At 34.4% G+C, this 72,089-nt stretch overlaps 2 long non-coding RNA genes and 2 other non-coding genes across 4 annotated transcripts; 1 reads left to right on the top strand and 3 right to left on the bottom strand.

Annotated features, from left to right (window-relative positions):
* Positions 1 to 5,961: 5,961 nt before the first annotated feature.
* On the bottom strand, positions 5,962 to 7,343 carry LOC120082714. Its single transcript, XR_005483248.1, has 3 exons — positions 7,215 to 7,343; positions 6,421 to 6,453; positions 5,962 to 6,303 (listed from the first exon to the last, which is right to left on the bottom strand). It is a non-coding gene; the product is annotated as an uncharacterized LOC120082714 (long non-coding RNA).
* Positions 7,344 to 17,670: 10,327 nt separating this feature from the next.
* Positions 17,671 to 17,777, top strand: LOC120084347. The gene has a single exon (XR_005483706.1). It is a non-coding gene; the product is annotated as a small nucleolar RNA R71 (small nucleolar RNA).
* A 1,391-nt stretch (positions 17,778 to 19,168) lies between these two features.
* On the bottom strand, positions 19,169 to 20,471 carry LOC120083510. The gene is made up of 3 exons (XR_005483441.1): positions 20,341 to 20,471; positions 20,187 to 20,216; positions 19,169 to 19,538 (listed from the first exon to the last, which is right to left on the bottom strand). It is a non-coding gene; the product is annotated as an uncharacterized LOC120083510 (long non-coding RNA).
* Positions 20,472 to 30,347: 9,876 nt separating this feature from the next.
* Positions 30,348 to 30,451, bottom strand: LOC120084263. Its single transcript, XR_005483628.1, has one exon. It is a non-coding gene; the product is annotated as a small nucleolar RNA R71 (small nucleolar RNA).
* Between the last annotated feature and the right edge of the window lie 41,638 nt (positions 30,452 to 72,089).

The raw sequence follows: 72,089 nt of genomic DNA on the forward strand, positions 1-72,089 counted from the left end.
AAATTGTTGTTGTCTTAGTATACGTGTTAAAGTACTGAGGTTGTTTTTATTATGTGATAACCAGCGGTCAAGCTAGGGATTGTCCAGCAGTTTGGCTAGAAAATAATATTGAACTTGTGGTAATGTTCTTGTTGACTATGCATTGCTTTCCAAAAGTATATTTCTGTTACCAAAGTTATTTGTTTATCTAAAGGCACCACTCATTGGGCTTTATAGCTCATGTTTTTCCATGTTTTATGTTTTACCCCCCCAGGTAGCGAAAGGTGAGGAGTTCCAGGGTGCTGCTATAGTCAAGGTCTGCCACAAACCACAGTTACACTTTCGGAGGGTTTTACAGTTATTGTTGTATACTTTGTAATTAAGTCTTGGAGTTGTATGAACATCACATTGTTGTAATAAAATGGGTCTACTAATCAGTTGTTGAATTTGTTCATTGGTATCAGAGTTATTTCTGCAAGAGTTATTAGACAGTAAGTGTCAACTAAAGGGTTGATAAATGTTGCAGTCATGCCCTTTCTCAGGCTCAGAGGGTAGTATGGGACGGGGTGTGACAGGTCGGGTGTGGGTATTTGTTGGTGTTTGAGACTGTCTTGAGATAGTTGGGTGAAGGGAAACTCATCCTCATTAAAGGAGACATGCCGAGAGATGATAACCCAACCAGCTTTAGTCCGAAATTTGAATTCTTTATGTAACGGACTAGGACCCAGATATACACATTTTTCTGAGTGGAAGTTGAATTTGTTGGGCTAGAAGGGGCGTAGATATGGAAAACATGTGCAACCGAAACTTTTAGCTTTGAAAAATTCAGTTTCTTGTTGAAAAGAAGAGAGACAGGGGATTTACCTTTTAGTACTGTCGTGGGCAATCCATTTATGAGCATCGTGGCTGTGAGGAAGGCATCCCCATAAGCTCAATGAAAATCTGGCTTGGGCTAATAATGTAAGGTCGGTTTCTACTACATGTCGGTGTTTCCGTTCAGCTCGGCCATTTTAAGCAGAGGTGTAGGGGCACGATAATCTGGTCATAATACCCTTTGAACTGCAAAGATGATGGATCTTAACATATTCACCTCTGTTATCAGTTTGAAGCATTTTTATCGTTTTGTTAAACTGATTCTGAACATAGACAAGGAAATGCTGAAAGGCTTCAATGACACCACTCTTTTGTTTTAATGGATAGATCCAAGTATATCTGCTAAAATCATCAATGAATAGAATGTAATATCGGTGACCTTCAGAGGATACAACCGGGGCTGGTCCCCATAAATAAGAGTGGATCAAATTAAAGGGCTCTGTTGCATGGCTTTCAAACATAAGAAAAGGTAAATTATGAGCTTTGCCCATTGGACAGGAGTCACAAAACAGAAATTCTTCATTACTTTTGATAGGCAGATTACATTCTCTAATAACAGAGTTCAAAATTTTGAGTGAGGGATGTCCTAAACGTCTATGCCAGAGAGCTTTAGATACTGCTACATTGACACTTGCTGTTTTTCCAGACAATATCAATACAGAGGTGTTGTTATTTATGTCCACAAGCTGTCGGTGTTCAGGGAAATTGTACTTCAACTTCAATCGTCTTTACAGCTACTCAATTGAGGTGATATAGCCCATCCTTAAGATTTCCTTTCAAAAGAGTTCGACCCGTACCCTTGTCCTTAACAAAGCAATGAGCATCATGAAACTCAAAGTAGATGTTGTTATCTTGAGCTAATTTTGACACACTTACTAAATTTTTGTAATGTCAGGTACACACAATACATTTTCAAGCAGTATGGTGTTGTTTTCGTTAGATAGAAAGGTGTTATCAATGTATGTGATTTGTAATTTGTTGCCATTTCCAACAATAACATTTTCATTTCTTGATTATTCACCTGGATTAGTTAGATTGGCATAATTGGCAGTGACGTGATTTGTGGCTCCACTATCCATGTACCAATTTGGATCCACAACAGTTTCAGGTCTAGTAAAAGGGTTCGAGTTCTGAGTTGCTAAAAAGGTAGTGGGATTAGATCTAGTAATACCTCAATTGTTTAGGATTTGTCCTCTTTTGTTTTGCTCGAAATTCCCAACAAATTCTTTGTTGAATCGACTGTAGCAGACGAGTGTTGAGTGTCCATATTTACCACAGACTTGACATGTAGGTTTGTTTCCACATCCACGGCTTCATCCTCGATCGGAGTTGACATTGCCATTTCCTCCTCCTCGCTACTGATTAAGTTGAGGTCGAAAGTTTTGCTGGTAATGGTTGTTCATTTGTCTAGTATCGTTGGGACTGTGACTCTGAGCCACGTTCACAGTAGGTACAATATTTCCTAAGTTTCTTTGTGAGTTTTGATGTTCTAGGTATTTCTCAAAGATGAGAAGCTCAAATTGCATATCAAACCATGAAATTCCTGGTTTACCCTGTATGGCCGCAATCACTGGGTTGTAGACTTCTTACAAGCTGAAAAGGATCTGAGAAATTAGTGAACATCTATGTACAAATCTACCGACCTATTCTAAGTTATTTGCGTTAGTTTTCATAATACGCAAGTAATCCTCCATTTTTGAGTTACCTTTCTTCGTTGTCTGAAAAAATGTGACGAAGGAAATCTTCCTTTGCTCTTGACTGGACATCAAAGAGATCTTGAATGGCTTCCCATAAATCTTTTTCATTGTTAAAACCCATCAGCTACAGGGCTACTTCAGGGGTCATCGAATTGTACAACCATCTGAGGAGCAGAAGATCTGTCGTGATTCTTCAACTGTTGTGGTGACGAACTTTGAGGGACAAAGTTTTTCACTTGTGAGATGGCCTTCCAACTTGTAGCTTTTTAGGATTGGTAGAGCTAAGGTTTTCCATAGTAGGTAGTTGCTCTGGTCAAGTTTGATTGCTATGATTTAATTTAGTAGCTGGTTCAACGGCGGATGGTGGTGGATGAGGAAGGAGAAGGCGTTGGCCATTTGTGGCTCTAATACCAAGAAAGACAACAGAAAAGAGAGAGAAGACCGTTGGAATATTTTCTTTTGTATTTCAGTGTATTAAGAATGATGATATATTGTTTATATAGTCGTTGGCTATGTATTTTGGAGAAAGAAAATGGAAAAAAATATAATAATTATAATACAGGTGTAAACATATCATTGGTTAACAAGAATATTCCTTCTAACCAATTAGGCTTCTTAAAGAGGAGTGATTTGGTAATGGTGTTGCTGTAGGTCTTCTTTGTATATATGGATTGCTTATTGGGCTGCTAACTTGGTTTTCTCTATCAAGACTTTGATCCTATTCTTAACATAAATACTCATAAAACTATAAAAATATGTCATTGATTAGTTACTAATATAAACAATAATATTAATAATAAAATCCTTATTGAGAATGTGAAAATAACTTAATTGTTTTTTGTTCAAATGATTTTTACAGATTATTTGATTTATAAAAATATTTTGGTGTATCCATTTAATATATCCATAGAATTGGAACCTCGATATTAACATTAAGTTTTATACAAAAAAAAATTTTGATCGATGTACACATTAACCATTGAATAATTTTATCAAAACTCACAAATTTTAACAAAAAAAAAAAAAAAATGAGCTACAATGTCTATTTTTCTAAAATCCTATCAATTTTGTACCATACATATAATTTATAATATATTAAATGCATATGAGAATTATTTTTTAATGATCTTTCAAACAAAACTCATGAGAAGCTCAAAATTATTAACAGTTCCACAAGTTTAAAATCAAGATCTTTATGGAGAGGCCTTGCCAAAACATGCAACTAAGTTTGAATTTTTAAGGCTAACTTAGACTTAATAGGTTAAGTAAATATAGACTTGATTTGGAAAGATTTCTATATGCCTTAATAAGTTATGCTAACTTAGACTTGAGTTTTAGTATGAACTTGGAAAGCATAGATTTCTACAACCTAATATTGAGTTGCATACATAACTTTGTGGCAAGAATCTAAGTTTATAGCATGTGCTTGATTTGTAAAAATATAGTTGTGTATATCTTGAGATAGATTTCAAAATTTTGAAAAAAAAAGTAATATTTAAACTAAAAGGTAAGTCAGATGAAATAGCAAAACTTATAAATTAAAATAACAAAAAAGGAAAAAAAGAAAAAGACTAAGATGTTGTGGAAAGGTCAATAGAAAATCAAGGCGAGCTTCTATCGTTATAACAGTTATTTGCTTAACAAGACTTGCAAACACACTACAGTGATCATCTCAACAAGATACAATGATTAATTTCTAAAAACAACATATCTCTAATGTAACTATTTAAATCTGTCAAAACTTCTGAATACTTGCCCTCAATCAACTAAAGATCAAAAAGAAAAAAAGAAGAGAGAGAAAACTCTTCAAATTGGAATGGAATACTCCAAATGAAGGAAAAAGTTGTTATTCATAGGCTAGCAACTTAGGACCCATTTGATAACGTTCACGTTACTTGTTTCCTGTTTCCCGTTCCCTGTTTTTTGGTTTTTGTTTCCTCTTTTTTGAGAATAAGAAACATGAATATGTTTGATAACTATTCATTTTTCTCGTTTCTTGCATTTTTTCTTTACATTTTTTTTCCATATTTTATAGTTTAAATATAATCTAATTATATAAAATAAAAAATACATAGCCATTAAAATATAAAAAATAGTTATCAAATATTTAAATTATTAAATACACATAAGTCCCGATGTAAAATTAATAACAATAATAAATTTTTTTCTATCATTCATATGTTGCTAAAATTTGATTTACAATATTATTACTCACTCAAGTCATTTCTTTTAAATTTTAAATATAAACTCAAATCTAACTCAATTACATTATTATGAAAATATAGTGGTTGTAAAAATATTAAAATAAACCTAAAAGAATATCTTAATAAACAAAATTTAGATATTGTAAAATTATAACTGGTTTCATATGTAATAAAAATTAAAAAAAATTAAAAATATATAAAAATTCATATTGCAAACAAAAAATATTTATATATACGCGTTGAAAAAAGAAATTATTTTAAACAACAAAACTGCTGAAAATATTTACAAATAATAGCAAAATATCACAGTTATTTGTAAATATTTTCGTTCATTTTCTAGTCTATCGCGGTCTATCGCAGATAGATAGTGAAATTTTGCTATATTTGTAAATATTTTGGTTCATTTTCTTATATATGAAACCAACCCTATTGAAAATTTGAAATTTGAAAATAAAAATAATATATAAATCTAAACAATTGAAATTCAAAATTGAATTTGCTATATTTGTAAATATTTTGGTTCAATTTCATATATTTGAAAAAAGCTCTATTGAAAATTTGAAATTTGAAAATCAAAATAATATATAAATCAAAATATTTAAAAATTCAAAATTCAAAATTCAAAATTAAATTAACATATAGATATAAAAAAATAATAAAGAAAAATCAATACAAAAGAAAGAAATAATTATAAAAGAAATACAAAAAAATATATAGAGAAAAATGAAATAAAAAAGAAAGAAAGAACAATAAAATAAAAAAGCCTCACATAAGATTTGATCCAAAACCATGAAGTTAACCAAATCTACATTTTAATAAAATTAAGGAACAACTTTAAATAAAATAAAAATGAAATAGGAGAAACTATTTCTCAATTTTGATCCTATTTTTAGGAATGTTTCTCAAATTTTAAAAACAAGAAACATGAATGGTTATCAAACAACTTAGTTTCTCAAAGAATGAGAAACAGAAATAGGAAACAAGAAACATTAATGTTATCAAACAGACCCTTAAAAATTCTATAAAAAAATCAAATAAAAACAATGAAAATATTTGTCAAACATAACTTAAATGAGTTGCTATTGAACCAAAATCAGACATAACTCATCAAAGAGAAGAAACTAAAAATCTAACATACGCATTTAACATATTGAAATTAAATTTGTAAAATAAACATCATCCATTTTGATGTTACAGACAACAATCTATGAATGTATTGCAATCTTTCACAATATTATAAAATATCCAAACAAATTTTCATTACATACAATACTCCAAACAAACACACTTGTAGCAACTTTGATTATATAAACAACCCACCCATAGCCCACAACAAAGCAATTACATAGTTCTTCACACGCTAAATTCAAACAAAGTGCAACAAATAAGAAGCCAAAAACACAATATTTTTGCAGATTGTTACATAATTTTATTCCATTTCACAAAAGCTTTGTTGTTTACAGGTTTCATCCATCTTTCGAATGGTTAATCAGCAGCAGTCGCATGCATCGCACGAGCAACTACTGTCGCAGCAGCTGCAGCCATTGTTCCTATTTATGAATTCAAACAAAAAAGAATTTCTAATACTACCGCCGAACTAATAGTAAAATTTTCTTTAAACAGAAATAAATTAGAAGTAACTCATTAAAATTATTTAATTTACTTACATGTTGACTAGGGAGGTGGCCTCTTTAATGGTCCTACAAATATTACAAAAACAATTAATATTCACCTGCTAGTTGTGGGAGTGAAGAATAAAGAACAATCAGATTCACCCTCTCAATTTATTCAAGATATTTCATGATTTCTCATTAGTTTACTCCTTAAATTTGTATGATAAAAGATTGTGCATTAAAAAACTAAAAATTAATGGATTGTTTATTTTTGAAAATTTTAATTGTTTTCTTATTCCTTCTACAAAATATTATTCAGATTCAATTATCAAATTCCAAAAATTTAAGGCTTTATTTCATAACCATGTATTATATTTTTTGCTTTGTAAAATTGTACTTCTTTCATACAATTTCTTTTTACATCATCTTCAACTTTCTTAAAGCTAAATTCCAAACACAAACATAGGTTTTTAAAAATATTTTTTTTAAAAAAATGGAATGGTTACCAAATGAGGCCTTAATTTTTTAAAATTATGATTTTACAAACGCTACTTTCACCTTTAAATTTTTATTTTTGTTATCTACATCTTTCTGTACTAATATTTCCAATATTAATTTTAGTTATAACTATTAAAAAATAGTCTTTTTTTTAAAACTTATTTCTATTTCCAGAATTTGACTAAACATTCCGGTGTTTATTTAAGAAAATTGAAAAGATACATATAAAAATTTCAAAAACAGAAAATTAAAAACGAAATTATTATCATACAAAACAATAAATTCCAAAACTTGATATGAATTATTTTGAAAGTGCTTAGAAAGTAGATAACAAAATAAAAAAAATTTACCAACAATTGCAGCTATCTCCACATGAGCAATTGTCACCACACTTGCAACCTCCAGAAGCCATCGTTTTTTGTTTCAGAGTTTCTGAATAAAAAATTTCCAAAGGCTGTTTGTGAAATTTTCTGCTTTGAGGGTCTCTCTACATATAGTCCTATCGAGGACCAAATTGGTGAATCTCCACCATACACGTGGGCGGTTCCTACCTACTCTTCGTTATCTCTTATGAAACTCCTTGTTTAATTAAACAATCAGATAATAATTCCCTACCTCTCAAAAGTCATAGGCATGGCATCTTCTCAATTATTTAATTGTGATGATTTCATTAACTTGACAAAATATTAAAAAAATAGTTGTTCGTGATTAATGTTAATCTCATCATTAAAGAAAATCTATGATTTTAGTTTTAAATTATCTACGTAATAAATATTTTAAATTTTAATGTATGATATACTAATCTAGTTAAATTTTCATTTACGAGAAATTTATGTGATTGTAATAACTTTTACCTAATTTGTTTCTAATAGGTCATGATTTTGTAAAGTTTTTCATGTTTTTACTTATTCATGCCATAGTAGTTGAGGGTTTTTTTCTAATGACAATTATGATTCCCTTTTTAAATCTAATTTATCTATTATAGATTTAGAAATGAATCCATGCCTCCCTCATTTGTCATATGTTAAAAAGAAAAAAATTAAGACTCTACTTAGTAAATATTTGGTTTCTAACTTTTAGTTTCTGAAAATTTTCTCGTAATTTCTTTCCATAGTCTTCATATTTCCTAGATAAATATCAAAGTTGTTAGCCAATTTTTCAAAATTAAAAACAAAGGTTGGAAACTATTTTTTTAATTTGATTTTTATTTTGAAAATACTTTTCAAATATAGACAACGAATATAGAAATCAATAGATTTATAAGCTAAATTTTCAACCAACAAATAAAAAACCAAATAATTTTCAAGTGGAATATAAATTTTTATAAAATCTGTATGTATAAATTGGAGTAGTGTGCAACCTTCAAGTTTGTTTTTTTTTTTTTTTTTTTAAATTTTTTTTTCCTACGTTGAATGGAGTTAAATTATACTATTTGTCTCGATATGACTTGGTTTTTGTAATTTTTTTTTTTTTTTAAGTTTTAGTTTTGTCGCCCATTTTATTTTATTTTATTTTTCACAATGCCTATTTTAGTTTATTTAATCGCAATTTTCCCCACTACTAATTATTAAATATATTGGATTTATATGATAATCTTTAAGACGGTGAACATATAGTTTAATTTCATTTATGAAATCTTTTATGTGGCCCACACCAGTTACTATGTAGACTTTTTGTGAAACAATAAATTATCAAGAATACAATCTTTCAAAATCGTTAATATTTGTAATAGATAGTAGAATAAGAGAAAAAATCTAAAAATATACAACATCTTTAAAATATTTGTAAATATGGATGAATTGACTAGTTAATCTTTGATTTTTTCTTTTTTAATTTTTAATTTCGCCCTCCCTCGTCTTATCTTATTGCACACCTTTTTACTCAATTCATAAGTGACTTAACACCAACAAGCTAATTATTAAGTTTGATTATTATAACAAATAATAAATATAAATAACAAATGAAAGTCTATCAGTGATAATCACTAATATTTTCTATCATTGATAGCTTAATCTTTGATTATGTTTTCATAGTTAATAGTCACTTATAGAAATCTATCATTGATAGCCAACTTAGTGAATTTAATTAATAAAGTTGAATCTCGAACTAAAATGTAAGTGGAATGCCTAGAAGTTATCACCGAGAGCATGTTTATTAGTGATAGAAGCTATCATCGAAAAGAAAAGAGACTTATAAATGTTTGAGAAGGATAAGAAAGGGGCAAAAAAGTGTTCAATGGCTATGATTGATAGAAGCTACTACGGATAGCATGTTACTAGTGATAGAAGCTAATACTAATAGCATGTTATCAATGATAGAAGCTACCCGATAGTACGTTATCGGTGATAGAAGATACTTGATAGCACGTTATCAGTGATAGAAGCTACCACTGATAACACATTATCGGTGATAGAGAGCTATCATTGATAACATGATATTAGTGAGATCATTGATAGTATCTTATTAATGATGTTATCGGTGATAACTTATCAGTGAAAGAAGTTATCACCGATAACCACAATATGAGTGATGTTAGTGATATTGGTGATAGAATTTAGGTGATATCTATATATCGAGTTTCTTTCAAAGATGATAACCAATTATAGAAGTCTATCATCGATAGTCTTAAGTGTTAATATTTCAAGGTTGATTCTAATTGATGAAAGTCTATCAGTGATAGCGACCGATAGCTGCTATCAGAGATAGCCATGATAAAAAATTATTAGTGATAGCTACTGTGGTAATTAAAGTTGTTGGTCTTCTTTCAAAGTTGATCACTATTTATAAATCTATCATTGATAACCACTGATAGCCTTAAGTATTGATCTTTTAAGGTTGATTCAATTGATGAAAGTGAATCAATGATAGCTACTAATAATTGATAACAAATTAAAAGCTAATATTTCAAGATCGTATTAATTTTTCTCAAATTGAAAGCTATCTCTAATAGTAACTATCATTGATATTGATAGAAGCTATCAGCGATAGCAGCTGATAGCATCTATCAGTATCTATCACTGATAGGTGCTATCAGTGATAACTTTTAATTTGAGGAAATTGGGAAGAAGCGAGCAAACTGTTGGCTAGGCATGAGTTTGTTTAGTCTTTTACCATTTTTTGATCTATATATGCAATTATTTTATCCTTGTACTACATATTGAATATTCTATTATTTTGGGCTTGAATTCTATTTATGCAACTTGCCCTTTTAAAAATGACTAATTATAAATTTTATATTTTATCAACTCTTTATGCAGTGGGTATTAAACTATCTTAAAATATCCCTTCATGAGCATATAAACTTTCTTTATTAATTTTTTTTTAAATAAAAATATAGGAAAATTTATCTTTTTAGTCCACAAGTTTTTAATAATATATGCATTTGATCCTTAAGGTTTCAATTTGGCCATTTTAGTCTCTCACTTTTGAAAAATAGATTTAAATGATCTTCTCTCCTATATTTTACTCTAATTAAGTATTTTTAATTATTTTGAAAAAATATATTTTTAATTATTTTAAAAATACATATTTAAGGGAAATTTTAATCGATATAAAAAAGTCAAACTATTTATAGAGATAGCAAAAAAAAAAAAAAAAAAAAAACTGATAAACACTAATTGAGCATTTGAGGTAAGGAGTTGGTTATTATAGTCCTAGGTTATTAGAGTTGAGTTATAATAGTTTGTGTTTTGAGCGTAGATTATTTTAGTTTGGATTATAATAATATGTGTTTGAGATATAAACTATTTTAGTTTGAGAAAGGGAATAATAAATACTGTAACAAATAATAAAAAAAATGATATGAATGTAAAATACTAAAAAGTGTAGCCAAAAGTAAATGTCAGTATAGGGGGGTTTTGAAATAGTATTAATTGTAGCTAATTGGAGAATACAAAATAATACTGTAGCAAGATGGTATTATTATAGTCTTATGATAATCCTTGTACCAAATATACCTTAATAGACTTCTATCAGCGTCTATGAGTGATAGACTTCTATCAGTTTTGATCATTAATAAATACTGATAGACTTCTATCAGTATCTATTAGCTTTCATCAAAGAAGATTAAAATTTGGCTATTATGTATAAATAGTTTATCTTATTTTTCTACTTTTGAAAATTCTTCTTAAAAATAAATTTGTACTCTCTCACTACAAATCCTCTCTTCTCTCTCTCCTCCCTCCACGGTTTTTTCCATCCTCATCTTCACCCTTTCTCAAAATCCTCATTTATCTCCATTCTCTCTCAAAATACAAACTTTTTGGCATAATCCTGCTAAATTTCACACCCAAATTTATGTCCAACGCCACAATTGATCTCACCTTCAATAGCCTCACTTAAGTCCTTCTTCCCGACTTGTTCATGTGTAAGTTTTAACTTTGTGATTATACAATAAAACTTTAATATTGTATAAAACAAAAAATGTCAAGATCTTTAAACTTCACGATATCAATAATAACATGAGTTAAAACAACATACACATCCATGATATTGATCAAGTAAGAGATGCGTTTCTCACTCTTGACTTTCCTTTAAAACTTGATTCAAGATCTTTTATTAGGAAATTATCTTTTACTTAATTTGCCTAATAAAACAATAAACATAAAGATAAAATATCAAATAATTAACCTGTGTACATTACTAATAATATACTAATAACTAAAATTTCATAAAATTCAAATATTAAATAACTAATAACTAAGTCATGCAAAGTATTTCAATGGATTACTATGTCAATGATATGTTTAAGTCTAGAAACTATTATCCGGATTATTATTCTTCAATAACAATCTTTTCTCATGCAAACATAATTTATTACTAATTTCTTGAAACCAAGTAAAGAAGCATCTGACATGAAGAATAGTCATGATCAACTTTCATAATAACCTAACTATTCACATGATAGATTAACTAATGATCCAATATTGTAGGTCCGATTGAACATGCAATCTTCAAATTGAATATCTAATCTAACATACATGTATGATCAATCAATGTGTAAAGCCCAATAATATTGAAAAATAGTAAAAACCACAACATCCATAGAAAATATTTATTGATTTAAATTTAAATCCATAAAGATGTTAATCAACAACCTAGAATTAGAATGCAACCACTCATCAATACTACAAATAAATATATATTTTCATACATTGCAACAATCATAAATGGTAAAGAGAAGTAAAGGGAGAAAAACTGCTCTCGAAGCAATCTTCATTGTTGCTTTGATTCACACCCAAGTATCTCAAGCTGCCACCAAACAAACTGGCTAAAACACTCTCTAAAGCTTTGGAATTTTCGTGGTCTCATGTTGTTGGCGCCATGGAGCTCCACAGTGCTGCCTTGTTCTAGGCCACCTTGGTCTTTTTCTCCTCATTTCTTTTCTCCTTTCGAACCTACGTACGCTTTTGACCTCATTGGGCATATTTAGGTCTTTTTTCTTTATGCTCATTTTAACATTGAATCACAAGCTCAAACATAACCCTAGAAATCACTACAAACAACATCAAATCTAACAAAATCATATGAAAACTATCCTAAATCAAGGGCAAATAATGCATTAGGTGGGTTTTATCACCCTAAGCTTAAAATTTTGCTAGTTGAACAAAAAGAGAATAAGACGATAGGAAAGATTCTAAATATATATGCAATTGATTCATGTCTCAATAGTAAGAATAACATGCAGAAAAATTCAAGCACATCTTTTATTATGAAATTTTAAGGCCAAACCCATTCATCCTCTAGGTTTGTGTGCACAAATCACATTCAACTCAAAACTCAAGAATTAACTTTAGAGTTAACAGAATTTCATCAGTTTTCCCTCTACTCTAGCTCATGTATTGATCATCTAGCATCCAAAAAACTCAAGAAGGTAATATATGAATTAAGGTACCTGAAATACACACTCAAGGATGTCCTAAACTTGTATTCTTTTTGAAGGAACTCGTTTAATAGAGAACCTATGAGCGGAAGTAGATCGTCCAAATCCCATTTCGATTGAAACAAACATTTACAGTTAACAGAGCAGATTATGCATCAAAAGATAAATTACAACATGCTTTTGAAATTAAAAACAAGGGTTTAGAGATTATACCTTCGAAGAACTCTTCTTCAAGTAAATCCATCGTACGTTCACGAACGCGTCGAACAAGCGTGAACTCTCCTCGAACAAACAACAACTAGAACGCGAACCAAAAGGAAGGACACTACCAATTAGTTACCTTGGTATTCTCGGTGTGAGAACCCAGAAGTGGTGGACTCTGACTATTTTGGTTAGAGGGTATTTTGGAGTTGGAGGAGGAAGGCAATCGAGGAAGACAACAGTCTATCACATAGAAAGATCCTCTAAATCGTTTAGGCGATGAGGCTATCATATAGTCTCTCAAGCAAATCATGTAGATTACTTAATTATGTGCCTTCCATATTGAATAATAAAAATTATATTTTTATTTATCCCATTTTGCCATAAAACTAAATAACTTCCCACTAAGGTGGTTAGAGAGAAAAAGAGGATAATTATCAAATAATTAATAATTATAAATAAATATGATAACCAACTTATCATATTATATTTATAACCTATAGTTTTAATATTGCATCATATACAATATATAAACCATAGTTCTTTTTCTCTATTTTATGGCTTTTAATATAAATCATATTTATATAAATTTAACATCTATGAATCTTATTCATAGAAAATATATTTGAATCATATTCAAACATTTGTTCCTCCAATTAAACTATAATGTATCATGTACATTATGTCAATTATATCATATATAATTAAATTCCCTCTTATTAATTTGAACATTTCAAATTAACCCAAAAACTGATTCTCAACTAAATCCTTTAAGCTACCAAGGGTATCTTATGGACCTGTAGCTTGAAGCTCCAACGGTACGTGAATAACTGATTAAACTCTTTAATCACATTATCCATCATCCGTTAACTGTCGAGCACTCCACTAAAGACCGATAGTTGCACTCTTCGTACTATAGATATATTTCTGTGTCCATTGGATATAATCAATCAACAGTACGATGACCAGACAAATTGCTCTAAGTACAACTGGTCTAATTTACCGTTTTGCCCCTATAGTTACATCTAACTCCTTAAGTACCACTGATCCCTTTAATGAACAATAGATCATAGTCCCACTATGACTAAATCCCTCTCGGGTCAAGAGAGAGTGTGTCACCACATTGTTCAAGACCTGGAATCAGCCCTTAAGGTAGAAATTTATCTACTTACCTCTGCTTCGAGGAAGGAGTGAATTCCATCTAGTGTAGCTGAGTTCCCAGCTCCCCAATCAGATGAATCCCCAAAATGATAGGCTTGTTGAGTCGGCGATCTGGATACACTCACCCATACAAATCAAAGGACCGCCCACATAGGCAGGAGTTCATAACTCACTTAGGATTAAGGTCATGTTACCTATGGTCATCCTAGTGAAATGAAAGTCTCTATTATGAACGGTGTTATATAATGAGACTAAACATTTCGTGGTCCGATCTTATACAAACTCCTTTGTATAGATTATCCCTGCTCACATGTCTAATACATGAATGATCAGGATCAGATTATTTGTAGCACTTTACAACATTTGTAACACCTAAAAAGCGGGCCATACTAGTAGTGGCACAAGGATAAGGTACCTAACCTTATCCATATACTACAGACCATTTAGGTTATCACTTAAACACGATCCACCTGTATATCTTCACATACATGTTTAAGCTACAACGATAACCATGGATGTTAGTTTATTGGTTTGTGGTTAGTGCAACTAAAATATCATATATTTCATAGACAAAGTGAATAAAATATCAAATATTATTAATCATAAAAATGTTTGTTCATACAAGGTTTACAAACTATAGAACTCTACAAGATTTAGGGCATCAACCCCAACAATCTCCCACTTATCCTAAAGTTAGTGGGATGTACAAGATAATCAAATTACAAGTACACAAAACAATAAAATGGGGCATAACACGCCCAATACAAGACTTTTTTTCTAGGAATACTAGCTTTCACGCGTTCACTGTAGGGACTCGTACTCAGACTTTTTCTGGGCGTCCTGACTTATCATGGAAAAGATGACTCTTTTCAAATCACAGTCTTTTTTTTAAAAATTTTTTTTATACGTTCATTCTTTCGTATACACTCATCATTTTTTTAGCAGTCAAATAAAACTCTTTTTCTTCTCACTTAGTACAACATTACCAACCATCATGAAAGACACTCTCTAATCGATGGGACCTTTCGAGGTGAGAACCAAATTGACTCAAATTAACTCATCATTCAGTTAAAGGTTCTAAATTAAAGTGACTACGTGCTAAAAAATATGGTAAACTTCAAGAGGGTGACTTTAAATAGATCATAACTCAAGAGTATGTTATTCGATTTTTACAGCAGATCATCTAACATGCATATTCAAAATATATCATATACACTCATCATCAAGAGCATACATAAATATTTTCTCATCACCTTTTCTACTAAAATTTTTTAAAAGTTACTCCAAATTTCAATTGATATGCATATATCCATAGTTTTTCATTAACATGAATAGTAGGAAAATAAAAACAATTTTAAAATTTACTCCAAATTTCAATTAACATGCATATATCCATAATTTCACATTAACATGCATAACAGGTTAAGAAAAAAAAATAAATTTACTCCAAATTTCAATTAACATGTATATATTCACAATTTTTTATTAACATAAAAATACATTGTACGCCTTCTACTCCAAACTTAAAATGATGCATTGTTCCCAATATATCATAAGAATAAAATGGTCACTCAAAGCAAGCTATCAATCCTATGACACATACATAGGTATGACACATATAGGTAGATTGCCTACAAATAGTCTCATCAATACTATCAATCCTATGACACACATCCTCATTTGGACTCTTTAGAGATTGATATGTACCTTAAGATATTTTGTCCTCATTGACTCTGAAAGGTTATTCTCTAATAGTATTCTAAGGAGTCTTCTCTACCAACTCTTCAATTTTGTCTTTACTTTCCTTAAGATTTTTCCTAGAAGTTCTTTCTATTTCTCGATCAAAAGCAGAAGATTAAACTCCATGGTATGTGGCATATGCCATAGCACCTTCACAAAAGAAAAAGAAAATAAACACCACCTTTGACTAAGATCTATAATTCTTTGAATATTAAGCAAATTCGTTACTATGGTTCCTAGAAACAACGTCAAAAACTTGATACGAGTGCAAGTGTACGTGTCAAGTAATAGTATATTAAAACGGTCTAAAGACTGAGTATCGTCTTCTAAAGATCAAATGGCTAAATTATGCTTAGCTACTCTAGTATTGTGTTGATTTTATCTAAGAATCAGTCTTGTAATGATGATTTTTAATTTTTGAAGGCAAATAAAACAAGAGTAAAGACAATGATTGAAATTCAAGAGACAAAGATGTTCAAGGGTGTTGATTTCTTTAATTACTTGATTAAGTCATGCAAAGTATTTCTATGGATTATTATGCGAAAGACGTGTTTAAGTCTAGAAACTAATGTCTGGATTATTATCTTCTAATAACAATATTTTCTCATGCAAACTTAATTGATTACTAATTTCTTGAAACTGAATTAAGAAACATGAGATTAATAATAGTCATGATCAAATTTCATTAACAACTTAATTATTTGTATGATATATTAGCTAATAATCCAGTATACAGGTCGTCCGATTAAATATGCAATCTTTCTAATTGCATATCTAACCGAACATACATATATGATCAATTGATGTGTAAAGCACAATAATACTGAAAAACGATAAAGAACATAACATCCATTGAAAATACTTATGCAATTAAATTAAATCTATAAATAATTTATCGACACCCAAAAAACTAGAACTTTTAGCCACTCATCTATGCTACAAATATATTTTCATACATTGCAACAACCATAAATAGTAAAGAGAAGTAATGGGAACGAAGAAAAACTACTCTCAAAGCAATCTCCATTGTTGAAGATCGTTAATCTCGCTTTGATTCACACATCGTAATCTCAAACTGCCTCTAAATGAACCTTAAGTGTCTCCCTCTAAATCCTGGCTAAAACACTCTCTAAAGCTCTGAAATTTCATGGTCTCATGTCCTCGACAATGCCTTGTTTTGGGTCGCCCTGCTCTTTTTCTCCTCTTTTCTTCCTTCTTTTTGATGTATGTCTCCATTTTGATCTTCTTGTATATGTTTAGGTCTTTTTTAGCTTATTTTGACATTGAATCACAATCTCAAACATAATCCTGTAAATCACTAGCAAATAACATCAAATCTAATAAAATCATATAAAAACTATCGTAAATCAAGGGCAAATATGTTAGGTGAGTTTCACTTACAAATCTACAAATCTGCGGTGTACATAAAAAAATCAACTTAATCCATTTCTAATTTTTCAAATATTTATAGAAATACCGAAATTAAAATGATGCATTAAATGAAATTGCTGCTCAAGAGAGGTAATTACACAAATTAGAACACTTAAACTCCATACCTTTAGAATTGTTATGTGTAGATTTTTATGGGGGGGTATAATCGACTTTGCACAAGTCCACAAACAATCAGATCAAAGAAAAGACAAAACTCAAGACAAAAATTGCACCTCATGACTCAAATTGAGCCTGGAGAAGAAGAGAAAAGGATGTTCTTAGCCTCTTCATATGTTTTGTCTAGCAGATCACCAGCGACTGCTGCATTGGCAGCGGTCTGCAAAGAGGGATTCATTCCTTGGTAAAAAATCTCTATCTGCAGGCAGTCTGGTAAGCCATTATGGGGACAGTCTCTTACCATCCGCTTAAACCTTGCCCAAGCATCATTGATCGATTCATCATCTTCTTGTTCAAAATTTGTTATTAATTTCCTTCTCTTGGCATTCTCGGTTAGTGGGAGATACTTCTTAATAAATATTTCGACAACTTGTTCCCACGAGGTTATCTCCCCCGGTTCGAGAGAATATGCCCAATTTCTTGCTTGATCGCATGAGGAAAATGGGAACAGAGTGAGTCGAACTTCCTCAGTGGAGATATTCGAGAACACAAAAGTGTTGCAGATTTCTATGAAGCTCCGAAGGTGGGCGTGCGGGTGTTCGCCACGCCTCTCTCCAAACTGCCCAGCTTTCTCAGTAGAATCCAAGTATAAACCCCACTGAGTTTTCTGATAAGTCCAGGGTAGAACTCAGGGACTTAGCAAAATGGTATGCGGTGATAATTTTTCAAAAGACTTTGTGGTAACCGGTAACTCAAATAATTGTTTGGTTGTTGTTTGTGGTAATAAAAATAAACAAATGCGGTGGAGTTTCGAAAAGAGTTGATAATACAAAAAATGCGATGAGCATGTGGTGAACGGGTTGAGAAGGGATTCAGCTAACACTTCCTAGGGTGCGTTCATGCAACACACATACAATAGTAAACCATCTCTTGATTCGAATTCTACGGCTTCTAATGCTAGAACCTTGGCTAAGGCCTTTGCTAATCCTCCTCATTCACTGAATGAGGCATGCCTAACCAATTGGACTTCAAAATAGCATAATCTGACTCTACATCTTGATGGATGCCCTAGATTAGGTTTTTTCTATATATATAAATCATTATGACTTCAGTAAAAGTAAGTTTATTCTCATTCCTAAAATTCTTACTACAATCAAAAGTATCATATCGATGACTAGATTTTCTTTGTTTTGTAGGTCCTGTCTTTCCTAAATTATAATTTCGTTGTTGTTGATATCACATAAAGGTCATATGCATTTTCCTTTGTTCGAATTTTAACATGGACAAACAATTACAAATTAATTGATTAGATTGTTTTGTTGAAATAAATTAGTTTAAGTAGGATCTTTACAAGTTTTTTCCAATCGTATTTTGCAACTTTTACCTTAAAAGGTAATCAAACCATACTTAACAAACTTGATACTATTCCCTTATAATTAGCATTTAAACAAACCATTAAAGTTTGGAGTCAGGAGGTTCAAATTTGCTTGGTAGAGATGAATGAGTATCAAGAATTTAAAATTTAACTTTTAATCTAATAAATTTGAGGGCATGAGAGTTGTAAAAGTAATTGTGTAGCCCTAGAATTTGGATTTTAAGAATTTGAGATTATATTATCTATTTAACTTGTAATGAAGATTAGTAAATCAAGTAGACTATTATAAACACATCTCTCTATAGATAAAAAGATAACTTCAATCTCGTGACTTCAAGCTATAGAAACTCAATTCATAGATAAATTATAGGACGATCGAGGGGAGAGAAGAGTAAGAATATTAAAAGTACACCCAAAGCAAATATTCATATTAAACACAAATTCAAACACAAACTTTAAAATTTGATGAATGTTATCAACCTTGATCCCCAAACACAACAAAGCAATAATACATATAGTTCACACTAGATTTGAAGAAGCCATAGAAAGCCCAAATCCATATGGACTTAGAGTTTCAAGGCTAATTACAATATTCCATTTTCATTAAACAAAAAAGAAAAAAAGAAAGAACAAAGTTTGTAGGTTGATCATTCATCAACTTATTCTATGAAGAGGCTTTGTTGTTTGGGGCTTTTAACCATATTTTCCATGGCTCACTTGCAGCTGCATGGGTCACATGAGCAGCTACTCCCACAGCTGCATCCACTTCTGCATAGTGAAACATAATTTTTAAAGAATAAATTTTATACCCCTAAAATTTGGAGTTTTATTAATTTAAAACTCCAAACATATTTGTTAGATTAAATAATCCTAAAACTTTCAAATCGATACAATTTCAAACTTTTATTATGTCTCTGTTAGAATATTACTTTGGAAAAAAACGTATTTCTCCAAGATATGAAAACACAGTCTTAGAAATGTTTTCTTTTGCATTTTTAAGCCACACCTGATGTAGGTTATTTGCAAGCTTCCGACCAAAAGGCCTCATAACTCAGCTCACAATTGGTGAGACAATCTTCCTAACTACTCAAGATTATCAGTTAATTCCAACTTGATTATGAGACTGAAAATCGAGGGATAAGAAATCCCCAATCCTTCAAAGTTAACTTTTTTTCAATTTTTTTTTAGAATGACATAGAAATTCAAGTGTTATAAAAAGTGTTGTTAGTGATATATTTATTTCTATTTTCACTTTAATTTCATTTAAAAGAATACAAAATCACATAAATAAAAAAATGCATATATTTCTCTAAAATTCAATTAAGGAGTGAGGAAAATTTTATAGAAAAATAATTACAACCTACATCAATTAAAATCGTTACTATTCATTTCAGAACACTCAAAATCATTACTTACTTCTTAAGGATGATGGCCTCTGAAATGGTCCTGCATAGATTAAAAAATATTTTAATGAAAAATAATTGTGTATGGATAATTAATTATCATTATAAAATGAAAAATGGAAGTAAATATAATTTGTAGAAGAGAGAAAAAGAGAGAGAGATGAGACCCAGATTGACAGTTGCAGCTGTCTCCACATGAGCAGTTGTCACCACATTTGCAGCCACCAGCCATTTCTCTCTTTCAAACTTCAAATCTTTTTAATTCTCAAAACTGCTTGAATTTTTTGTGTTTTAATTTGGAGTTTAATTCTCCTTCGCTATTTATAGAGGTCTTGAGGCTCAAAATTAATCAATCTCCACCGTACACGTGGACGGTTCTTAAGCTACCTTGATTTTATCATCTACCTCTTTGTTTTTAGTCAAATAATCAAATTACAATCCACCCCAATACTCAAATTCATTAGAATAGAGGTTGTATTATTATTATTGTTATTCATGGTTTGAATTGGTCCATTTCAAGAATCAACCACACAAATTCAACTTGGCGATGATGTTTTTGGGAACTAATTAAAGAGCGATGAAAATGAGAAAAATGTTTGTAAACATTACATCATAATAATAGAAATAATAATAATAATAATAATAGTGATTTTATGCGATTCAATAAAACATACATAATATGATACCTCTATTCATATGTTTCTACGTGAACGATTTCTATAGAATCTTTCGTAAACATTTATACACCTATTTCAACCATTCGTGAATATAAAACTATTTTAGATATGTGAGCTATATCAATAATTAGATAGGACTATTTTAAATTTTTTGATATTTGAATTAATCTTTTTTTTTTTTTGCTTATTCTTGCTATTAAGGTTTAGAATATCGATATCGATGGAAATATCAATTACTTTTACTGAAATTTCGATAAAAATATCGATAAAATATTGATTTTGATGGATATTTATGTCAAATTTATGAAAATAAATATTCAAAATAATAATTTTAAATTAACAAATAAATATGGTGTGATTTTTAAATAAGTTAACATGTCTATTATTTATATTATATTTACATTCGCGATATTGTTTATCTTTTATGTTTTGTAGATTTTTCTATGATATAATGAAAATGTCAATTTATTCATCATGTTGATGCCAACTTATAGAAATATGGAGATATTGATGGAAAATATGGTGTAAAAAATATGGTGTAAAACATATAATTATTTCAATTAAAATTTTAAATTGTTATAAATGAATTAATTTAGACATTTTATTAAGATTACATTTGAAATTCGTCCATAAATTCAATTATTACCAACAAACTTCTTTAAATATCATATTAATGAAATGAATGATTAGAATTGACGCATAGAAAATTTTCAAAGGAAGTATAATTTGAGGGTTTAAATTGATTGGCTTATAAAAATTTAGGGGTTTAATGGATAAAATTATAAGTCACACATGACTGTTATTCAAACAAGACATAATGAAGGGTATAAATTGATACGCTTATGAAACTTTAAGGTTTAAATTGATATAACCTCTAAAATTTAGAGATGTAGATTGATTTTTTTTTTTTTTTCATTTTTTATATTTATACGCTTTATGTTATCCTAAAATGAAATTTGGCACATTGACAAAAATGAAGCTAAATGAAGAATGATATATCCTAGGCGATGGCATGAAATATCGCTCTCCACACACACACACACATATATATATATATATATTCTAATGTATGGTCACACATCCAATTAATGTTTCATTTGTTTCTTTTTCTCTAAACAAAATTTATTAATTAAATAATTCTGTGAATTTTTTGTTGCTTTGGCAACCAAATAAATTAAAGCATCCATTAAAAAAAATGTCTTCGCATTCTATTTTATTCACAAATTGTCCAAATACAAAATAAGGATAAAATAGAAGAAATTTTAGATTTGGAGAAGACCGTCGATGGACAAATCTGTCTAATGCAAGTGGATATTTTTTAGGGAGCATTTGCTGCATAGAGTTGAATTAATAATTATTATTTGGATAATTAGATTATCTATAGAGTTAAATTATCTTATTTAAAATGTAAAATTGAATTGACTTGAATTGGAATGTCTATATTAGAGTGTTGAGTTGTGTTAAATCAAAAAGCTTGTGTTTAGGGTGTAGAGCTGAGTTGAATCGAGTTCGAGTTGGAATGTCTGTGTTAAGGGTATTAAGTTGAGTTGAGTTAAATCAGAAAGTCTGTGTTTGGTATCAAAGTTGAGTTCAGTTGAGTTGGAATAATGGATACAACATTTGATTTTCAAAATTGAGATTTTATTTTTGAATAATTTTTTATACCATTTTTCTTTTTCTTTTTTTTTTTATATATATTTTTAGGAGTATAATAAAAAACCAAAAAAACCAAAAAAACCAAAAAGTATCAGTTCGGGTCAATTTTTTATTTGAAAAAGCAATCAAAACCAAACCAAACTGAGGGTATATATGTACCCTTAAAAATAAACTCTAACATTTGGTATCTTTTAATATTTCAATTATTATGGTGCACATTTTTGTTGTTTAGAAAAAAAGACCAATTATTATGAAGCTTATATATTTTTTATTTAAATAAGTGCCAAGAAAGAAACAAAATATTAAATTTCAATTTATAAAAAAAAGTAAAGAAATAGAACCAGTTTTAATTTAAAATTAGCTACAAGAACTAAATCAAAACACAAGTGGAAATAAAACAAAAATTTAGAAAAAAAAAATACCAAATACCAAATACCAAAGAACCAAACTGATAATAACCCGAATCAAATAGAAAACAATCCATTAGTTTTGTTTTTTATTGGACATTGATTTTGATCCCTTCTTTGTAAAACCATTGGTTTGGGTTGGTTCTTGGTTGACCCCAAAATCGATAAAACTAAACCGACAATCACTTTTAATATTTTTAATCAATTATATACATATATATTAGTCCTAACATATATACTAGATTTACATATTGTTACTGAAGTATGTTTGATTGATTTCATTATAGACAAAATTTGAGCAACCTATTCTATAATATGTCGTATATTATGTCAAGCAATATATTTCATGTCGTGCCGAATCTGCATGCACATATTTTCTTTATTTGTTAAAATGTTGATGCGTAGATTCGTAGGATTTGCTTTTGTTTCTTTCCTTCTTTAAATTTCTTCTAAGGTTGTGCATTATATATTGTAGCTTTGTTCTTGTTTAAGGGAAGCCTCTTTGAATGAGAAAAGAGACGTGTTAAGAATTTAGTTTCTAATGCAATTGCATTACCAATCAACTAGACAAATCTTAAAAAAAAAAAAAAAAAGTTTTGGAAAAAATTTCCATCAAGTTATGGCTCAACTTTTTGAAATTTTGTTAGGTTAAAATTTACTTTTTAAAAAATAAGAGGGAACCAATCTTTGGTTGGAGAATCCCACAATGGAAATTTTTAATTTGGAAGCCTTCCTTTTGTACTCCAACCTTGGGCTTTAGGTTTGGGCTCGAAGAGGTACCAATGTTTTGGAGGGAGTGAGGAGATAGACCAATATGGGTTCGATGGATGTCCCGTGCCGCCGTCTGTCCGGTCAGGTAAGGCATGTGTGCGATTATTATTATTATTATTTTATTATTTAAAACAAGAAAAAAACTTGGTCCTTCGTGCGCGTCTTTTGGCCCGTCCTCATACATCCTGAAGTTGTTTGTCTCTTTCTCACGCGATAGTTCCACGTTGAAGGCCTATAAAAGATGTCCATAAAAGACGTGGCCTTCAGCATTTCAAAGTACAGTTCACTTCCTTTCAAAAGCTCTCCTCTCTTACTCTTCCACTTTCCATTTTCTGAGCAGTGAGTCAGAAAGGGTGTGTGTTCCGGTCGGTAACGATAAATTTCCAATCGGATTTTCTTTTTGGGCTGTTTTATCTTGGTGATGACATGACAGTTTTTTTGACCTGCTTGCCTATTTGGGTAGAGTTGCGAAATGTCTTAAAGAGAGCAAGCTCTACGACTCAACCTATAACGAGCTTCTGTTTTGCAGGTTTTATTCTTTGTTCGACCGTCGTGTCTTGACCGTTTACTGTTGTCCTATTCGTTGTCTGAGAGTCTTGCCTCTTGCCGTTTACAACAAATTTTATCTTCCAAAAAAGACCTTGAAGAAACCTTGCATGAAGGTTATAAATAGGGCATAAAATCATGGACTCAAGGCACATCATTCTCGAAGAAGAATACCTCAATTCCGTTTAAAATTTGGTTTCTATTTATAACATTTCTTTATTCGTGTAATTTTCTTGAGTTCTTGTTGGACTTTAGTCAGCCCACCTTATCAAAAGATTTAGGGTGTTAAGACCCAACTATCATTTAAAAAAGAAATTAGATTGATTAAAGGAAGTGGTAGTAACCTCCCTAGTTGAGTTCATTGTGTGTTCTTGTATTTCCCCTGTTTTTTGCAAATTAAATTCCAACATTGTTTGATTAATTTATTTTGTATTCTTTTTCATATTTCTTTACAATGTCAAGTTTTGTTTACATTCAAATTTTGTACTTCATTTTTATCATTTAATAGTTCAAGATTGAAAATTTTCACTTTTAGTTGTCTTACTTTTAATATGTTCTATCAGGTCCTCTCTCAAGTTTACCTTTTGAACCTAAGAGGAGGTGTGAAGACACCAAATACCACTCTTTTATGATACTTACTGTTGCCTTGACCTATTTTGTCCATAACTCATAAACTATGTAACAACTGAATTCAAATCAAGATTATTTTATTAATAACAACTCAAAATTTATACAACTTATTTTAACAAACTCCAACCAAGTACAACAACTAACCTTTCTTAGAACCCAATTCAAACAATCCTGTAGTGTGGCAGACCTTAATCTTGCGTGGCACCCAGAACTCTATTCTTTTGCTACCTGGAGGGGAGAGATAGAGAACAAAACATTTAAAAAACATGAGCTAGGAAGCCCAATGAGTGATGGTTTTAATATAAACATAGGTTTTTCTTTTGAAAATCTTTTATATAACTATTTTCAATGTAAATCAATAGAAGAATACTAAAATATCCAAATAGGTTCCAAAACACGAGCATCATCTGATAAAACATAATCACTTAGTAAAATTGCATGATAATAACTTTCCTCAAACACAACAAATGATAAAATCCATACAACCACAACCAAGTTTCGAAAACCAATCCCTGTATCCAATATATCTTGACTATGTGCACATGTCGACATAGAATCTTGTCATAGACTTAAAAACTGGGTCTGCAGTGCCTCTAACAATCCTATACGAGATTTCCTCTACCAGCTCAGAGACTAGATTCAAAGATCTTTTGATTATCCAGCAGAAGATAGGCTTAGAACCTAGATTCACAAATCTTGTGACCATCTTGTGCGGTCCATCAGGATATGCAATTTAAAAACTATATTATCATCTCAATGGTTTGGAATCCATTTCCATCAAAACCACTGCAAACATGAGTTTCCAACGAAATCTCGAGATTTCAACTCAAATCGTTATTTCCAAAGAAACCATGTTAAGGAAATTTGATGAAAAACCTTTTTCTGTTAAAACCATATAATATAATATAATATATATATATCTAAATCCAAGATTTCCAACAAAGAAATCATACACACACACACAACCTTACCAACTCCAACAGACGCACACACACAGAATACATTACTGGCCTTAAATTTACCTTACCAACTCCAACAGACTTAAAACTAGGCTTTCGGTAACCAAAAGCAATAGTGGGCATAAAGATAGACTTCTGTAGACCAGTTGGACACATAGTCAACCTTCCCCCAGCTAGGTTGGATGCATCCTCCTCCAATTGGACACACAGTTGATCCTCTCGGCTCATACAATTTAGAAACTGTATTTGCACCTCAATGGATTGGAATCCATTTAAAAACTATATTTGCATCTCAATTGTTTGGAACTCATTTCCATCAAAATCACTGCAAATATGAGTTTCCAACCAAATCTCGAGATTTCAATTCAAATCGTTATTTCCAAAGAAACCATGTTAAGGAAATCTAATGTAAAGCCTTTTTCTGTTAAAACCATATAATATAATATAATATATATATATAAATCCAAGGTTTCCAACAAGGAAATCACACACACACTTCAACTCATCCTGGATTTATCCAATTTTAGCTTAGAATCCAAAATTAAGACTAAAAATAACCACATAATACATTCTTGGTCCTAAATTTACCTTACCAACTCCAACAGACGTGAAACTAGGCTTTTGGTAACCAAAAGCAATAGTGGGCACAAAGACAGACTCCTGTAGACCAGTTGGATGCATAATCAACCTTCCCCTAGCTAGGTTGGATGCATCCTCCTCTAGTTGGATGCACAGTTGATCCTCTCAGCTCATACTTACCTTGTTGGACGCATCCCAGACACCAATTGGGCATATAGCTTGTCGATGATGGTCGACCTTCTATTTCTCACCTCAACAACCAATGTTTTTTCTCTCACACCTCTCTCTCTAATTTTCTTGGAGAGATTCACGAATAGATGAGTAAAATGAACCATTTTTCTTGGTATTTATTGGCTTTTCCAAACCATCCATGTCATCCTTACCTCATCTCTTTGTTTGACACATCCTACTAAAATTTTGTCTAAGTGTCAACTTATAAATCATTCTCACCTCAGAGTTAGCCATTTTAATTGCTTGCACCAACCTTCCCTCTTTCCTCATTTCTTAGTTTTTGTCTCCTTCTTAACGCATGGTTTCTCTTTTTATTTTTATTTTTCTAAGTGTCCAAGCACACTAACCCTCCTTATTACTCAAGTATTCGTCCAAGCATATTCCTTCATATTGGGATGAATGCCCTAAAGCCTCATAGATATATGTTATTTGAATCAATGGTTGATTAAATCTATATGCAAATTTTCATTAACCTAAGATCCAAGGTTATCTAATATAACTTAAACATACATATGGAGATATACAGGTAGATAATGTTTTAGTGATAGCTTAAATGGTCTGTAGTATATGGATAAGGTTGGGTGTCTTATCTTAGTCACACTACTGATACGACCCGCTTTGTAAATGTTATAATTATTGTAAAGTGTTACAAATGATCTAATTCTGATAATTCAAGTGGAGACATGTGAGCAGAGTATCCTATACAAAGAGTTTGTATAAGACCGGACGACGAAATGTTGAGTCTCTCTTTATAATGTCATTGTTAGAAGAGACTTACATTTTACCAGAATGACCATAGGTGACTTGACCTTAATCCTGAATGAGTTTTGAACTCATGCCTATGAGGGCAGTTATTTGATCTGCATGAGTGAGAGTGGCTAGATTCGCTGACTCAATATATTTACCATTTTGGGGATTCATCTGATCGAGGAGCTGGGAACACAACTATACAAGAAAAAATTCACTCATTCCCTATTGTTAGGGTAAGTGGATAAATTCTCTTTTAAAGTCTGATTCTGGGGCTTCAATAATGAGGCGTCTCACCCTCTCTTGGCCAGAGAGGGGTTCTGTCGTAGTTGGGCTATGACTAATGATTCATTAGAGGGATTAGTGGTATTTAAGAAGTTAGATGTAACTACAGAGATAAAACAGTAATTTGACCCCATTGTACTTATGAGTAATTTGTGAAGTGTCAACACACTGTCGATTAGTTATATTCAATGGACATAGAAATATATCTATAGTATAAAGAGTGCAGTTGTTGGTCTTTAATGGAGTGAGCGACAGTTAATGAAGGTTGGTTACGTTAATTAAAGAGTTTAATTAATTAATCAAGTATCATTGAAGCTTCAATCTATAGGTCCATAAGGTCCCCTCGTTAGCTCAATAAAGACTAATGAGAATCAAATTAATTTCGATTTAATTTGAATTGTTTAAATTGATTAAAGGGAATTTATTGTCTAAGATACAATTAAATAATGTATTGATAACTTGTAGAAATACAAGTTATTTTTGCTTTTAAGTTGGAACAACTAAGGTTTCTAATGATAAATTCTACTCATTTTTAGTAGAAACACATGGAATTATTCAAACATTAGAAAACTCATGCAAAAGAAGTTTTATTACTAAATATCGCGGCGCTAATGCATTGTATTGCAGGATTTCAACACGAGGATTAACGCTAAGGCATTAGAGAAGTGCCGCAGGGAAAGCTCTAACGCATGAGCCATGCGTCGGAGGGAGTTCAACGCAGAGAAGATTCATTGATCTAGGTTGACTGTGTCACGTCACCACTTGCAAGTATGGGCACCTGCAGCAGACGACGTTTGAAAAGCTTCCAAGCAGCAGGCGGCGTTTGACTAGGATATGGACTTTAATGCTGCCCATTCACCAAGTGGACATGACCAACGCCTATAAATAGATGAAGTCCCTCCAGAATTCGCAGTCAGAAAATTATTCAGTTAAGAAATTATTAAGATCATCACTCTCTGTAATTAGTGTAGTCGTAGTTTAAGCTGTGCTATGGTGCCAAGACGATCAGAAGGGTTGAACCACCATCGCCGCCGATTAAGGAGTGGAGGAAGCCAAGCTTGAGAAAGACACTTCGTCCTCTTCCTATACAAGTGATTGTACACAATAGAATTAAGCCAAAGAGATATAAGAAATTGTACTCTGCAGCTTGACTCAGTTTCCTTCATCTCATTTATCGCTTTCATTTCACTTGATTGAATATTGCTTTTGTAAAGACAATTTGCTTCTTTATAAAATTCATATATTTGATCCATCACATTTTTGCCATTGTTTATTTCTTGTTCATGCTGAATGCATTTATACTTTATGTAAAATTTCATTTTAACGCTTAAGCCAACTTGATCAATTGGTAAAAGCATCTTTAACTTAGATTGTTCGAGAGAATAACTAAGCCGTATCAAGTAGGACGCCTAGTATAGCTAGAGATAGACTTACTGGTGTTTATTGCATTCTGTGTTAGACGCGTGCAACCTAGAGATAAGTTTTGTAAGGTCTAACAAATGAACAAAAGATAAGCAAATCATCCCATCTTATCCACATCACATTCTGGTTTGTGTACACTCATCTTAGACCGACGCATCCACTTACAGTAAACTCCACTTTTGCATGATCCATCACTGACCACTCAACTATTTTGTATCTTCTTGCACAGGCATAACACTTTAGTGTAAATAACACATCTCTCATTCATTTAGGAAAACCCTTATAATAGATACAATGCAAGGTCCACGTTTTTTTAACTGAATCCCTGAGTACGACCCTAGACTTGCCAGGAACCTAAATTAGATTTATACTTGGGTCTGGTTTAGGAAAACTTGAACGTCATTAATAGGAGTGTCGTGCGTTCTGATTGCATATCTCTAATGCATCAACACATTTCAACTACTTAAATGCATCACAACATCAACACACAATTTATACTTAGCACTTATTTTTCCAACTTATTTTATACAATACACTCCCTACTCAAATCACGATAGCAACGAACAAGTTTTTGGCGCCGTTGCCGGGGATTCAGAAACAAGACTAACCAGAAATTTCGTTTGTATCTTTTGTAGGAACACTTTAGTCGAGGGAGTATTGCAAACTAAGCCTAAGCTTGTGAACGTTTATGAGCAGGGAGAGCACTTCTGAACTCAGATACGACCCCGAGATTGAAAGGATCTTCCGACGTAGGAACCGATCTAATCGTTGTCGAAGGTTGAGGCAGCAATTTCTCAGACAACAGAACAGGCAACGAGCAATGGCAGAAGAACAAGCAAATCAGCAACTAGCTCATACTGCACAGAATCCAATCCTAATGGCGAACAGCAGCATGCGTCCTATGAGAGAGTACACATCCCCTATACTGTATGATTTCTCTCCAGGAATCATCTAACCAACGTCAGATGGGACCAGGTTCGAGATGAAATCTGTAATGCTTCAAATGCTTCAGACTGCTGGACAATTTGGGGGTGGTTGTGGTGAAGATTCTCATGCCCACATGAAGTGTTTCCTGGAAATGTGTAATTCATTTGTGATTCTTGGAATCACCCTAGAGGCGATCAGGCTGTCTTTGTTCCTCTATTCTTTGTGTGATGACACAAAACAATGGGTGAGCTCACTAGAGCCTGGTGAAATCACCACCTGGGCGAAGTTGGTGGAAAAATTTATGCAAAAGTACTTCCCACCTACCACGAACGCGAGGAGGCGTCGAGAGATTATGAACTTTGAACAAGAAGAAGTTGAAACCTTAAGCGCCACATGGGAGCATTTTAAGGGATTAGTCAAGAATTGCCCAAACCATGGACTAACTTTAACTATCCAAATGGAGACGTTTTATGGAGGATTGAATAGAGCATCGCAGATGGCAGTAGTCGCTGCAGCGACTGGTGGACTTATGGACAAATCATACACTGAGCCTAAAGAAATATTATACCGCATTGCTAAACACAACATGGAATGGGTGGACGATACGTATGATGGAAGAACTGACAGAAAGAAGAGATCTTAGAATGTTAATTCTATCGATGCCAACACAATAGCCATACTTTCTGCTCAAGTGGCTACAATGACCAGCCTTTTGTAGAACATAACGCTAGGAAATGCATCAAATCAACAGAAGGTGAATCAAGTAGAAGTGTTCGGGCAGCCCATGGTTAGCTGTGTGGGCTGTGGAGATCCTCACTCCTATGCTGAATGTCCACAAAACCCGCAGTCAGTATGCTTCATAAAAAACAACCCATTTTCCAATACATATAATCCTGGATGGAGAAACCATCCAAATTTTTCTTGGACAGGAGGAAATCATCAGGAGCACCACCTAGGGGCAAACCAACAACAAAGGAATGGACCACCGCCTACATTTCAACAAATGCATCAGCCATATCAACAACCCTTTAATAGAGGAGGACAGGCGTCGAGCTCAAGATCTCCGCTCGAGAACCTATTAAAGGAATACATAGCCCAGAATGACGCACTGCTAAAAAGCCAGGCGTCATCTATCAAAAACTTGGAAATCTAGGTAGGGCAGATAGCGAGCGAGTTGAAAAGCAGGCAGCTTGGAGTAATGTCACGCGGTACTGAAACACCTGAGAACAACAATAGAAAGGAGCAATGTCACGCGGTGACGTTGCGAAGTGGAAAAGCTCTTGAAGAAAGAAGAATGAATCCAAGAAACAACAGTCCTTCGAAAAAATGCATCACACGTTCAATGGATCAAGAAGAAAGAACGCCTGAGACTACAAGCCATTCAGAACCCAGTACGTCTAATGCGAAAAAGCCTGAGGTGCCACTGAATGCACCATTCCCTAGGCGTCTAATGAAGAAGAATGATGAACAATAATTCAAGCGCTTTCTTGAGCTCCTAAGGCAGTTGCATATCAACATTCCGCTTATAGAGGCCTTGGAGCAAATGCCAACATATGTCAAATTTTTGAAGGACATTTTGACGAAGAAAAGAAGAGTCAGCGAGAAGGAAGTAATCGCGCTAACGCATTAGTAAGCAACAGTCTACGAAAGAAGCAGAAGGACCCTGGGAGATTCACAGTTCCTTACTCGATAGGAGGATTGGATGTGGGTCGTGCGTTGTGCGATTTGGGAGCTAGCATTAATCTCATGCCACTTTCAATTTTTAAGAAATTGGGAATTGGTGAAGCACAACCCACTTTTGTTACTCTTCAGCTTGCTGACAGAACAATTAAGTACCCAGAAGGAAAGATTGAAGACGTTTTGGTAAAGGTTGACAACTTCATATTCCCAGCAGACTTTATTATCTTGGACTATGAAGCAGATAGGGAGGTACCAATTATCCTTGGATGCCCCTTCCTAGCTACTGGGAAAGTTTTAATTAACGTGCATAAAGGCGAATTGACTATGCGTGTAGATAATAAAGAGGTGAAGTTTAATGTGCTCAACGCATTGAAGTTCCCAGATAGTGAAGATTGTCAATTAAACAGTATTGAGTTGCCTGAAGAAGAGACCCATGTATATGATGTCCTTACGTTGGAGAATCTGAAAGAATTAGAGCTGTCAAGTCTGAGTGAGCGGCAGACAAGGCCAACGCGTCCATCACTGGAGGAACCACCAGAACTCGAGTTGAAACAGTTACCTGGACATCTGAAATACGCCTTCCTTGGAACCAATAACACTTTATCTGTGATCATTTCCGTAAATCTTACAGAGCCTAATGAACAATCTCTCTTGCAGATGCTAAAAAAGCACAAGCGTGCAATAGGCTGGACGCTTGCAGATATCCGTGGCATTAGTTCATCTTATTGCATGCATAAGATTAGGCTGGAAGAAGGGAAGTCAGGGTCAATCGAGCCTCAAAGAAGGCTGAACCCCATAATAAAAGAAGTGGTCAAGAAAGAAATTTTAAAATGGTTGGACACGGGAGTCATCTATCCTTTATCCGATAGTAGTTGGGTAAGTCCAGTCCAATGCGTTCCCAAGAAAGGGGGAAGGACTGTGATAGTCAACAGCAATAATGAACTTATACCCTCGAGGATTGTCACGGGCTAGGACATCTGTATGGATTATAGGAAGCTCGACGCGACAACTAAAAAAGACCACTTCTCCCTTCCTTTCATCGATCAAATGTTTGACAGACTTGTGGGCAAATAATTTTATTACTTTCTTGATGGATACTCTGGTTATAACCAGATTTTGATAGATCCGGAAGATCAGGAGAATACAACATTTACCTGTCCCTTTGGAACATTTGCATTCAGATGCATGCCCTTTGGGCTATGTAACACACCTGGGACATTTCAAAGATGTATGATGGCTATCTTCTCTGACTTCCTAGAAAAGACCGTTGAAGTCTTCATGGACGATTTTTCAGTCTTTGGAGACTTATTCCAGTCATGCCTAGATAATTTGGAGGTCGTCCTGGCTCGATGCGAGGAAACAAACTTGGTGCTGAATTGGGAGAAATGTCACTTCATGGTGACTGAAGGAATTGTCTTAGAGCACAAAGTATCTAAGGCTGGCCTGGAAGTAGATGAAGCCAAAATAGATGTCATAGCAAAACTTCCACCACCATCAAATGTTAAAACTTTACAAAGTTTTCTAGGGCATGCTAGCTTCTATAGACAATTCGTTAGAGGATTCTTTCAGATTGCGCGACCTTTGAACACATTACTAGAGGCGAACCAACCATATGATTTTAATGAAGACTGCACTGACGCGTTTGAACCTTGAAGTATGCGTTGACGACAGCTCCAGTACTAATAGCACCAGACTGGACGCAACGCTTTATTCTCATGTGCGACACGAGTGAGTGACAGTAGGAACAATGTTAGGGCAAAAGAAGGGAAATTTGATACATCCTATCTTTTACACATCCAAAACACTAAATGACTCTCAGGAATACTACACCACCACTAAAAAAGAAATGTTGGTTGTAGTATTTGGTATTGAAAAGTTTAGATCACACCTAGTTGGTGCGTCAGCCACCATATATACCGATCACTCAGCCATAAAATTTCTGATGAGTAAAAAGGACGCAAAGCCAAGATTGATAAGATGGGCGCTACTGCTACAGGAGTTTGATATAAATATTCAGGATAGAAAGGGAATCGAGAACCAAGTGGCTAATCACCTGTCTAGGCTAGAACATCAAGAAATGCAAGATCAAGAAAGTGAAATTAAGGACGCACTCCCTGATGAAAGCCTGTTCAGAGTTGAAGGCAGGGAACCTTGGTACGCAGACATCGTCAATTACTTAACTACCAAGAAATTCCCTGGGAACTTCAACTCTCAGCAAAAGAAACGGTTAATACATGATAACAAGTTTTATTTTTGGGATGAACCGTTTCTATATAAGCAAGGCCCTGACTCCATAATGCGTCGATGCATTCCGGAGGAGGAGACACGACATATCTTAGCTGAGTGTCATGACTCTTCTTACGGAGGGAATTTCGGTGGGCAGAGAACCGCTGCAAAGATCCTTCAGAGCGGATACTTTTGGCCCACCCTCTTCAAATATACGAGGGAGTTTGTTCGTAATTGTGACCCCTGCCAACGCACCGAGAATATTTCTTGAAGGAACGCAATGCCCTTGAATAATATTCTCGAAGTTGAGCTGTTTGATGTTTGGGGTATTGATTTTATGGGACTTTTTTCCTTGTCCTGCGACCAACAGTATATCCTGCTTGCAGTAGACTATGTGTCAAAATGGGTAGAAGTAGTAGCCTGTGCTAGGAATGATGTGTCCACTGTTTCCAAGTTTCTTACCAGGAACATTTCATGCAATATTGAATGCCAAGAGCCCTGATAAACGACGAAGGTATGCACTTCATTAATTGCATCATTTCTAAATTACTTGCAAAATATAATGTTAGGCACAAGATCGCTACGGCCTACCACCCATAAAAAAATGGTCAAGTGGAAGTTTCTAATCGAGCAATCAAATCTATCCTGGAGAAAGTCTTCAATGCAACGTGAAAGGACTGGTCACAGAGGCTGGATGAAGCTCTCTGGGCCTACAGGACTGCTTACAAAACCCCTATAGGTATGTCTCCATACTCTTTTGTATTTGGAAAAGCTTGTCACTTATCTTTAGAGTTGGAGCACAAGGCATTTTGAGCAGTTAAGAAGCTAAACATGAACTTGGACGCCGCGGGCGCTCAATGCAAACTTCAGCTCAATGAGCTCGAGGAGTGGCGATTGAACGCGCACGAGAACAACAAGCTATACAAAGAAAAGACAAAGCGTTCACATGACCCAACACATCAGTAAGAAAGAACTTATTCTTGGCCAAAAGGTTCTATTGTTCAATTCATGTCTGCATTTGTTTCCAGGGAAGTTAAAATCTAGGTGGTTAGGAACCTTTATCATTAAGACAATATTTCCATATGAAGTAGTGGAATTAATTCGAGAGGATGGCACCAATGCATTCAAAGTAAATGGCCAAAGAGTAAAGCCATAATTTGAAGATGGACCGGAACGTCAAAAGTTATCTCTCACACTACACGAAGCCAGCTGAGGCCCACGTCGAAGTATCCCTGAATTTGCATTGCCATATTTTCCAGGGACACTTCCTTTATCCTTGTCTTTTTGCATTCTGTATCTTATAATGCATTTGAGTATATTGGTTTGTTTGTCTGTTTATGATTTCAAGATTGATTATTCTTTGTTTCTGCCTTCATAAATTAGAAATTTTACTTGTTTTCTTTTTAAAAGTTGTGTACAATCGAGTTGGGAATAACGGATGCATTAGACTCAAGTCTAATGCATGGCCTAGTTGAAAGGATGCATCTCGAGAATACAAAAGCATTCGAGTGCTTAGAAACCCAAGACGTCTCTTCAGCTTTACATTTATTACAGACGACAGGCGCTGCCTGACGTCAGCCCACTAACCCTCTCTCAGCCTACAAAACGATCGAACGGTTCATTTTCTTCTTCTTCCTCATTTCACTCTCGAGCTCTCTACTCTTTCGACCAAGACCCCTCAAACACCTGCAAAACCGAGGCTGCGCTCGTCATCTACGGCTGCCTCTAAGTCCTATACCAAGCCTGCCCCACCACCATTCATTCGTAACATAACCCCGGTGGGTGCAATGCATGACCCACTTTCAGCCTACCTTCATAATGCCTCATCTCCAGCCATGCGCCCACCGCCTCCACTTTTAATCCAACCTTTAGCAACCATCTACCCTATCGACTCAGACGCGTCTAGCCAACCACCGCATTTGCCCATCGTCATATCCTCCCCTGGGACGCCTCATACCTCAATGGGCACCCCTCCATTCGCTCCACCCATACCCCCCTTTGACAGTCTTGCGTCAGAGTGTAACCCTGAAGAGTTGGCTGAATTGGCTCAACTGGATGAGCAGGAAGTATTTGGAGCTATTTTGGTGAGCCTCAATCAAGGCCAAGAGAAAAATCAAGTGATGCGTTCCGACCCACCTAATGTATCACTCGAGTTGGACGAAGCGGAGCGATAGCTATGATGCTAGAGGCAGAATTAGAAGAAGAAGATGGAGAAGGAGATAGAGAAAAAGATAGAGAAGAAGAAGAAGGGAGAATTGGCCCAGACACGTCTCAATCACACCAAACCGACGCGAATGAAAGGCCTTTAAAATCAAAGCGAGTAACAAGGAAAAGAAAGTTAATATTGGAGGAAGAAGATGAGCAATCATCATCCAACCCTGAGGATGCAACGCATGGGAGTTGCTCAAGGTACGACGCACTAGAGAAGGACTTGGAAGACTACTAGCTTGCAAGGCAAGGGCGAAGGAAGACGACTCTCCAAAGGGAATTGGAGAATGAATTGAGAGAACTAGCAAGGGAAGCCAAAGTGCACGCGGCAAGAAAACGCAAGGTAATTGATGTGTTACCTAAGAAGACCTCGGGAAGAAAGCGTCAATTCAGTGATATATTTGTAGAAAAAGGCTTCTTTCCCGAGCACTACCCGCTGCCTATATATATAACAGAAACAATAAATGCATTGGAGTGGAGTCAGTTTTACGTTTGGCACACACGTATTTGGCCCAACCTCATTCGCATGTTCTACAACAGCGAGTTTGACATGGAGAAGAACACAGCCTTTGTTGATGGGGTATTAGTGCGCTTCTCAAATGACAAGATCAACAAAGTGTTCAACAGTGATAGTAATCCAGATGCGGAAGGTAATCGTATCTTGGAGCAGCCAATGCCAAGTCAATTGGAAGATGCGTTAAGAACGGTAGCCAAACCTGGAAGCAAGTGGAAAACTTTAAGAAACGGAGCAAAGATGCTAGCTTCTAGGAACTTAACTCTAGACGCGAATTTATGGTATTACTTGATCAAAAGAAGCATCATGCCTATAATGCATGATGAAACATTATCAAAGGAACGCGTCCTGGCTACCTATTGCATCATGCAATGCATCCCTTTAGACTTTGGAAGAATAATAAGGGATCAGATCAAGGCCATCAAGACCAAATCTAGAGGGTAACTATACTTCCCATGGCTGATCTATGCATTGTGTGAACGGGAGCATCCCTCTGGGGGATGATCATGAAGATATCGATGGCTTGATAGATATAAAGTTAGTAAGGTGTCTACTTCACGGTTCGCTACATCAACTTGTGTTACCTACCAAGGAAGTGGCAACCAAGCCTCGATCATCAAAACGCACCCCCAAAAGAAAACGTGTCTAGATTGTTGAACACAACGATGAAGCTTCAGAGCATGAAGAATATGAAGTTGAGCTTGAACTTCCGGGTGAAGAAGCACAACCAATCCTCAACCTTACTCTCCATGACTCACCATTGGCCCTGCCAGAAGGGAGTCCTAAACAAACACACCAAGAACCAACTCATATGGATCAGGCATCCCTTACTCTCTTCCTTCGCCCCCACCAAGTCCAATTCCCAATTTCATGCCTCCTCCAATAATCTTTGAACCAATTGGGTTAGGATCGAGCAACGTAGCAAATTTTAAAGACCCAGTTGGAAGAAATGAAGAACCAACCCCACCTTGACGTAGCGCTGATTTAGAAGAGTTGAAAAATTTTATCAGTGATCAGCTCAGACCACTGGCCGCGACCATCGAAGGTCTCCAGCAACAGAATCGGGTTCTAAGGAATTATCTAAGGCAGCAAACAAGACGGATGCAAGACCAATTCGTTTATACAATGCAGTACATCAATCAGGACTTTGTTAGAATGTTTGCTCTGCCTCTACTGCCTGCCCTTCTTAGAAGCCCTCTGCGCTTTATGGATGAAGACCTTGGAGAAGAACACATAAATGACGCACCAACATAATAGAGTTTTGGGGTGTTGGGTTATTTTTGTATTTTGATTTCATTGATATTCTTTTGTATTTGCTTGACTTGACTTATTTGTTTACTTCATGTGAATCTATGAAAATGAATGAGAAGTTTCCATCATTTTGTTCCTTGCGTTTGACCTTAACATAATTTATTTTTGTTCTTTAAATATTTTCTAAGTCTTATGCATTGTCTGACCTCAATGATATCAACTATATGAAATTTATAAGTATAGAGTAGGCATTAGGAAAATCAACAAGGCCTGAACTTCTCTAAAAAGACTAAGTTTACTTTCACGCGTGCAAGCTTCAAGTCTTAAACTCCTTTTGGACTCTCAAAGCCTTTTTGAAATTTTGTTTCTCTTTTAGCAATGAGGATTTAGCTCATCTCTAAATTTGGGGATGAGGGAAATCTGAGTTAAGACACATCAACGAGTACATCATAAAGAAAAGGGAACAAAATAAGAAAAATGTTAAACGTAACTCCTCTGTCATTACTTCAAAAGAAAAAACCTTAAAATGGCATGAGTTAAGTTGGAAAAGGAACTTAGCCGTAGTTGGATGCTCGCATGATACCTGTGAGGGCAAGCCAAAACGAAGTTAATTATCCTAGACGGCGTCCTATAGAACTCCTCTATCTAGTATGAAGAAATTATATCTTGAAACGCATGAATATTAAATATGAGTTTAGTTGTGAAGGGTTCTCACCTGTAGTTGGATGTTCTCATGACACCCATAAGGGCAAGCCAAAACGAAAGTGGGATACCTAAAACAACGCATAGGTAAGTAAAAATTCATAATTGTTTTTCTTTTTATCTGGAAATTATCTTAAAAATAACATCTAATGCATTGCTGGTTTAGAAAAAAAAGAGAATGTTTTGAGAAACAAAAGGAGTTGTTGATAAAATGCCTGCTGCATCTGAAACTCAACATTAATCCTTTTAAAAAAGAGTCAATCTGAGTTACATTTTCCAAAATCTTATCTCAAGCTTATGAATGAATATGATGAGAGGCGAACTCTGCACACTTAAGACAAAGAAGATAACAAAGAATTATTTTGGAATGTTTGAGGACAAGAATTGTTCAAATTTGAGGGTGGTGATAACTTGTAGAAATACAAGTTATTTTTGCTCTTAAGTTGAAACAACTAAGGTTTTTACTGATAAATTCTCCTAATTTTTAGTAGAAGTGCATGAAATTATTCAAACATTAGCAAACTCATGCAAAAGAAGTTTTATTACTAAATATCACGGCGCTAACGCATTGTACTGCTGGATTTCAAACAAGGATTAACGCTAACACATTAGAGAAGTGTCGCAGGGAAAGCTCTAACGCATAGGCCATGCGTCGGAGGGAGTTCAACGCAGAGAAGATTCATTGATCTAGGTTGATTGTGTCACGTCACCACTTGCAAATATGGGCACCTGAGCAGACGGCGTCTGAAAAGCTTCCAAGCAGCAGGCGGCATCTAAAAAGCTTCCAAGAGTCAGGCGGCTGACCAGGACATGGAATTTAATGTTGACCAGGATATGGACTTTAATGCTGCTCATTCACAAAGTGGACATGACCAACGACTATAAATAGATGAAGTGCCTCCAGAGTTTGTAGTCAGAAAATTATTCAGTTAAGAAATTATTAAGATCCTACTCTCTGTAATTAGTGTAGTCGTAGCTTAAGCTGTGTTGTGGTGTAAAGACGATCAGAAGGGTTGAGAACCACCACCACCGCCGGTCAGGGAGCGGAGGAAGCCAAGCTTGAGAAAGACACTTTGTCCTCTTCCTATACAAGTGATTGTACACAACAGAATTGAGCCAAAGAGATACAAGAAATTGTACTTTGCGGCTTGACTCAGTTTCCTTCATCTCATTTATCGCTTTCATTTCACTTAATTGAATATTGCTTTTGTAAAGACAATTTGCTTCTTTATAAAATTCATATATTTGATCCATCACATTTTTGCCCTTGTTTATTTCTTGTTCATGTTGAATGCATTTATACTTTATGCAAAATTTCATTTCAACGCTTAAGCCAACTTGATCAATTGGTAAAAGCATCTTTAACTTAGATTGTTCGAGAGAATAACTAAGACGCATCAAGTTGGACGCCTAGTACAGCTAGATAGACTTACTGGTGTTTATTACATTCTTTGTTAGACACATGCAACCTAGAGATAGGTTTTGTAAAGTCTAACGCATGAACAAAAGATAAGCAAATCATCCCATCTCATCCACATCACATTGTGGTTTGTGTACACTCATCTTAGACTGACGCATCCACTTACATTAAACTCCATTTTCGCATGATCCATCACTCACCACTCAACTCTTTTGTATCTTTTTGCACAAGCATAACACTTTAGTGTAAATAACACATCTCTCATTCATTTAGGAAAACCCCTATAATAAATACAATGCAAGGTCTGCGTTTGTTTAACTAAATCCCTGAGTTCGACCCTGGACTTGCCAGGAACCTAAATTAGATTTATACTTGGGTCTGGTTTAGGAAAACTTGAACGTCATTAATAGGAGTGTCGTGCATTCTGATTGCATATCTCTAACGCATCAACGCATTTCAACTACTTAAACGCATCACAGCATCAACACACCATTTATGCTTAACACTTATTTTTCCAACTTATTTTATACAATACACTCCCTGCTCAAATCACGATAGCAACGAACATGTATGTTGATACATTATAAAGTGTAATGTATGGTGATACATTATATAATTTAGTGAAAGATATAAACATTTGAATTTGATTCAAATATTTATTATATGAATGAGATTCATATAAAACTATATGTTAAACTTTAATGTAAATATGATTCATGTTAAATTTATATAGTTTTATGAGATAAATGAATATTTGAATATGATGCAAATATTAATTATGTGAATATGATTGATATAGAAACTATATGTTAAAATAATGTGATTGTGATTAATATTAAATCTGTATAATTTTATGAGAGAGATAATTATTTCAATGTGATTCAAATATTATTTATATGAATGTGATTCATATAAAAATTATAGGTTAAAATTAATATGAATATGATTCATATTAATACCACGGGTTATTTGGGAGAATAATAAACTATAGATTATATTATTTGTGATGCAATATAAACTATAGATTATATGTTATATATGATATAACATATAGTTTAAATATATATTAAATTTAAATTTAGAATTTGAATTTAATTAAATAACACCCTTTGGGAGTTATTCTCTCAAATTAATAAAAATAAAGGGGAGAGAGTTAACTCCCCCAACCCTTCAACCTCTGAACCATTTAGCCTTTCCTTCTCACGTAAAAAAAAAAAAAAAAAAAAAAGAAAAAGCGATGATGTTCTTCTTTCTGGTTTTTTTGGTCTCTGTGTATTCTAAGTTTTTCTCCTCTCCTTTACTAAGATTAAGTGCAAGCCCACAAACTCTGCATGATTCTCATCCCTAAGAATAATGGGGAAGACTTCGTGGTGATGTTCCTTTTTCCTTGATGGTGTGTACGTGGTGCCGGGTGTGGGAGATCAAGAGAAGATTGGGAAAGTTCGTGTTGTAGATAGGAAATGCGAAGATATAGATCTTCATGGGTATGTATTGCTTAATCCCTCCTTCTCTAATTGCACAGAAGAAGCATGTTTAGGTTTTGTTTATCGTATGTTTCCATTGACTCTAATTTTTTTTTGTTCTGCAAAATGAAAATTAGAGACCGATGCATTCGATTACTTCTGATATAGGTATTCATATTCCCTTTAATTGGTGTCAGAGCCATCTCGAGTCTCCAATTTTTCCATTTTCGAACATCAATTTAGTGTTTTTTCGTGGGATTTATGTTTTGCATTATTGAATGTTGAATGTATGAGGGTTTGCACTTTGGATGTTTTAAAAATTTGGCATAGATTATTGCTTTAAAGTTGTTTAAAGTTGTAACTGCCCAGTGTTTGGGCATTTAAATTCAAAATTGAGTCTTTAATTTAACTAGCATTTCGTGTATAAAATCAAGTTGTTCATATCGATTTTGGACCCATTCTACTTCTTCTAACTTGGATTCCATAAGAACTTTCAAAGATTGAATCTCCACTCAATTGGGAGAACAACTTTCGTGCCATATACTAACGAGAACATTGCCCTAGTTAAGGTACAAATTGTTGTACGATAACCATATAAGGCAAAAGGAAGCATTTCGCTCCGATCTCGATATGTTACTATCATTTTTCCATAGTTCTCTTTATATTTTTGTTAGCTGCCTCGACTATACCATTAATTTTTGGTTTATAAGGAGTTAAGTTGAGGTGCTTAATCTTAAATTACTCACATAGATCATTCATCATCTTATTGTTTAAACTTCTTTCATTGTCGGAGATTATAGTCTCAAGGAGGCCGTATCAACAAATGATTTCATTCTTGATGAATTTTATCACAACTCCCTTTGTCACATAACAGTATGAGGCTGCTTCAACCCACTTAGTGAAGTAATCTATGGCTACTAAGATGAATCGATGCCCATTTGAGGCCTTAGGATCAATAGAGCTTATAACGTCCATTCTCCGCACGGAAAAAGGCCAGGAAGCTGTTAAAACATGCAACTCAGATGAAGAGCTATGAACCTTATTTGTATATATTTGACACTTGTGACATTCTCTTCTATATTTTATGCATTTGGTTTCCTTTGACATCCAATAATAACAAGCCCTGGAGATTTGTCTAGCCATTAAATACCCATTGGCATGTGTGGACCTACCACGAATAGGGCGGGGATTCCCTGATTAGGCGAGGAATATGGGAGTGAGTGAAAGAACAACTTCCTCGTGAGCTAAACAGGACAAAGACGATGAATGCATTCTCCATTCTCGTCTCCGCCCGATTAGCCTCTATTTATTTATTTAGTATAATTATTTAATGTTATGTTATTACTATTATTATATAAATATTTCATTTAAATTTCAAGTTTGATTGTTTATTGGTCAAGATAATGAATATGTTTAAACTAATATTTAAACTTAGATTATATATGTCAATTATTTGATTTATATTTATTTCTTTTTACTAAAAAAGTTCATTAGTTTTTAGGTCAAAATTTGACTAATTTATCTTTAAATTAAAATTTTCATGTAAAACTAGCCATAATGAACAATTTAGTGACAGAGTTAATTATTTAATTAAAAATTACCCAAATAGTGATTTAAATTAATTATTTTTATTTTTAAAAAATCACTAATGGGGAAAATTTCCCATGGGAACCCGATCCCCATAAATTACTTGTGAGGAATTCTCGTCCTGATCCCCATGGGGAATGAAATAAGGAGTGGGGATGGGATGGGGAATGACATCCTTGAGCTTGCCCTGTTCCATAGATATCTCTAGCCATATATCCCTTCGTGGACTTCTTTCATAACTTGGTTATCTTCACTGGTGTCTACACATCTCAAAAGTATGATATATGATTTCATTTATAAAACATCTCTTCATTCAAAACGAATTTTATTGTCAAACGTCAAAAGGTTCGTTTATCGCTTTGGGATGTATTAGGGGGATATTCGCTGCATTTTAGTTATTTGCTTAATATCATGAAACCAAGGTTGACCATCTAGTTCCTCTTTAATGTTCATACAAGAGGTTGGGACATCTCGTTTCTAAATTTTGATTGGGTTCACCTTCTCATTGAGATCTACATTGAACATGACTGCTAGAATGGCCAAGGTATTTGCTATATCTGATTATTCTCTTTTCGTAAATAGTCAAACGGGATCCAAGGGCTAAAAAAAAAGAAAATACGGAATGCCCTCAACATGAGAATCTGGAAAGTCTATGTTTAAAGAAGGTATCCAAAACTCTCGAGACACCCTCTATAAGGGCATCTTAGGATGCTCAAGAATATCAGATGTTAAGGCATCTTAGAATACCATAAATCAAACACGATAATCTAGCCACTCACTCCATGAGAATCTAGGGATGCTTGTGAAACAAACGACTCCTAATGGTTATCCTTTCATGATCAACATTTTGTTTTTAAATTTTTAAACTTAATTATGAAGTATGTTTGGCTGATTTATTATTAGGCAAAACTGTAATCAACCTGTTCTGTAACATGTTGTATATTTTATCTAAGAAACATATTTCATGTTGTGCAAATTTTGTATGGAGAAATTTTCCTTATTTGTTAAAACGTGAGGTATAGATTTGCAAGACTTGTTTTCCTTTCTTGTAGAGAAGACTCTTTCAATCTTTAAATTTCTTCTCAAGATTGCACATTATATATTATGACTTTGTTCCTTTTTAAGGTGGCCTCTTTGAATAAGAAAATAGATGTGTTAAGATTTATAGAATACTTTCTTATAATAAGTCATTTGTAGAACTTATTTAGCTTTAAAATCCTAAGTTATTGAATTGTCCTAACATATTTTTGGCTTCAACTAGGATGAAATGGTAGGAAAGTAGAAATATTTTGAGTAAGACATCGAAAACCCTTGATCATTGATTTTTAAAGTATTTTCTTATAACTATCATGTTTATTGAAGAAAATTTGTGCAAATTCCAATATTGTAGTTTCTGATGCAATTGCATTACCGAACGTCTGGACATAACTTCAAAAAAAGAAAGAATATCATTATTACAACAATTTTGGAAAGAATTCTCCAACTGTTAATACAGAAAGGTGAAAATAACTTCAAAGTAGTTACAAATCAGTTACATTTAAGCTACCTTTAAATACACTGTGTAACTAATTGTAAAGTGTAAGAGAGAAATTTTTTTTACAGAGTGATCAAGAAAGCTTGAGACTTATCTTGTAGCAATCTTGTAATATTCCCTAATAAAACTCCAGTCGCTTCTCCGTGGATGTAGGCTATCCTTGGCTGAACCTTGTAAACCATCGTGTCCATCTTCTTCCAGATCATCTTGTTTTATCGTGTACTTTTGATCCACCGATCGTTTAGCTTTTATCCAACGATCGTTTACCTCGGCACCTCTATCGTGTAGACAACCATCGTCTTGAACCTCATCGTCTAGACGATCTTCAATAAAGCCTTCATCGTCTAGACGACTCTTCTTTTATCGTCTAGACGACCTCCAGCTTTAAATCCCTTGCCTAGACGACTGAAGGTTCATCGCCCCTACGATTTCCAGCAGCATCTCCCTCTGGTTCTCTTTTTTCTTTTCTCTCTATTTTCTCTGCAACAAAGAAAAGAAAAGTTTAGACATTCGAGTTCTACAATCAGCAGAACCAAGTTCTAATCTCAGCCATCAAAGTGTAAGGTCGAGATCTCTCATCACACGGATTGTGCTTTCAGCACATTGTTTTGTGTTTGTGTGAATAAGAAAGGTGGTATTCGGTATTCGTATAAGGCCTGAGTTTTGTCAAGCCCAAAGATCAAGTGCAATATGTTATTCCAGTCCAAATTTCTTTTATCAAGCTCAACAAGTGGTATCAGAGCCTGCAAGAAAGCTTCAAGATTAGTTAAGATTCAAAAGAAACAAAATCGTGGAGATTTTCAGTTGAAATTTGAAATAGATATGGCAGTAGTAAGGTATGACATTGAGAAATTTGATGGGAAAGGCGATTTTGGTTTATGGAAAGCCAAAATCAAGGCTATCTTGGGACAACAAAGGGCACATAAGGCCGTAGAGGATCCAGCCAAGCTGTCGAGCACTGCAACAGAAGAAGAAAAAGAAAACATGGAGCTAATTGCTCATGGAACACTGGTTTTAAACTTGTTTGAAAGTGTCCTAAGGCAAGTGATTGATCAAGAGACAACTTTTAAGATGTGGAGCAAATTGAATGAGCTATATGAGACTAAAAATCAACCCAACAAACTTTTCCTAAGGGAAATGTTCTTTACCTTCAAGATGAGTGCTTATAAATCCTTAACAGAGAATCTAGATGATTTCAAGAGGATAACTACTGAATTCAAGACTCAAGGAGAAGAGATTGGGGTAGATAATGAAGCTTTTGTGCTTCTCAACTCATTGCCGAATTCCTATAAAGATGTGAAGACTGACCTAAAATATGGGAGAGATTCCCTAACTACTGACATCATAATTTCTGATCTCAAAATCAGGTAAATGGAACTTATTACTAGCAAGGAAGACAAGCTTAGTGCAGAGGACTTATTTGTAAAGGGCAAGTCAAAATAGAATAATATGGAAAAAGGAAAACAAAGCTCTAATGAAGAAGGGAAAGAAAAGTCCAAGGTCAGATGCAAGTATTGTAAAAAACTTGGACATTTAATTAAAGATTACAGAAATTTGAAGTGGAAGAATGAGCAGAAAAACAAGCAATCACAACCACAACGAAAAGTCCAACCTAATCAGTCAAGTGAAGTCTCAGTTTGTGAGGACTCTTACTTTTATTCTGATGCTTTGGCTACCTCCAATAGTAAGGCAGAAGAAGAAGCTAATAAGAACCTAGATTGAGTTCTAGATTTAGGGTGTTCTTTCCACATGACACCTCATAAAGACTGGTTTAGTACCTACAGAGAGTTGGATGGAGGATCAGTCTACATGGGAAACAATAACTCATGCCCAGTGGTTGGGATTGGCTCAGTCTCACTAAAGCTAGAAGATGGAATAGTCAAGTTATTGAGGAATGTCAGACATGTGCCTAAGCTGAAGAGAAATCTAATTTCACTAGGCATGCTTGATTCTATTGGCTGTGAATACAGAGGCAAGGAAAGTTACTGTGAAGTTTTGAAGAACAATAAGCCTATCCTTAGAGGGGTGAAGATTAATGGAGTGTATGTTGTTCAAGGAGTTCTTAAAGTTCACTCAACTTTGGTTATGACTCAGAAGTAGCCTACTGAAGGAGATCTATGGCACAAAAGACTCTCACACATTAGTGCCAAGGGTCTACAGGTTCTTGCGACCAAGCAATTCTACCTAAGGGAGTTCATCAGAGCCTATCTTTTTATGAACATTGTGTGAGAGGAAAGGCTACTAGGCAGAGTTTTATGAAGGCTCAGCGTACAACCAAGGCCATCCTTGACTATGTGCATTCGAACCTATGGGGTCCTTCACCTTTTCAGTCCTTAAGTAGAGCCAGGTATTTCTTAACCTTTATTGATGAGTATTTAAGAAAAAGTTGGATGTATTTCTTTAAATCTAAGGATTTAGTTTTTGAAAAGTTTAAATAATGGAAGATCATGGTTGAAAAATTGTCTAACTGTCAAATTAAGTATCTAAGAACTGATAATGGGCTTGAGTACTGTGCAGAGGAGTTTAATGTTTTTTGTAGACAATATGGTATAACTAGACACAAGACAGTTAAGTATACACCTCAGCAAAATGGGGTGGCAGAGAGGTTGAACAGAACAATAATGGAGAGAGTAAGAAACCTATTGTCTGATGCTATACTTTCTGAGAAAGTTTGGGCAGAGGCAGCCTCATACACTGTCTATACACTGAACAAATGCTCTCATGCATCTCTTAACCTTCTAAACCCTGAAGAAAGGTAGACCAAACAGCCTCCTAACCTGAATAACCTAAGGATGTTTGGTTGCACTGGTTTTGTTCATCAGAGTAAAGGAAAATTAGCTGCCAGAGCTGTGAAGTGTACGTTTTTGGGCTTCACAGAAGGTGTTAAAGGATTTAGAATGTGGCACCCTACTTAGAAGAGATGCATCACTAACAAAGATGTTATTTTTAGAGAAGATGAAATGTATATGTAGAGATCTAATCCGAATGTTTCAATACCTCAAGTGAAGAATGATAAAATTGAGGTGGAGCAAGTTCTAATCCCTACTTCTGATCCTTCAAGCTCTGAATCATTTTTTGATATACCACCCCATCTAGAAGAAGAAGTAGAATATGTTACTATTGATCCCGAGTAAGAAGAACCAGACTTGAGAGGGTATAGCCTAGCTAGAGATAGGTAGAGAAGAAACATTGTGCCACCTTCAAGGTATGAAGACTACTTAGCTTTGAATGCTTTTGATTTATCTAATGATTCACAACCCTCAACCTTTGAAGAAGAAGTGAGTTGTTCTAAAGCTAAGATGTGGATAGAAGCTATGAATGAAGAGATTGATTCACTAGTGAGAAACAACATGTAGGATTGTATCAATTGCAGTGGAAGCACAAGGATCATCTAAGCATTCAAATGCACTAATTTTGGCATAATATAAAGCATGCTTCTGCAGAAAATGGGTTTCAAGACATACCTCTTGTAGAACTTCTTCAAAGCTTCTTCTCCAGCTGCAATCTTCTCCATATCTTGTTGTAGACCATCTCAAGATCTTCCACTCTATTCTCTTGGTGCTCTAGACTGACTCAAAACAAGCTTGAATCAAGGGATGAAGGAGAAAAGTTCACTGCTGCAACAAGGTTGAAGAATCTTTCTTCAAACCAGTTTTTCTCTCAAAAACCTTTTGATTGCATGCCCGATTTTCACTCCAATCTCTTCAATATATTGCAAATCAACATGCAAAGAAAAGAGCTGCATGAGTTGCAGCTCATGCTTGGAGAAGACAAAGGCAAGACAATGCAATGCGTGTGAGCTAGTTACTTCAGAGATGGATAATGGACAAATCCATTTTTCCATTTAAATGTGTTTTTTTTTTCTTTTCCTTTTTCAATTTTATCTAAAGATCAAATTTTGATTTAAAAAAAAAACTATTTGATTTTAAAAATGAAAAATTAATTAATTTCATAAATTAATTATTAAATAAAACTTAATTAATTTAATATCAAATATTAAATTAATTTAACACACATCCATCTTTATATATTTAAATCATAATTTAAATATATAAATACTTCTATTCCGTTTAATTCTAAAATTAAACATAATTATGTTTCATATAATTACCAATTCTCTTAATTGCAATTTGAACGTTTCAAATTAACTTATCACGCTATTCTAGAGCTAGTCTGTTACGAGGTAGTAGGGGGACCTCGTGAACCTACAGATCATGGGTTCCAATGATCCGAGATTAATTAGCTAAACTCATTAGACCAGATTAATCTCCATTCGTTAACTAATGGGCCATTCCACAAAAGCCCATAATTGCACTCCCCTTACTGTAGATATATTATGTCCACATGATTTAACCATAATCAGTAAGTCGACCCTTCATATGTTGTTCGTAATAATGGCTGGGTCAAATATATGTTTTACCCCCAAGATAACGTCTTATTCCTCACGTCTCTACTGATCCTCTAATGAACAACTGGTTTGTGATCCAATCACTAAACCAAACTCTCAGCCAAGTGAGGATCAGATCCTTAGGACCATACACGAGCATATAATCTCTCATTCTCCGAAGATATTTGAGAATGTTTTTAACAGCAGTCCAATGGTTATGACTAGGATTGAACTGAAAGCTGCTGACAATTCCTATGGCATAGCATATGTTGGGACGAGTACACAACATTGCATACATAAAACTCCCAACTGCAAATGCATATGGAATTCGATTCATCTCCTCAACCTCTTGAGGTGTCTTAGGACTCTACTCCTTAGACAAGTGAATTCCATGCCTGAAAGGTAAAGATCCTTTCTTGGAATTTTGCATTTTATACCTAGACAACATCTTGTCTATATAAGATGCTTGAGATAATGCCAATGTTTTGTTCTTGCGATTCTGAACTTTTTAGATTCCAAGAACATACTGTGCTTCTCACAAATCTTTCATTTGGAATTGTGAAGCCAACCATCTCTTAACGTTAGCTAGATATTCTACCTCATTCCCAATGAGTAGAATATCATCAACATCAACACCAGAAAAGCGACAATTTTGTTGACGATTTTCTTGTAGACACAGGGTTCATCAATATTTTGTTCAAAGCCATAAGATTTGATCGCAGTGTCAAATCTCATATTCCAGGATGTAGAAGCTTGTTTTAATCCATAAATGGATTGATTAAGCTTGCGAACTTTGTGCTCTTGACCTTGCTGTATAAACCCTTCTGGTTGAGACATATAGATACTCTATTCAAGATAGCCATTCAGAAAAGCTATCTTGACATCCATTTGCCATATTTAATAATCATAAAATATGACTATGGACAAGATATTCTAATAGACTTTATCATGGCAACTGGAGAGAAGGTTTCTTCAAAATCTAACCCCTCTCTTTGGGTAAACCCTTTTGCCACAAGTTTAACTTTGTAGGTCTATACCTTACTAGCTTTGTCTCGTTTTCTCTTGTAGATCCACTTGCAACCGATAGGTTTTACCCCTTTGGATTGATCTACAAGATATCAGACAGAATTAAAATGCATAGATTCCATTTCAAGGTCCATGGCTTTAATCCATTGGTCTTTGTCCACATCGTTCTTTGCTTGATTAAAAGACAATGGATCCTCTAAACCATCATCTGGTATGATGACTTGAGTTTAAGTTAAACCCATGTACCAGTCAGGCTGTTGCACAACCCTCCCACTATGACGAGGCATTCTCAACTCTTGAGAAGGATGTGAAGTATCAGTTTCATCAACAACTCTTGTTGACAGACCTGCTCTATCAACAACTCTTGTTGAAGGATCTGCTCGATCAACAACTCTTGTTGATACGTTTGTCATTTCTCTAGACATTTCTTCTATTACTAGCTTACTGCGAGGTTGATGGTTCTTTATATAATCTTCCTCCAGGAAGGTTGCATTTGTCGATACAAGTACTTTATCTTCCCGAGGATCATAAAAGAGGCCACCTTTAGTTTCTTTTGGGTAGCCTACTAATAGGCATATTTTTTAACGGTGTTCCAACTTTTTAGGATTTTGCACAAACACATGTGCTGGACAACCCCAAATTATGAAGTGATATAAATTTCCTTTACGTCATCTCCAGAGCTCGTAAGGTGTTTTAGAAACACTTTTCGAGGAAACCATATTCAAAATATACACTACAGTCCCAACTGCGTGTCCCCAAAAAGAATTTGGTAACTGTATGTAACTCATCATGGAACGAACCATGTCCAACAAGGTTTATTTTCTCCTCTTTGCCACACCGTTCTGCTGGGATGTGCCAGGGGCTGTGAATTGAGACTGAATTCAATGTTCTATCAAATAGTTTTGGAATTATGTGTCCATATACTCACCATCTCAATCCAATCGAAGTGTTTTAATCTTTTTACCTAATTGGTTTTCAACCTCAGCCTTATACTCTTTGAACTTTTCAAAAGTTTCAGAATTTTAGTGCATTAGGTGAATATGCCCATACCTTAAATAATCATCTATAAAACTAATGAAATATTCAAACCCTTCTCATGCTCTAACATTTAGAGACCTACAAAGGTCTGAGTGAATCAGCTCTAGGGGTTCTTTGGCTCTAAGACCTTTTCTAGAAAAAGATCTTTTTGTCATTTTACCTTCAAGACAAGACTCACATGGTGGTAATGAAATGTCTTTTAACTTATTTAAAAGACCGTTCTTAACCAATCTCTTAATCCTGTTGAGATTTATGTGACCCAGTCTCAATTGTCAAAGATAGGCATTTGGAGAAATCTTCCTTTTCTTATGAGTCCCAACACTTTTAAATATCTCTATATTCAAAATAGCTTTGACCTCAGTTGGTTTTAACATGTACAATTTATTTTCTAATTTTGTAGAGCAAATCTGTTTATTTCCCATTTTGATAAACACTTCACCATTTTCAAAATAAACTTTATAATTTTGTTCTAGCAAACAGGAGACAGAAATTAGATTCCTTTACATAGAAGGAATATAATATACATTTTTCAAATAAATGTACTTATCTCATATAAATAACTTCATATCTCCCACTACTTTGGCCGAAACAATCTCCCCGGTCCCTACCTTAAAGATTGTTTCACCTTCTGTCAACTGTCTCCAGGAACTTGTTTCCTGTGAGATAGTACATATATGATTAGCGGCACTTGAATCCATTATCCAGATTTTATCGTTTTCCACTAAACATGCTTCGATAACTAGTAAATCATATTTATCTTGTTGTTCGAATTCAACATTCTCATCTACATAATTCATAATTTCAAATGAGTTGGGAGATAGAGGATAATCCTCTGTTAAAACTCTTTTGGTATAATCAACCGCTAGTAATTTGTTTGTTGATTTGATTTTACTGTTATGTACATCGGAAGCGAGTATTCTAGAATTCGACATGCTGATAAAATTCAAACAAATTCTAATTAGCAAATTGTTACTAAATCCAAAGTCAAGTTTTTAGCAAAAAAAGTAATAATGTACCCATAACCATTATTTATTTGCAACGATATTTTAGTGAGTCAGAATACTGTGCTACCATGGGGCAGTCAGATACTTTCATAAAGAGAAAAGTTTTGACCAAAACACTATCCCTGAAAATAACTCTTATTCCTATTGTCTCCCGGAATAACTCTTATTCCTACTAGTTGTTTTAGTTATTGTTTTCAGTCAAGATCTTTACTAACAACTTAGTAATTCTTGTAAGTGTAACCCGACATTTTCAGATCCTATAAGATGGTATGAATTTGCCTCCAAAATAGAAGACAACATCCAAGACAGAATTATAAGACATTATTCATTTTACTAAAGCTTGTGTTGTTCTGAATCCTATGTTACAACCCTCTGAGGGGATAGCCGTCGCTAAACGATTAGCAAAAGGCCGCCTAAATCAAACCAGCAGGCGCAACCTAGGAATCCCACGGTTCAGACTAATGGAGGAGACCGTAGGATATATTGACACATATCCTTCACCCACTTACTATGAACTACTTCCTCCGTTTACCTTGATATTGACTCATACAAAACACTTTCCGAATGGAGGCCACTTCCAGGGTGACACGAAGCATCATATGAATCTCAAGGTGTAAACTATGTGGAGATGTGGCAGTTGAAAACTATATATCGTATAATAAACTTATATTTGAACAACTTCCTCTTATTCACCAAAATCTAGATTTAAGCTAAAAAATACTTCCCGAATGGAGGTCACTTCCAGGGTGACACGAAGTACCACTTAAATCTGGACTATGAACTCTTAGAGACGTGAAAGCTAAAAAATAACGTATCGTATATGTTATTAATCTCCCACTGAAGTTTTCTAATAACTCTATCATATAGAAGTTATTAAACTGCCATTGAAGTATTCTATTTTGGGTAGATTTATACTTAGGTTCTTTTCGACTAATAAAACAACCCTAAGTCTATGTGGTTTATCCAAGTATAACTCTTATAATTGGATTTTAACCTATGATGTCTAGGTGATAAACTATTTTATTACCTTACATCACTCACGTATGCATATAAAACCGGTTACCAATGCTCAATAATTCGGACATAATCCCCAGGTAGGAGGTGTTCCGTAACCTATCAACTTAAGTACCCCCAGCCTTAGACAAGATTATATACCAGTTGAGTTTGTAACCTTGGTTTTATAAGTTTTAACAATTAAAACAGGTGGTCAACCTACGTGAGCAAGCAACTATTGTTTATGGATTTTAAATGTCTATCCCAATTTTATAACAACTTATAAAACTTTAGACATGATAAACATCCACAACATACATGAGACATTAATTTAATATAACATTTATATTAAATACAAGAAACCCTAACATGCATACTATATATTATAACAATTATAACGTACTTTCAATGCATGTTACATGCTTCCTATGTTGGGATTTTAAATCTAAATGGCATACTATATGTACATACAAGACTTATTTAATTATAACATACATAAAATACATAAATAATTAAACATAGATTGATATGGTTTTAGTTTTGGCAAAAATAAGCAAACAAAACCTAATTAGTACAAAAAAAGCTTCCAAATCGCTCCTTGACTGCTCGAACCACTCCAAAACGAACTCAAGTAGCTTGAATCGGACCCAAACTGTTTGTACCAAACCAGCCAAGAACCATTCGAAGCTGAAACAGACCATACCACAAGAGAACCGGTCGAACCGGAAACCCTTGCACATGTTCAACATTTCACTAAGTTTCATCGTTTAGCAATGACGACCATCGTCTAACATTTTGCCAAATCGTTTTGTAAATGCTTAATCATTTAGCACGCGAAAAGGTAAACGATCATTAAATGCCATCGCATAGCATTCAATGCATCGCCTAGCTCCCGTATAGAGGTAAACGTGTTGGGGTTGATGCCCTAAAATTTCGTGTCCTATAGTTTGTAAACAGTATATACGAAAACTTGTGTTGTTAATATATGATGTTTACTTCACATCTTGTATTTTGCTCGATTAATTGTTTTATTTGCTTTATCACAAACCAATAAACATAAAACCCCTGGTTATCTGTATGTGACTCAAGCATGTATGTGGTGACATAGAAGTGGATCATGTCTTGAGTGATAAACAAAATGGTCTGTAATAAATGGATAAAGGAGAGAAACCTTATCCTGGTAACGCTACGGACGCAGCCTACTTTGTGGAATGGTCACAAGTGTTGTGACTTATCACAGATGGTTTGATCTTGATCATTCGTGTTAGGGATATGCGAGTGGGGGCATCCTATACAAAGAGTTTGTATAAGACCTGACCACGAAGTGTTAACGTCTCGTTATATAACACTGTTCATGACAGAGACTTCACTTCACTAGGATGACCATAGGTAACATGACCTTAGTCCTGAGTGAGTTGGGAATTCCTGTAATTGAGGGTGGTCCTTTGATTTGTATGGGTACGAGTGGCCAAGTCGTCGATTCAAACCTACCATTTTGAGAATTTGTTTGATTTGGGAGCTGGAAACTCAGTTACACAAGATGGAATTCACTCCTTCCTCGAGGCAAGGGTAAGTAGATAGATGGCTCCCTCAAGGGCTGATTTTGGGGCTTGAACAATGTGGCACCACATGCCTTCTCTTGGCCTGAGAGGTGTTCATACATAGTTGGACTATGTTGTATTGTTCATTAGAGGAATCAGTGGTACTTAAGGAGTGAGATGTAACTATAGGGGCAGAACTGTAAATTGATCCAGCTGTACTTACGAGCATCTGTGAAGGGTCATTGTACTCATGATTGGTTATATCCAATGGACACAGAAATATATCTGTGGTAAGAAGAGTTCAGCTGTTGGTCTTTAGTGGAATCACTGACAGTTAATGGATGGTGGATCTCGTGGCTAAAGAGTTTAGTCAGCTATTCACGTACCGTTGGAGTTTCAAGCCACAAATCCATTAGGTCCCCTAGGTAGCTTGGATAAAGTCGAGAACCAGTGTTTGGGTTAATTTGAAATGTTCAAATTTACAAGAGGATGTTCAATTATATATGATATAATTAGACTGATTAATTATATATGATATAATTGGCTAAATGTATGAGATACATTATTTTGGAGGATGAGATATAAATATGATTTATATCTAGTAAAGGAGAAAATACTATAATAGATATGTGATATCAAACTATAGGATGTAAATATAATATGATTATATTAATTAATTAATTAATTATATGATAATTAACCAGTTTTTTTTCCACGTTCGGACATGGATAGTGGGCATCGTTGATTATGGTAACTGATGGGTTAAAAATGAAAAAAAGTTTTCATTTTGCATTGACAATTCTACTTCAACTACCCAAAAGAATTCGTGAAACGATCGCTCGAAAGCCTATACGATAGTTGCTTCTTCGTCTAAACGATTGTCTACCTCACGATTTCTCTAAACGATCGTATACGTTTTTCCTAAACGATCGTTCGACCTTTCCTACACGATTATTTAGCTCCTGTATGCGATAAGCACTTCTACTATACGATAGCAATGTTATATCTCTCACTTGCTTATCGTCTACATGACTCGTTGTCCTCTGTCCTCTAACAAATTCACGAAAGCCCACTCTTTGGGTTTTCACTCCGAGAATACCCGAGGTTCATTAGTGGTGGTGTCGTCCCCGCTGCATCGTTCGTGTTCGCGTTGATCGTGTTGTTGCAGTCGACGTTCCCGTTGGGTGTTGGTAGATCTATTGGAGGGATCTGCTGCATTGGGGTTCAGAAGTTCGAAGAAAGTCTTCAACTGGTATGGAACCTTTTCCATGTTATTTATCATGTTCTGAGCATGCCGATAATTAGATTTATGTGCATAACTGTATGTGTTGAATGTATATTAGTTGTACTTCGGTCACTGTGAAATCGGAGCGATTTGAACACGCTCATGGAACTCTCGATATGGGATCCTTCAAAACGATCACATAGTGTTATCGCATAGCAATTCGATGCATCATTTATCTCCCGATCAAAGATAAACGATCGAAGTAAGCGATCGCTCAAGGCTATCGTATAGCTCTTCATCACTATCGCTTAGTTCTATCATATAGAACCAAATGATCGTTTAACACAATCGTCTAGCGCTGCATTTATCGTTCAGTATCCGCTGTGTAGCTAAACGATCGCTTAGCTCCATCATAAAGAACACATCGCGTCGTTCAGCATCGTAGGTAAGCGTTTTGTTTAGTTCCATCGCATAGAAACTTCAATGCATGGCTTAGCACTTCATCTATACGATCGCTTATCTCCACATCAAAACAATCGCTTAGCGCTATCGTGTAGCACTTCATCGTATTGCTTAGCTCGCATCGTTGCTAAACGATCGCATAGTACCATTGTATAGTAAATTCAACGTATCGTTTGGTTCCCACGTCAAAGCTAAATGATCGCTTAATGCTATCATATAGCGAATTGAACACATCGTTTAGCTCCCACAGGTATACGATCGTCTAGCGTTTAACATCACAACGACCAGCGCCCATTGCTATACGATCGTCTAGCTTTTCTTCACATCGTGTAGCGTCTTGAGTTAGACGATCGTTTAGCAACTGAAACCATAGCGATGATAAGAACAAAGGCTGATTTTTCTAAAAATAGCCTCTGTTCTTATCGTATGATTGTATCAATTGCAGCAGAAGCATAAGGATCATCTAAATATTCAAATTCACTAATTTTGGCATAATATAAAGCATGCTTCTGTAGAAAAATGGGTTTCAAGACATACCTCTTGTAGAACTTCTTTAAAGCTTCTTCTTCAGCTGCAATCTTCTCCATATCTTGTTGTAGACCACCTCAAGATCTTCCCCACTATTCTCTTGGTGCTCTAGACTGAGTTGTGGAACTCAAAACAAGCTTAAATCAAGGGATGAAGGAGAAAAGCTCACTGTTGCAACAAGGTTTAAGAATCTTTCTTTAAACCAGTTTTTTCTCTAAAAAACCTTTTGATTGCATGCCCGATTTTCACCCCAATCTCTTCATTATATTGCAGATTAACATGAAAAGAAAATAGCAACATGAGTTGCAGCTCATGCTTGGAGAAGACAAAGGCAAGACAATGTAATGTGTGTGAGCTAGTTACTTCATAGATGGATAATGGAAAAATCCATTTTTCCATTTAAATGTGTTTTTGTTTTCTTTTCCTTTTTCAATTTTATCTAATGATCAAATTTTGATTAAAAAAAACTATTTGATTTTAAAAATGAAAAATTAATTAATTTCATAAATTAATTATTAAATAAAACTTAATTAATTTAATATCAAATATTAAATNTTAATTAATTTCATAAATTAATTATTAAATAAAACTTAATTAATTTAATATCAAATATTAAATTAATTTTAACACATATCCATCTTTATATATTTAAATCATATTTAAATATATAAATTCTCCTATTCTGTTTAATTCTAAAATTAAACATAATTATATCTCATATAATTATTAATTTCGTTAATTGTAATTTGAACGTTTCAAATTAACTTATCACGTTATTTTAGAGCTAGTCCGTTACGAGGTAGTAGGGGGACCTCGCAAACCTAAGATCATGGGCTCCAAGGATCCGAGATTAATTGGCTAAACTCATTAGACCAGATGAATCTTCATTCGTTAACTAAAGGGTCATTCCACTAAAGCCCATAGTTGCACTTCCCTCACTGTAGATATATTATGTCCACATGATTTAACCATAATCAGCAAGTCGACCCTTCACAGGTTGTTCGTAATAACGGCTGGGTCAAATATCTGTTTTACCCCCGAGATTACGTCTTATTCCTTAAGTCTCTACTGATCCTCTAATGAACAACTAGTTTGTGATCCAATCACCAAATCAAACTCTCTCAGCCAAGTGAGAGAGTGGGGTCCCTTGTTCAAGACCTGGATTCAGTACTTGAGAGAACAACCTTTCTTCTACCCCTAAATCGGGTAGGCATGAACTTCTTCTTGCACCCTATGTCCCCAGCTATCTATCCGATCTTTCCCCTGAAATGGGAGTCTTATTGAGTCGGCGCTGTTGAGCCAACCCTCAACTACACAAATCTAAGGGCAATCCCGAATAAACAGGAGTTCATAGTTAGCTCAGGATTAAGATCGAGTTACCTAGCTCATCTAGGTGAAATAGTCAGTCTTAAACAGTAAACAGCGTTATAAAGTAAGAGTGACTTATTTCTTGGTCTGGATCTTTTACAAACTCATTGCACATGACGTCCCTACTCCTCATGTCATAATATGTACGAATTAGGATCACATCGTATGTAGCACTTTACAACTCTTTGTAACAACTACAGAGTAGGCCATATCCAATGGTATTACTAGAATAAGGTACCCAACCTCATTCATGTACCATAGATCATTTTGACTATTGACTCGAACCCGATCTACTCTTATGTCTCCACATAAAGTTCAAGTATTTATACAATAGTCATGGGTCTTAGTTTATTAGATTTAGATTTTCATACAATTTATGAGATCAATAACAAGTATATTGATAAAAGAAAATATCTATCATTTTACAAATTGCGAGTTTTAGTACATAAAACCCAACACAACACATGGAAGTTGACCCTTTTTCCAAAAGGATGCAAGCCAATTGCATCCAAATGGGTGTACAAGTTGAAGGAGGGTTTCCCTAATGATCAAAGACCTAGATTTAAAGCTAGGTTGGTTACTAAGGGTTTTACATAGAGGCCAGGTGTTGATTTTAATGAGATTTTTTCTCCAGTGGTGAAGTAGTATTCTATCAGATTATTGTTGTCTATTGTGGCTCAAAATAATCTAGAGCTAGAGCAACTGGATGTTAAAACAACTTTTTTACATGGCTTCCTAGAAGAAGTTATCTATATGAGTCGATCAAAGGGGTATAAGGTCAGAGGGAAGGTCAGAGGGAAGGAAGACTATGTATGCCTACTTTAAAAGTCTATCTATGGCCTCAAGTAGTCCATTAGATGCTGGAATAGAAGGTTTAGTGATTTTGTACAGAAGAATGGTTTTTATAAAAGCTCATATGACAGTTGTGTTTACATATACACAGAGTCCTACACTCATCCTATCTACTTGTTACTATATGTGGATGACATGCTTTTATCAGGAGCAACTATGAAATATCTAAATAAAGTAAAAAATTTACTCAAGTGAGAGTTCAAAATGAAAGACATGGGAAATGCAACAAGAATACTAGGCATTGACATTATTAGAAACAGAAAAACTAGTATTCTAAGCGTTGATCAAACACAATATTGTAGTAAATTGTTAAAGAAGTATCAAATGACAGAGGCTAAAGCAGTATCTACTCCTATTGCTAACCATTTCAAACTCTGGGCAGAAAATTCACCCAGAGAATCAGATTTTGAACATCAGAAGATAATGTTAACAGTCCCTTATTCCCAAGTTGTGGGAAGCTTAATGTATCTAATGGTGTCTACAGACCTGACATTGTTTATGCTACTAGCCTGGTGAGTAGATATATGGCTAATCTGGGTAAGAGACCTTGAGAGGCAACAAAGTGGATAATGAGGTATCTTAAGGATACTTCTAATGCTAAACTAATGTACCAACAGCTTTCAGATAGTGAACCAGAGCTGATTGGGTATGTTGACTTAGATTATGCCGGAGATCTAGACAAGAGAAGTTCATTATTAGGGTATGTCTTCCTATTTGGAAGGTGTGCCCTAAGTTGGAAGGCTACTTTACAATCAGTAGTAGCCCTTTCTACTACTGAAGCAGAGTTTATTGCCCTTTTAGAGGCAGTAAAGGAAGGCCTATGGCTAAAGGGTCTCTTATGTGAGTTCAAAATTAAACAGAATACAGTGAAGTTATTTTGTGACAATCAAGTACAATATATTTATCTAAGCATCCTCAGTACCATAACAGAACTAAACATATTGATGTTAAATATCATTTCATTTGACAGTAGATAGAAGCAAAACAGATTGAAGTTTTGAAAGTACATACCTTAGAGAATGCCTTCGACATGTTGACAAAGACAGTCACTCAGCTCAAACTTCAGAAGTGCCTTGATATTATAGGGTTTGAGCTAAGGGACAAAGGTTAAAGAAGAAGACAGTTAGATCAGAGAAGCTGAAGAAAACTTGGAAGTTTATTTCAAGGTGGAGATTGTTAATAGAGAAAGGTGAAAATAACTTCAAAGTAGTTACAAATCTGTTACATTCAAGGTACCTTTAAATACACTGTGTAACTAATTGTAAAGTGTAAAAGAGAAAAAAAATTGTATAGAGTGATTAAGAAAGCTTCTCTGTGGACCTCCCGTCAGCTTCTCCGTGGACGTAGGCTATCCTTGGCCGAAATACGTAAACCATCGTGTTCATCTTCTTCCCGATCGTCTTGTTCTATCGTGTACCTTTAATCCACCGATCATGTAGCTTTTAGACAACGAACGTTTAGCTTTTAGCCAATGATGATCCTCGGCACCCGTATCGTGTAGACGACCATCGTCATGAACCCCATCGTCTAGACGATCTTCAGTAAAGCCTTCATCGTTTAGATGACTCTTCTCTTATCGTCTAGAAGACCTCCAGCTTTACATCCCTTCGCCTAGACGACTGAAGCCTCATCGCCCCTGCGATTTTCGACAGCAACTCCCTCAAGTTCTCTCTNCATCCCTTCGCCTAGACGACTGAAGCCTCATCGCCCCTGCGATTTTCGACAGCAACTCCCTCAAGTTCTCTCTTTTCTTTTCTCTCTATTTTCTCTGCAACAAAGAAAAGAAAAGTTTAGACATTCGAGTTCTACAATCAGTAGAAGTGCCAAGTTCTAATCTTAGCCATCAAAGTGTAAGGTCGAGATCTCTCATCACACGGATTGTGCTTTTAGCACATTGTTTGGTATTTATGTGAATAAGAAAGGTGGTATCTGATATTCGTATAGGACCTGAGTTTTGTCAAGCCTAAAGATCAAGTGCAGTCTGTTATTCCAGCCCAAATTTCTCTTATCAAGCCCAACACCAATGACCTGATTTTCTAAAATTTTATCCTCTAAAAAGATCTCGAAGAACCCCTAACTTAAAAGCTATAAATTGGACACGAAATTAAGAACTCTAGACACACCATTCTTGAAGAAGAATTCCTTGATTTTGCTTAGCGTTTAGTTTCAGTTTTTAGCATTCCTTTATTCATGTAACCTTCTTGAGTTGTTGCTATACTTTAGTCAATCTACCCTTATCGAAAAATTTAGGGTGTTAAAACGAAACTATCCTTGAAAAAGGAAGTTGGTTCGATTGAAAGAAATGGTAGTAGTCTCTTAGATTGAGTTCATTGTGTGTTATTGTATTTCCTTGTTTTCTACAAATTAAATTCCAACACTATTTGATTCATTTATTTTGTATTCTTTTTCATATTTCTTTACAATGTCAAGTTTTGTTTACTTTGAAATTTTGTACTTCAGTTTTATCATTTAATGTTGTACTTCATTTTTCGTTGTCTTACTTTTAATATGTTTATCACTTCAACATTTGTTTTCTTTTCTTTCATCGTGAGCTAAATTTCTTGGGAATAAAATATGAAATTTTGGAAAGTGGTCATTTGCACTCTATACGATTGTCTCACAAAACATCCTAATAAAATTAGAGACAACAATAAAATAACAAGGAGTAAATCAAAGATAAACAAACCAATATTGGTAACCTATTCGGTGATAAACCACCTACATCTGGAGGCAGTGTGCTCGGAAAAGATATACCACTTGAAGGAACTGTGAAGTTCCGTAGCGGAAGTGGGGATCAGCCTGATTTGAAATCTCTTTTGAATTAATAAATTTGATGGAAAAGTAGGGATCATAGAAATTTTTCTTGAGAAATAATCTCTTTAGAATTCTCTCAAGAAAAATCACACAATTCTTGTGGTTTTGAATTCCAAATTTTAGATTGGTTCCTAAAGTGATTTTTTTTTTTTTGGTCATTTCACAGTACATAAGGGCTTATGGTTTCCATCCTAAGGAGAATTGGTGATTTCATCTTAGACGTCAATAAGATTAAGTGATGACATTCCCTTCTCTATAAGATTAAATCACAAAAAGATAAAGCATACTTAACCTGAATTATACAATTGGTTGAGAATTTTAGTTCTCTATTCTTATTATGTATGTTTTGTAGTGTACTGATATTTTGAATTCTAAATTAATTACAAGTTGATTCTTGGTTCTTCCGCTGCATTAGGACTTTTATTCCTACAATTATTGTTAGAGCATCTCGTTTAATTAATTTAGAAAATTTGATATTTGCACTGGATTGATGGGTTGAATTGCATTCTTGAATGTAGTTTGCAAATAAATGTTTGCGGTTCAAATTGACCTTAGATTTACATGTTTTTTATTTGATCAAATTGTAAAGGCCCTTGGGTTTGTTTTGGCATTTTATCATGTAAATTGAAAGTTGTATCTAGAATTAGGACTGTTTGTGGTGAAGATCGAGACTAATTTTGACCAAAATTGTTGAAAAGATCGCAAAATTGCCCAAAATCTTTGCTTCTAAATGCTGTTGCGTTTTTCTGAGGGTTTACGAATTGCCCAGAATTTGCTTCCAGACCAATTTTGATCAAATTGTAAAGCCCCACTACAACAATTTTGGGCTTCAATGTCGATTGAAAATAATGGTCTCGGATGTATAATGTCGGTTTAAAAAAAATGGACCTTTAATGTCGATTTTAAATCGACATTGAAGATGGCCTATAATGTCGGTTTAAAACTAACATTAAAGGCCTCTCATTTTTTTTTTAACTTTATTAAAAATCTATTTCTTCTTCTCTCAGCTCCTTTCACTTCACTTTACCAAACGTAACCCTCTCCACCGGTGCTCTCTTCACTTTACCAAACGTAACCCTCTCCTCTCTCAGTTGATCGATTGCCTTCAGTCCATGGGTTGTTGTCACCGGTGCTCTCATCTTGGTTGTGAACATCAGTTTGTGGGTTGTTATCACTAATGTTTATGGGTTTTCGGTTGGTTTTTGTCGGCGTGTAAGGGTTCCCGTGGGTTGTCGTCACTGGTTTTCCTTGGATCTCCATCGTCGTGGGCTTCTTTCAGTGGTGGGTCATTGTCGTGGGTGTTCTCTGGTCATTTTCAATTGGTTTCCGTCGGCACGTGGGCTTTCTTGGAGTGTTCTTTGCCGACGCGTGGGTTATTCGGTTGTTCGCATGAGCTTTCTTGGAGTGTTCTTCGTCGGCGCGTGGGATTTCGATCCAGCTAGTTTTGGTGATAGAGGTGGGTCACTGGCTTCGTGGCTCAGCTCACCGTTTGTCAGATCTGTCGTCTCAACTCTGTTCGCAAAAGGTCCGATGCTCGTCAGCGTTCCTATCTTCGAGCTCCGATTCGGATCTTTTCAAGTTTGTGGGTTGTTTAAGTTGTTTACTTGGAAAGGTATAATTTTATTTTCATATGAATTTTCAATTCAGTAATTTAAAGTTATTTAATTCATTTTATTTTTATTTTAATGATTAAGCTTATTGAAATTTTGAAATGTTGAAATTAAATTAGTTGAAGAATATATACTTGGTTGGTAGTCTTGAAATTTGTTGACTATTGATTGGTGTGATTTAAGTATTATTTAGGAATTATTTTAAATGTTTTTGGTTATGTTTGAGAGAAAATGTGGTGAAAAAAATGGAATACAATGGTGTTGTGTAGTGGAGAGCTTGTTAATGATATTTATAAGATCATCAAAGAGACGAGTAAATAAATAAGAACTTGAGAAGAAGATGTAGTTGTGCCCTTTTTCTTTGTTTTGAATATTTGAAAAAGGATTCTATGTAAAAGACCCCTCAAATTTGGGTTGGTCAATTGTTTTAACATCTCCACAATGAACAATTGAGGATGATTTTTATGAAGATGAAATAGGACATATGCTACAAGAGTGTGGTTATGGAGGTATACAAAGAATGTCCAATGTTGATACATCTATTGAGATTGATGATACAATATCCATATACATTAGAAATGATTGTGAAGGTAGATGAGTTGATAAATAATGTATTAAACATGGTATATCATTTACTATGATTATATATATTTAAATATTAATATTATATGTTTTTTGTGTCAGTAATGTTTTTTTTCCTTCTTTTTTTTTTTCAGATTGACATGGCAAATTCAGCAAGTAGCAGCGAGGATGATAGAAATATGATCCCACAAAAACATAGCAGAATAAGTATTCTATGTGGCCCAACTACAATGCCTGAGTTGGCACAAATAAGAACATCTGGGCAACGGTTGGCCATTGATTATAATGAACATGGATAACCGATTGAATTTGGAGCAAAGAAGATGCAAAATTATATAGAAGTTTGTGTTCGACAACAAATACCTATAACATATAATTCTTGGAAAAAAAGTTCCAAACATTTTGATTGTGTAGCGGTATGTTTTCTAAAATTTTAATTCATGTGCATAATAGTTTATTGTTTAACTACTTTTGTCATTGAGTAGATGTCGTGTGATGTGGACTCTAAGTCCAAACATGGTATACTCATGTCTACATCTAGGAAGTTTCGGACTTTCAAGACCACATTGACTCAAAAGTTCATACTTTCATTTAAGGATGAACCCTCGATCTTGCAATTTCCTCCCTAACAATATTCTCATATAGAGCAAGATAAGGGGACATCATTCGTTAATGAACGATTGAGTGAAGAATGGGATGTAAGTCATTTTAAATAAATTAAATGTCAATATTATCATTGTTTTGATAAGTAACTTCAACTAGATTTGTTGTATAGGAAATCAGTCGTCTTCAAAAAGAAATACGTGTGAAATGTGTTTATAATCATCACATTTCTCAGAAGGGTTATGCGAATCTTGCCAAAGAATTAGTAATTTTTTCGACTAAATTAAATCTTTTATTCTAATATGTTTATGCTAATTAAATATATATATTCATGTAGAACCTATCGAGTGATCCTTCTTATCGGGCGACTTTATGGGAAAAAAAGCAAGAAAAGAAAAAATAATGAATATTTTGATGAAGCTACTGGAGAATGTGCCAATCGAATTGTAAGTTTATATTGTGCAAAGTTTCAGATGGCATATATATATTGTCTGAAACTTGTGATGATATAGATATTGTGTGAAAGTTGTAATATGTTTTACAGGATAAATTGGCTGAAGTCTATGAAGGTGAAGATGTTTTGACCAAAGCATTGGGTACAGAGGAACCTTGGGGACGTGTTACAGGAATGGGTGATTTTGTTTCCCATTCCCAATATTTCAAATTAGTAAAACCAAAGTCCTCAATAAGCCAAGAAATTGAAGAAGGCTCTAGTGAAAAAATGTTCGACATGGTAAAGTGTCAAGAGAAAGAACTCACAACAGACAATCTCATCAGTCCAAATCATCTGTTGGAAGTATTGCACTAAGTGCATATGAAAAAGAAGATATTGAGAAGATGCCTAAAGAAGATTTGGAGGTAATTTATTTGTTGTGACTTTTAAATTTTAATCATATTGTGCTTTACCATGCATGACATTAATTTTTTTTTTTTTTAAATTTGTAAAGGGGACACCATGCCACTTGGCTATAGAAACTGTAGATAATATTGTTGCAGTAACCACAATATTTGATGATGATGTGTCATGCTTAACTGTTAAAGTTCTGATTGACATTGTCATGGGAGAAGATTTGCCTATACCAATTTCTTTGAAGGGTAAAATAGAGTCCTTAAATCAAGCAATGAGCAACTTCGTAACATGGCCTCGTGAGCTTGTAGTTATGGTTGGCGAGAAAAAAATCTGCCTCTTTTTCAGTATATGAGTTTGGTTATTTATTATTTTTCCTACTTTGAATTTTTGTAACTTTGGTTATGGTAGGACCGTTCAACAATTAAGAGCTTCGGCCAGTCCTCCAAATATACTGACGCCAATGGTACCATCAAACTCTTAAACGGACATGCCATGCATAACATGAACGATGTAGACATGATTCGTATCAATTTGGTCGAGTATATATTTGGAAGAGACAAATTTATTTATTTAGGCCGCGATGATCTAATCCAATATTGCAATATGGTTGAAATAGGCTACATGTGTATTTTGACATATATTACGTAGGTATTACTCATCTAGATTCACTCATGTTTACTTTGTTTCATATTTAAATAATAATTTTTATTTTGTTTAGGTATCTTTGGGATGAATGTGGTCGTGATATTACGAAGAAGTTTTTTTTATAATTGATCAAGCAAGAATATCGCCACACGTGAAGTCTCAAGATATTTGATCCAGAAATTTAGCCAATCAACTAGAATTGGCTAATTTGGACTACGTAGTCCTTATTCCATATAACATAGAGTAAGTAAATACAAGTTTTTAAGTTATTTTTAATTTGCATTATACGTGTACTAACATTTCAAAATTGTTACTTATTATAGTTATCATTGGATATTGATTGTAATCAATCTACAAGAAAATTGTGTTTATGTTTTGGATTCTATTCGAAGTAAGGTTCAAGAGGATTTTCATGGAGTTATAAATATGTAAGTGTAGTTGAACTTTCTTAGCTCTTAATTGAAGTATTTATGTTTAACTAATGTTTTCAAACTATTTAGTGGATTGAAAACATGGCAAGCCAAGCATGATCTCCAACATCATCGGCCTTTTCCAAAATGGAAACCTGTAAAGGTGAATTTGCATTCATTTTTTATCAATTTATGTCCATTCGAACATAAAAATAATTGTTTTCAACTTCTTTATATGCAGTGCCCCCGTCAATTAGATTTTGTAGGATGTGGGTACTATGTGCAAAAGTATATACACGAAATAGTTCATAATCCTACTACTCCCATTACTAGCCTCGTACGTAAATTATCCATTTTTTATATACTAGCTTTAGTTTAATAAATGGATGTAAACTTATGTTGAATTTATCTTTTTTATTTCCTCTTTGTAGTTCAATACAAAAAAATGCATATACCCAAGGAGAGATTGATGTAATTCGAACCTAATGGGCAAGTTTTGTTGGCTGATTTGTATAAGGATATACTTCTTGTTTTTTGTCTCAATAGAATGTAAATGCTAGCTTAGAACGAATGTAAATTTATCTAACCATGATCTGTTTATTAGAAGATTTATGTATAATATTTTTTTTGTTTATGGAGTATTTAGTGTTAAGTATTCATGGAATTAGTACTAATTGATATTTGTGAATGAGAGAAATGATGGGTGTAAGTATTCTATGAAAGTTTGCTATTGTTATACAAATAATGGTGATTAGTGTGTTTATTTCATATTTGATGAGTACATGTAATGGATTGGAAATATTAATTCTTATTTGTGGATAAATTCATAGGTGGGAGACAAATATTGATGGCTTGCGATGTAAATTTTTTTAATAAAAAACAATGATAGATATTTCTTGACCTAACACGAGACATCTAATGTCGTTTTTAACTTTTTGACCGGAAAAATGGATTCGACAATGGAATTTTAAAAAAAATGGACAATAATTGATAAAACAAACATAGATTTTGGATTTCAATGTCGGTTTAAAGGGCTTCAATTGATTCTTGGGCTTCAGTTGCAATCGACATTAAATGACTTAACACTATCTTTAATGTCGGTTGTCAACCGATATTAAAGCCCAAAATTCTTGTAGTGCTCTTGCTAAGTTATTTGAAATCCAAGTCATCTTTCAAATTACTATTCTTCCCATGGATGTATTTTTGTAATTAAAATACAAGAATTAAAGAAAGAGAAAAAAAAAGGTTATATAGTTTCTATAATCGTTGACTTCATCTTCTCATATGTTTATTTAATTAAAAAAATCTCTAGGTTTTTCATTTTTATAATAACCAAAAGACTGGCAACTGCAAGAGTTTAGGGACTCCAATTTTCACACCCCACCCCAAACCACCTTCTTAGCCTAGAGAAAGGCGTGACTGCAACAGTTACCAACCCTTGGGCTGACACTTACTGCCTAATAACTCTTGCAGAATAACTACACCAATTATAATTTATATGCAACGGGACGTCTTTAGGCCCACAATTTATTAACTTAGAAACATAATATGTTTAGAGTCATTACAACACTAGATTTACAAGTCCCAAAACCCACAAACCCTAGTCCCTATATGAACAATAGTAACATGTGTACAATATTAACAGTAACGACCTAGCAAACGGTTACAAGTCTTTTGGTCTTTTAGTGGCAGAGCAGACGCAGAGATATCTTCAGAGAATTTAACCGCTACCTGTGGGGGGGAAAAACAAAACATTTGAAAACGGGGTGAGCTTACGGTCAGTGAATGACCGAGAAAACATGGTAAATTCTCATGCATGATTTCAGTAATGAGTTTTTAACTGAAACATAAAATTTTACAGTACTTGTACTGCAACATAAACGTTTTCCAAGCATAAAACATATAAAGTTGTTTTAATCATAAAACAGTAAAATCATTTCTCAATCCAACGTACTCCACTGTCGGTAAAAACAATCCCAACACCAACTACTAGTCCATAGGGAATCCTTTTGCTCAATCTCTGACTCTATTCACCTATGGCCACACTAAGTACCCTCACACATTAGGTACTTCTGCTCAGATATCTTCTCAATTTCGAGCTACTAGGATACCTTCTCAAACGTCCTTCAGTATCCCATTTGCTTGGTACCTTCTCAAACGTCTTTCAGTACCAATAGATACCTTCTCAAATGTTCTTTAGTATCTAGTTGGGCGGATACCTTCTCAAGTGTCCTTCGGTATCGAATTTTACCAAAACTATTTATAAACAACTTTTCTCTTTAGAGCATGTAAAGTGTAACACATATAAAACATGGCTTTAAAAATGTTAACGGATGCTGGATAAAATCAACATATGTAAATAGTTTTTCAACAATATGTATTCGTTCAAACCACAATTTAAAACTTGCTTGGAAACCACTTCATAAAAATAGTAGGCATGAGAATATTTTTGTAAACATGCTTTCTGTAAAACGTTTTAGTCAAAACGTTTTCACCACCCATCTTGATTTCTTAGGAGCTTTTCACTCTAGTAGCTCCTCAGGCTCCTTTTCACTCCTAGAATCTAGATTCAATTTACAGCTTAGATTACTCATAGTTATGGACCTTATTTTAAAATACTTCCTTCTACAAACTTATTCTAAAATGTCTCAGGAAGCTTACCAAAAATTCCAGCTTAGAAATCCTCGTGGTTTGGCCGGAATCACAGAATCTTCAAAACTGGCCCAGACTGATCTGACAGTTTGACCCTTCTGCCTTTTTTTCAATCTAGCAGCCCGATTCCTTTGAGTTTTTCCCTCCGACAGCCCCACTTTGAAAATTAGACTTCCAATGCTTTTCGATGGCTTTGAAATCACTCCAAACGCACGAGTAGATTGGGAGATCTCTTCGTCCAAAGTTGATACGTTCTTCTCAACCGTCACTGTTCTCCCTCTCCTTTACGAAATTGCTGATTTTTGTGATTTGAAAATGAAATCTGAAAGCACTATTATAGCAATTCAAATCTCTCGTGGTGTTAACAGCACCTACTTGGCTGCATGGCCAAATTTTTATTTCTCCCCTTATCAACACAAGCTTGCATCACTTTGTCCTAAGGTGGTTTCTTCATATGCGTCCACCAAATTTCCTTAGCCCTTAAGAATTTTTCTTATGAAGACACTTAATTTTGGTTGAAGTTTGCCCTTGCATCTTCAACCTTTGTTTGTATTCAATTTAGGGTTTCTAATTTATAATCTACAATAATGGAGCCAAATTCAATGCATAGATGCTTGCTCGGCCGTTCGATGCATAGGCGAGGTCCTTCGATCGTATGAGCGTGTTGTTCGAATGCAGCACCGGACAAGGCGTGGCTGACGCACAGGCTGCTCTCGCTCTCTCCACTCTTGCTCTCTCCCACTTTCTCGCTGGTCTCGCTCTCTTCCACTTTCTCGTTCAAAATCTCGCTCTCTCCAACTTTCAAGCTCAAAATCTCGTTCTCTCTACTCTCGCTCTTTCGCTCTCTCCCACTTTCTCGCTGGTCTTGTTCTCTCCAATCGCTCTCTCCCACTTTTTTGCTCAAAATGTTGCTCTCAATGATCTCGCTGGTCTCGATCTCAATGATCTCGCTCTCAACGGTCTCGCTGATCTCACTCTCAACGATCTCGCTCTTAGCGACTGCGAACATTGTTTGTTTCCGTGCAATTTCTACACGATTGTGCCACTAGTCACTTGCCTTCCAGTGCTTTGTGCAGAACACGCATTTCACATAAATTTTTTATACTTAGCCATCTTTTTCCTAAGCTTTCCAAACTCAATTTTCATATTTTTTTTTTCGAATCCCCATTCCACACTAGCTATTTCATCATCCTACTTATTATATAAATTTCATCACAATTTTACCAATTAAAGCTCAACTTAATTTATTCAAAGAAAATCTACTTAACACTTAGAAATTTCCTTCCCCTTAACTTAGGATTTAACTTTCACTTAGTTAATTCCTTTTATCACTTGCTTAAGTAAGGAAAATAGAAATCCAAGTTTCACATTTACTTCCCCCTTAAGAAAATTTCGTTCTCGAAATTTACTCGAACTAACTCTGGTTTAAGGTTTCACAAAAACCATTGTTGTAACCTTTCATAGTCTTGTCTATTACCACGCTTCTACTGTGCTACTCTGATATCAATTCCTTAGTTTTCCAATGATATCTCACCTAGCTATCTCTAAGCTAGATGTTGAACCAAACTATCTACCACATGAACATTTGTATCTCAAATACTAAATGAGAATAACATAAATTCATACTTACCTTCCTGGGTAGATTTTTTTAGGTATGCATATTCTACCCTCCTTTAATAGCACTTGGTCAGCTCTTAATTGGTAATCTGTCCTCAAACCTTTACCTACTTCTTCAACTAACTTCTGAAGATCGGAATCCTTTAATTATTCACGTAGAATATCTTCTACGAGAGTAGGACGCATTTGAAATGAAGCTAGTAACCCTTCTGTTTGACCGACTGATAATACTGCACTAGCATTATACAATTTATGAATCAGTGTACCCTTCACTGAATTGATATTGGCTCTAGTTGATCCGGTTTTTCGACTTAGAGCATCAGCTACTACATTTGCTTTACCTGGGTGATAGTCAATTATACTATCAAAGTCTTTGATCAACTCGAGCCATCTTCTCTGTCTCAAGTTTAGTTTCTTCTGATCAAAGATATGCTTTAGGCTCTTATGATCCGTAAATATATGACATCGCTCACCAACCAGGTAATGTCTCCACAACTTTAGAGCTAACACAACTACTGCTAACTTTAAATCGTGTGTAGCGTAGTTACATTCATGCTTCTTTAACTGTCGTGAAGCATAGGCTATTATTTTTCCTTCTTGCATCAGCACACATCCTAACCCTTGTCGGGATGCATCACAATAGACCTCAAACTCTTTACCTGGTGTAGGTAGAGTTAGTACTAGTGCTGACACTAACCTCTGTTTCAATACCTGAAAACTAGCATTCTTGCGATCACTCAAACTTCGCATCTTTTCCGGTTAGGTTTGTCAATGGAAGAGCTATCTTAGAAAAGCCCTCCATGAATCTCCTATAATAACCTGCTAAAAACAGAAAACTACGTACTTCGGTTATATTTAGGGGTCGTTCGCAATTAACTATTGCTCCTATGTTTTGGGAATCAACGCTAACCTCATCAGCTAAAACTATATGACCAAGGAATACGACTTGATTTAACCAAAAATCGCATTTACTAAATTTGGCATATAGCCTTTTCCCTTAGAATTTGTAACATCATCATCAGATGTTCTTTGTGCTCCGCACTACTAGAATATACTAGTATGTCGTCTATGAATACTATCACAAACTGATCCAGCTAAGAATGAAATTTCCTATTCATCACGTCCATAAATACCGCAGGAGCATTTGTTAATCCAAACGGCATTACTTGGAACTCATAATGTCCATATCTAGTTCTGAACAAATGCAGTCTTTGAAACATCTGTGTCTTTCACCTTCAACTGGTGATAACCTGATCTCAAATCTATCTTAGAGAACACCGTGGCTCC

The sequence above is a fragment of the Benincasa hispida genome, chromosome 8, assembly GCF_009727055.1.
Source record: "Benincasa hispida cultivar B227 chromosome 8, ASM972705v1, whole genome shotgun sequence".
NCBI lineage: Eukaryota > Viridiplantae > Streptophyta > Magnoliopsida > Cucurbitales > Cucurbitaceae > Benincasa > Benincasa hispida.